Source organism: Papaver somniferum, chromosome 2 (assembly GCF_003573695.1).
Source record: "Papaver somniferum cultivar HN1 chromosome 2, ASM357369v1, whole genome shotgun sequence".
In the NCBI taxonomy this organism is placed as follows: domain Eukaryota; kingdom Viridiplantae; phylum Streptophyta; class Magnoliopsida; order Ranunculales; family Papaveraceae; genus Papaver; species Papaver somniferum.
The window spans coordinates 58767406-58830705 of NC_039359.1; the positions used below are offsets into that span (position 1 = coordinate 58767406).

At 35.0% G+C, this 63300-nt stretch overlaps 3 protein-coding genes and 1 pseudogene across 5 annotated transcripts; all 4 read right to left on the bottom strand.

Annotated features, from left to right (window-relative positions):
• Positions 1–9784: 9784 nt before the first annotated feature.
• LOC113353357 (uncharacterized protein At5g65660-like) lies at positions 9785–10711 on the bottom strand. The gene is made up of 2 exons (XM_026596986.1): positions 10292–10711; positions 9785–10158 (listed from the first exon to the last, which is right to left on the bottom strand). The coding sequence occupies exons 1-2, from the start codon at positions 10559–10561 to the stop codon at positions 9961–9963; spliced, it is 468 nt and encodes a 155-aa protein (XP_026452771.1). The 5' UTR covers positions 10562–10711; the 3' UTR covers positions 9785–9960.
• Positions 10712–26089: 15378 nt separating this feature from the next.
• Positions 26090–28598, bottom strand: LOC113351136 (annotated as a pseudogene).
• Positions 28599–28700: 102 nt separating this feature from the next.
• Positions 28701–29473, bottom strand: LOC113351137 (phosphate transporter PHO1 homolog 5-like). The gene has a single exon (XM_026595186.1). The coding sequence runs from the start codon at positions 29471–29473 to the stop codon at positions 28784–28786; it is 690 nt and encodes a 229-aa protein (XP_026450971.1). The 3' UTR covers positions 28701–28783.
• Positions 29474–32127: 2654 nt separating this feature from the next.
• LOC113347760 (mediator of RNA polymerase II transcription subunit 15a-like) lies at positions 32128–39934 on the bottom strand. Of its 3 annotated transcripts, none has more exons than XM_026591427.1 (11): positions 39686–39934; positions 39467–39578; positions 37243–37366; positions 35764–37080; positions 35514–35605; positions 35294–35368; positions 34873–35164; positions 34683–34762; positions 34416–34490; positions 32835–34286; positions 32128–32586 (listed from the first exon to the last, which is right to left on the bottom strand). In XM_026591427.1, the coding sequence occupies exons 1-11, from the start codon at positions 39751–39753 to the stop codon at positions 32236–32238; spliced, it is 4038 nt and encodes a 1345-aa protein (XP_026447212.1). In that variant the 5' UTR covers positions 39754–39934; the 3' UTR covers positions 32128–32235. The 3 variants fall into 3 exon arrangements, with proteins under 3 accessions (XP_026447212.1, XP_026447214.1, XP_026447213.1); XM_026591429.1 differs by having other exon boundaries at positions 35764–37070; positions 37243–37405; positions 39686–39702; XM_026591428.1 differs by having other exon boundaries at positions 37243–37405; positions 39686–39702.
• Positions 39935–63300: the final 23366 nt, after the last annotated feature.

Consider the following 63300-nt stretch of genomic DNA (forward strand, 5'->3'; position numbering starts at 1 on the left):
TACTAGATGGTTCCACGTATGCTTAATAGGAGATGCAGATGGTGGAATATAATGGATCTGTGGAGTTTTAGCCGTGAGTTTACTGTGGAGAAGATGAGAAACAACAAGGAGAGGGTAAGTTGTTACTGGCAGGGAGAAACGGAATTGAGCAGTAGCCGAGAAGCGGAACTGGCAGCGAGCAAAATTGGCTCTGCATAAAGTGTAGAGTTGAGGAAATTGAGATCGCTTCCATGGACGTGAACAAGAAGCTGATGCACAGATTGAAAATGGGATTCGTGGAAAGATTGAGCTCATTGTATGTTCGCTGGATTGGGTAGATGGTTAGAGTTGTTACTACTGGGCAGGAAAGAAATGCACATCACTGAAGAAGAGAAATGTCAAGTGGTCCAATGGAGTTGTTCGCAAAGGAGATGAATGGTATGTTGGATGTTTGATCGAATGGAGGATGGGTGTTGTGTTCGAGCTGTTGTCGCTGCCATCGGTTTAGTGTCTGCACGAAAGGGTTCGATCTATGAAGGCATGGATGCTTTTTCTCTACAATCTACAGTAGATTATGACTAAAAATGGTGTTGTTTGGAAAAGATAAACAAGGGTTAAAACTGTCGAGAGTTGGAGGTTAGGAAGTCGAAGGTGGGTGAACAACTGTTGCCGGTGATGACTTGGAGTTAGCTGTGTTGGCTTTGTGTCCTCTAATGACTGAGATAAGTTTAGTTGGAGAAACTGGAATCGAAATAGGACTGTGGTTCATACTGCGAATTAAAGATAGAGAATGTGGAGATAAAACTGCGGCTGCAATGGGAACTCGGAGATGGACTGTTTGTTGGCTGATTTGAATTCGAAGTGGAGATGTTTGTTGGCTGCACTAGTCGAGAATAGATGAGATATTTTTGTTGTTTAGCTGGTCAGAGAATAAGCAAGGAAGTGGAGGGAAGAGGATGTCTGCTGTATGAGTAGTCGATTGAATCAGAGGTGTTGTTGCTGCCATGACCTGAACAAGGAAGCTAAGACTTGATTGATGCATTACTCGTTATGCAGATTTGAAAATGGTTGCATAACCTGTTATGCATATACAAAAGTTGTTGCATAACTTGTTATGCAATTTAGAAAATGGTTGCATAACACGTTATGTAGTAACTTTTTTGTGACTATTGAAACCAATAAAAATAAAGAGAGCATAACTTGTTATGCACCTATAATAATATCTGCATAACAAAAACAAAGACCGCATAACTTGTCATGCACCTATAATAATATCTGCATAACATGTTATGCAGTCGCGAAAATGGATGCATAACATGTTATGCATCCGAAAATATGTCTGCATAATGCATTATGCATCGAGAAAATTGTTGCACAATCTTTTATGCATCGAGATAATAGATGTATAATGCATTATGCATCAATTTTTTATGTAGTTACGCACTAATACAATGACTACATAACTTGTTATAGATGCATAACTTTGTTATGCAAATTATCAAGTGGCATAATTTGTTATGCAGTGGAGAAAATGGTTGCATAATTCGTTATGCGTCTGCAGAAGGTGTTATGCATCTTTTTTGGTGACTGCGTAATGGTTATGTATCAAGTTTTCGAAAATTTAGCCTAAAATGATGATCACCTCCGATTTTTTCGTGAAAAACAAAAATTTGATATTGTTGTTTGTACTCGTTGTGTAGCTCTCTTAAAAAAATTTCCAACAATATAAAATTTGTAAAATTCCAAGGCGCGGATTTTTAGATATGTTATATCCAAGTTGCGTTGTCAATTATACCCCTGAAAAATTAGGCTGCATAACGAGTTATGCCTGAAAAAATAGTATGCATAACGAGTTATGTATTAATTCTTAATAATTTTGGATAATTTTGGGTGTCAGAGAAATAATTATGGGTGTCACGGTATACAAAATTAATTGTGGGCCTGAGAATGAGAATATTATTTTTTTTGGGTCTCCCCCTAATTTCCCCATTTGAATTTTGTTCATGGAAAATTAATATTCGAATGTCAACAAGGTGACAAAGGAGCTTTATTGTCTGTTGTATACAATGATATCAGGAATACAAGAACGGTAGTACTAATGAATTCATGATAACTGGAATTCAAATAAATATACATACTTTTGGGTGGTAAGATTGTTTACGTAGAAAATAAGCAGTGGCCAAACAGGGGTTATTGTTTGCCTACTGATCATTGATTTGGGTTTTTATTTTTGCAGATATTTTTAATGAAATTGATTCAAGTTTTCCAATGAATTCGGTGTCGACCTACGCTGGAGCTATATAGAAAAAAATAATTGGATTTCACATCTAAATTTTTTATTTTTTAAATGCTTTACCTTTTGCAAAGGCAACAATTCATTTTAAGATGTTCGAATTATTTCATAGGGTGCATCATATATTGAATTTTAATTTATTAAGAAATTTAAATATGATATCCAAAATGACATTTATGTATAAAGGTGTGTATCATTAATAGCAGATTGATTTGACGGGCAAGATCTGTTACCATTTCATATATGTAATATGTAATAGTATTACCCTCGCTAATATAGGTATCCTTTTCATAAATTATGTAAAATGGACAAAGGTTGAAGCTGAGTTGTTTTTAGACAACGGGTATCAAAAAATTATGACAATAAATCATAACATCAGCTACAGGGGGTTACCGTGTTCTTCGGGAAATTAAATTTTATATTAGGTTTCGCAATATGGGAAATTAAATTTTATATTAGGCTCTGCAAGGGTCTGAAAATGCAAGCACACTCGGCCAAAGTTCCAAATCACTGTCATCTAAAATGAGAAGCAATTGTTTTGCTTTTAAAGTATGAAAAAGAAGTAATATTACTTATCCACAAATTGTAAGGAAACTATGCATGGAGAAATTTGTAATCGAGTTCTTTTCATAGTTACCTAATAAATGGATTTTAACCTAATAAATGGATTCTAAAAACATGGAAGTAAAATCAAATTCAGCAAAGATAATTAGGTTCAGGGTGGAAAAATGGGATTAAGGATGTTAATGTATGTCTGGAAATTCGTTTCAATTCGCATTCAAAAAATCAAATATTATTCAAAAACAATATTCAGATACGGGTATTTGAATTTTTTATCTGATATGCATTTAAACCTACAAAAATATATATCATATATTTTTTTATTTTTCTTTGTGTTTGCAAATAAAAAAATTTACAAATCCTAATTAATTTTTATTATGCAATATTATTTTTCCACAAAGGAATTAGGCAATTTATTGCTTTCTTTTGATTTTGTATAGGAAAAAGTTCGGATATTAATTCGAAATGAAAAAACCACATATATTCGAATTTCAAATCGAATTCAAATTCTGTATGAGATTTTCAAATTTGGAAATGGATAGTTCGAAAGCATATGCATACCATTACACCCTTTAGTAGGACACACATATTGACAGCCAGCAAAGTATGTTAAGTTATCTGAGAAAAAACTATTAAATGAATATCATATAGTAGTTATCTGAGATTTTCATATAGCCATATCAAGTGATGGCTGCATAATATGGATGATGAAATTATTTTTTTGTTGATAGTTGATTAAGAAATTGATCGTGCAGAGAATAATTTACTTCACTTTATTGGGATTTTTCTTTCAAAAAGAAGTATAAACCGATAAGGCGAGCATAAAACTAGATGAGAAGCTAACAAGAACAAACCAAAGCCCGTGCCGTTACGGCACGGGTAATACCCTAGTCTAGAATACATGGCACAGTTTGGATAACTTTGCCTAAGTAAAGAGTGGTCAGAATTTGTTTAGGGAAAAGATAAATCTACGGTCGCGGTTTGTTCAACTTTAGTGTTAGTTTAAATATTTTATTAATTGGTGTTGTCTCATTAATTTCTCATAATAAATGGTTTATTAAATTTTATTTCTCCTAATTAAACTAATAAATGTATATTCCATTAATTGTTTAAATGATATTATTAGTGTTTTATTAAATTGGGATCTTATTAATTGTTTATGATGAATTATTAAACTTTTATTTTTGTTGATTAATTTAATAAATACATAATTTCATTAATAAATAAAGATGCATCTAACGGGCTCAGATCACATGTCTCGAATTTTTCCGTCTCTTCTTGTCCTAGCCAACGACAGTACGCCACATGTTTTTCGCTATATTGTTTTATTTGTAAATTCATGATGAGTTTATATTCACCTAACGTCATTGTCGATCACTAAAACTACTTTTTCTTTGGTTCTTTGTCTTTTCAAAGATGATTTTATATCTACTCCTCTCTGGTAAACTTAAATAACATGTTAAAGATCGTAAAAACAAGGACTTTTATATAATGAGTGCATTTTTTCTTTCTTTTTTTGAGAAAAACAAAAAATTAAAAAAAAAAAAAAAAAAAAAAAAAAAAAAAAAAGGGGAAATGTCATTGAGATCCACAACTACAAATCCAGTTTGATGTGTTCAAATCAAAAAAAAAATGTTAAGTTCACGGAAGATTTGTTTTAAGTTGAGAGAACGACAATCCAAAAGAGGGTGAAACATGAGTGGAAGAAAATTGGTGGAAATATGATTAAGAAAGAAAAAGGGCTTATAATTGAGAAAACCTCTAAAGAAAAACAGAAAGGTTTACGTTTCGAACCCAACACTAAAATCGCCATCCACATATTACTACTCATAAAATTAGGTCTCTAAAATCTACCATTACAATCGTGTATAACTCTATTGTAGATTTATAAAATGAAGAGAAAAGTACAATTGATAGCTCATTGAATGTTGCTTTCGATTTAGGATTAGGATCCAAAGTATAATTCAAAGTATAATTGTTTGGCTTGTGATTTTATGTTAATTGATTGGGGAATTTATCATATATTTACTGGACTGTAATGACTATATAAACAAAAAATTCCGTGAACATCATCATGAACAATGAGAACCATGAAGACAACCGTGTCATATTAGACGTCGTTATCTATTACTTAAATATTTTTAGAGAAAACAGGTGGTGCATCATTGGTTGGGTGGTGCAATGTTATGTTAAAAATAATATTAAATAAATTACTCTATTAATGGTTATTTAAATACATTTTTGTTAACTAATACTTAGATTTGCTAATAATTATATAAATGGCCAAAATGGTGGCTGTGGTGGGGTTCATGAGCAGTGGAGATGACAAAAACATTATGGTGTTATGGACGGTGGTCGCGGAAGCTATTTCGGTAGCAAGAGTGGTGATCGATGGTGCTTTGGGGTTGGCAACTATTATTGAACAACCTTGGCCGGTTAAAAATAAAATGCACTCATGTCCTTCAATTATACTAGCAGGTATTTGATTAATTTTTTTTTTCTGTTTTTCCAAATCGAGATAGTTGCATAGTCTTATATTACTGTCATTTTTTTTTTACTTTTCTTATTTTATATGACTTTGAACCTCAATCAAAAAAAACGACAAAAAATGACAATTATGATTATCTCATCGAACATGGTATGGTTTTATTTTGGACGTTCTACCAAGCTTTCGACAAGCACAATTGGGTGGCGATGGGCTTAATCTCAGTTTTTTAATGGATTATGTTATTTTCATGAAGTTCATTTGCCCGAACATGTATTTTCCATGGTCGCTTTATTCTTTATATTCTCAAACATTGATCATATCTTTTTGTTGGTTTTTTCTATTAGTTTGGTGTTGCTAAATATTTTATCTCAACTTTGTTGTTATGGATTTTTAAAATGTTAGTCTTTTGTGTACATAATACCGTGGTTTTAAAACAGTACTATTATAAATGATGGAACAATTATTTCTTTTGCGTACATGTTTACTACTATAACTCCATAAGATAATGCAAAGAAGATATTGATAACGCACACATGTTTACAACTATTATTTTGTCATCGAGACTCTTTTCCTACCTTATTAAGAGGATTTCTCGGGCGAGCTCACATGATTTTAATTTTTCAGGAAACAAGAACGAAAATTATGCCAATTAATTGTAAGAATTATTACGAATCCAAGAGATTTATAAGGCGTTTCACATAAAAATATCCCTTACTAAATGTTTTGACGTTATTTTTATTCAATGATGGATAACAGAGTCTACTGGTATTTAATTTTTCGAAGTTATTTAGCTAACCATGATTTAATCATTTTTTATGCAGGGAATAACCGCACATTTGGAAGGTCAAGATCGTAGAATGTATATGGGTTTTGAGGAAAATGAGATCTTATTGAATTCGTAAGAACATAAAATGTGATATTTATTGTTGAGTCCATACTAGGTTTTAATATTTTTGGACTATTTTTTAGGGGGGGAAAGTCAACAAGGATCTGGACATTTTTAAGGCCTAACCAACTATTTAGGACGGATGAACTCAGGCGACGTAAATCTATGTTTTGGTTTTGCAAAGTCATTAAAATAAGATAAATTTGGAAGTGCAATATCATTTCAAATGACTCATAAATACATTTGTAAACTTTAAAACACATAACAGTTTCTTTTCTTTTTTCGGAAAAAGAATGTAAAATTAATTATGATTAATTCGTGACTTGAGGATACAACTCTAACATATTTTGGAAGATGTAAAAGTGTCAAACATACTAGAAATAAATCATATATGAGTATATGAAAAAGGATTTATAGATTAAAGACCAGAAATATCAATCGATTTTTTTTCTTTATTTTTGATAAAGAGGACAAAACGACAAATAATAAGTATTAATTCTAATATCGGAACATCGGAAACTGATATCAAATAGGATTGTGCCCATGCCGTTAGTAATACAAATGAGAATCAAATAGAATTGTGCCCTAGTATTAATACAAATGAGAATTATTTGGGGGAGTCAACTTTTAAAATGTTCCGAATATATTCGATTGATCCACACGGTTCTTACTCGCATTTGTCAGGTACTAATAAGTCATTTTTTTAATCCACACGGTTCTTACTCGTATTGGCTTGGTAGTTGGCACAGAGTATGTAGTGCTTACTGCTTAGAGTTGGTTATATAAGATATCTTATTTTATTTGTTGGAAGTTTGTAAAAGATAAAGATCGAATCTGAAAATACGTTAAATCTGATCACCAAAAACATTTACATGTGCCCAAGGCCAACCATATGCTGTGTGTCGTGGATACATGCATATTGTAAATTGTGTGTCGTGGATACATGCATATATATTTTTATAATAAGAAGTATCAAGAACAGCATGCAAACGCTTACTTTGACAGATACTACCGGCTCCTAATCCTATTGATAAAATCTGGCACTGTTTGATTTTCTTATATGGTATTAACACGGGATAACCCCCGATAAGTGCAGAACTATCGTATTCGTAAACTCACCGCCGAAAGGTTCCTAAGAGATAGTGTATAAAAGAAATGACGGTATTTGATTAATTTCATACGTACGGAGAGTTAAAAATTTTACACCTTCAGTCTAAAAGGCCCTGAATTACTGAATTCTTCCCAAACACGCTCATGTTTGAAGCGGATATTCTATTAGAGTAAGGTCTATAAGATAGAGTGTTTAAAGAAGACTAAAAATGAAGAACAATTTACTATGAGATAGACTAAGTGAAGGAAGGTCTCAATGTAAAAGATAAAAGAAAAAATATTAAAAACTAAAGAAGGGTGGAGATTGGAGAGGTAAATGATTTGCCGTTTGGTTCAGCTTTTTATTACCAAACAACAAGTTTTTTGCCTCCCCACGCCACTTCTTTAGATTTTTAATATATCTTTTTTGTCTTTATCCCCAAACAACAAATGCCGTACTGTTTTGGGTTGACTTTAGGCAAACTGCAAATGACAATACCGTGTAGTGTTCCCTTTTATATTGCATTCCTTCGCATAAACGGGTGTTTGGTTGATTTTTGGGTGAAAGCCCGTTGATTTTGAACGAGGAAGCCTATACCATGGTCCTTGTTCATAGTGTTTTAGATGGGTACAAGATATGTTGCAGTGAATAGGATAGTTTTTTGTTTTCTGATATATGGTATGTGAAAGCTATCGAAGTCATTTTTTATTTCTTGATATCAGTATAATGTGATCTAGTGGGGTGAATTGGGAATTAGTATAGTGCCGAATAGCCTGAATACACTTGACAAATGAGGGCAAGATTCACCATTAGAAATGATTTTCTACTACACCTAATACTAAGGATATTCTAGCTAGTGTTTTGTAGGAGCTAAATTCTTCTATAAAGTCTTATATAACATACCACATGGGAAGCCGATCACTTCGCCAATGCAGAAGTTCTTTGCCACTACTCTCAATGCCTAATCTCAACCAGTGAATCGTCCGATTTCCAATCTTTCCCTTCCAAATTTAGCCCATAGATTTTCATGTAGTGGTACTTTTTTTCTTGAAGAAGAAGGTTAAAAATATACTTATAGTAAAAGAGAATTTTCAAAAGATATTACAAAGAGACACATTGGAATGAACAACTTCTCATTAAAAGGAACAAGGCCAGTTGGAAGATCATTAAAAAGTCCTAATCCATAACACGATGGTGGAATTAATAACAAAACTAATTTAATACCTCCCTAGTCTTGGTTCTCTCCTCTGAACGTAAACATGTTTCAAATCACTCAACAAATAACAAAAGGAAACAAGTTCTGAATCTCTTTATTCTTTACCCTTAAATTTTTTTGCGCAAACCATAAAACTCTGCTGAATAAAGTTCAAGAAAAGCCATTTCACTTTAAAAACTCTCGAGAAATAATTCCAAATCCACCAAGAGAAAGAACAGTGGAAAAACAGATGATGTGCCGTTTCCTCTTCGTTCTCACAAAGTGTTGGAAAAAATTGGGTTTCACAAAGGATGAATGAATCAGAGAAGAAAGTGTTGCACTCCAAAACTTTCAAGGCTTGTATAAATTTCTTTTAGACAAATATTTCTACCCTCCCAATAACAATTGGCGATTACAACAGGTATGCGAAATTTTGCCTTCAGGATACAATGAAAGCCGTGCAACGAAAACTGAATTCAAGGTTTGTACCCCTTGATTCAATCAAGAACACACAAAGAGATTTCTGATTTCTGATGATGCTTTTTGAAACAGAGAAAACAGATTGATTTTTCTTATATGTTAAACGAAACTGGGAGAAGCTATTTATAAAGGGTTTTGCACCTGTTGGGAATAGGTTTTTATTCGCCAACAGGTTTCTATTCACGAAACGTCAGGTTCCTTCATCAACAGACATCAATGGTGTCTTTTGGATTCGAAATTTTCGAACAGGCTTTTATCGGCCAAATAAAACCGTCAGTTCAAAAAATTCTTCCGGGGGCGTTGCCCCCTTGAAACCCCCACCAGGGGCGGTCTCCCCTGGACCCCCACGACCTGACCTGTCAGGTCGACCACAGCCTGGGGGGCGATGCCCCCAGGACCCCCCTTTGGTTAGCGGCGTTGAAAATATTCCAACACAAAGTTCACATCTCGTAAATATGTTTCACCATAATAATTGTCTGAAGATCTAGCAGCAACATAGTAACTTCTTCTCGCTTTAATCGGCCAGTACATCATATAGTTTCGAACTGTATTGTTAACAGTTTGAAACGCCATCCGTTGGTCCTCCACTAACTTGTCATGACAAACTTCAGCTGTGTATTCAGTCGGGTTAGATTATGTTACCTCATCTGGTAGAGCAGTCAAAGTATTAATTTGTCCCAAAGAGATCATCATACCCATGAATATAATTCAGTGATATTCAATCGGCGTTCTATAGATGATATTGATAGATGTCCACTTTAATGCAAAGATAACAAGACAATGCTTAATAGAATAAAAGTCAGAAAGGGACACACATTTCGTACATTTTCTTTTTGTACTGATAATATCACAGAATAGAGAGTACAATTTAAACCACTGTATTTAGGATTTAGTGCGGTAGGTAGTGGCAATGACAAGAGTTTATCAGCTCTAGATACGTAATATTTCTTCTTCTTTCGTTTCACAACAATTATAGTACCCACCAACTCTAGATACATGCATGATTGTACACAGGTCTCCGCGGAGGAGGAGGAGGCGGCAGTGGTGTTTGTTGCATACTTTTTATTGTAACGACGACATTATCCGGTCGAAATGGCTCACAAGGACACGGCAATGCTATAAACTTTGCAATATTATCTCCTGGCATTATTACCGGCATACTTACGTTTGTGTTTTGGTTCCCATGCTGTCAAGATTATCAAAAATTAGTCACAACTAAAACTATCAATTTAGTTTAATCGAACAGTTAAGAGCGAGAAAATTAACTTCAGCGGGTTGCAATGAAATTAAACGAGGTGAGAGGGTGTAAAGATACTTACGGGATAGATTTCGAAAGGTTTTGACGACGATGATTGGTTGACTGAGTTGTGATTGTTAGTACTATTAGCCTCCAGATCAATATCTTCTTCTGCTTGATGGTGATGGTCAGCAGCACGCCGTGAAAAAGATCTACGAAGGGATCTAAATTTATCCCAGTGATAACAACAAGAGAATAAACCACTCATACTGAAAATGAGAATCAGCAACGAAGCCGTACCAAGTGGGAAACCTAACGACGGTCTATATGCACCCTCCTCTCTATTTTCCATCTTACTAATTGATGATTATGATGATGATAATGACAGTAGCTCTTAATAAGTTTTCTGCTGATCACTTCTACTTTGCTCATCAGAGAGAGTACTTTCCTAGTGTAGCAGAGAAAAACAAATTGGAGAATGAAGAAGAAGGTGATTCTAGAGAGAAAGAGAGAGAATGAGATGGTGCTGGTGGTTCCGGTAGTAGTATTTAAAGAGGGGTTTAGGGGAGGTGTTTAGGTGTTTAAAAGGTTGAAAGTGAGAGATGGGAAGAATCATGCCCGGTCCGGAAAAAGAAAAGGTGTCTCAAGGGGTCCATGTACGGATAAATTGTTGTGTCGTTCAAATAATTTGCACGATATACTTAATAATATTTATTATACGAGTTGGTTTGCGTTACAATTCACAATCTCTGTTCTTGAAAAGAGAAACTATTACATTTTACCATTTTACCCTATAAATGACAAAACAGTAGAATCTTTATATGGAAAGACAACTGGATTCCAAATGGACACAACCCTTCATCTTCCTAATTCTACTCTTCTGGTATGCCTACTGTTAGTCAATTAATAGATCAGGATAGAAAGGCCTCGAAAGTAGATACTTTAGAGCCTTTGTTTCATGATAATACTGTCAAAGATATAGCCAGAATCAGGAATCCCCTTGTAGGCAAGAATAAAATTAGATGGGAACCAACCAGTAATGGTCACTTTATTGCAAAGTCTGCTTATAATGTCATTCTTAGTGAGAAGTTAGTTGTTAAACTAGCTAACTAAAAATAATCTTCTAATCTACTGGAAATATTTCTGGAAGCATAAGCTTCCTCCCGGAATTCACCATTTTGCCTGGAAATTTTTACATAAGTGCCTTCCTACTAAATCTAGTATGTCTAGATTTACTGGTCATCATGATGACTCTTGTCCCTTGTGTGGGGTTTCTCCTGAAACACCACAACACTTGTTCTTTTAACTGCACCAATATTAGATCCATATGGACCTTGATAAATCCTAGTCTCACTCTTCATCTGCAGAACCAAGATATCCATCAATGGGTTTGTAATTTCTTTATAACAGTAGCAATGGTGGTTCCAAAGATTGGGAGTAGTATGATATGGTTTGTTTCACAATCTGGCTCATTTGGAAATCAGCAAATCAAACATGGTTTATATACAGGTTTTAAAATACAGCAAATCTTACTTGAATGATGGCCAACAAACAAAAGTTTAAGTTGCTAGAAATGGGAGGAGAGAGGAATTTGCATTTGGATTCTGGAATAACAATTCCCTTCATGTATAGTGTTTGGAGTCTTTTAACTTGATAAAAGAGCAATAGGTTCGATCATGGCCTGATAATAAGTACATCTGCTGTAGTTAATTGTCGAACTAGGAGTACCCCAAAAAAATTGGTACCGCTATAGCTATATAGGGAGCCTGCTTCTCTGAACAAAAATGTATAGTAATCGTTCAAAGAAATTTTTGAAGCTCATTTCTTACTGATCTTTCTTAGATGTTCCTTGAATCATTAATTCGTATATTGCAGAAGGTGCTTACACTTTAATTTAGGGAAGTCGTATATTGCAGAAGTTGAATACACTATAATTTAGGGAAGGATTATGTATTTAGGAAAAGATTAGGTATTATTGCCTTCATTAGATTTAAATTAAATTAAAACAGAATAAAAATAAATATAAATAAATTGGATAACTATCGGTTAAGGAGAACCAATGAAATCAATTTGTTATGGAGTGTGCGCAAAATTGTACTCGATAAACACATCGTGCAGCAGGAATAAACATCACATGTGGCATGACAGTAGCATGAGAAGGGCCTTGATTTTGTTATTGCAACGGTCAAGCCTGGGGGCAGATCCAATGTACCAGAAAATTTCCTGTCCCTCTGTCCCTACCTATCAACTGTTGCCACGTGTCTACCACTTCAACACCGTTTAGTTTTCCGACCATCTCCTAGATCTTTCTCTGTGGTAAATATCTTCGCTGAAAATATGAATAATCATAACAAGTTTTGTTTAGGAAAAAAAAACATTTAGTGATGATCGAAGTTTATGCTACATATTTGTACGAAACCCCCATGAAATTACGGAAAGGATTCAATATAACATGGAAGAACCATGGTTCTATCAACTCAAACTACAGGGAAAAACTATTACGAGTTTTTTAATTTTTAAGTTTATCTAGTCAAAGTATTTCTGTTTTATTCGATCATTCTAAAAGATAGTTTGGATTTGTTGTACATATGTTCATCTCTCTCAAATTGATTTTATAAATTTCGTAAATACATAAGGTCTTATAAAAATCTAGGGTTGTAAATGAGAAATGGGCTACACTTGTGTTGTGTTGTATCTTATGAACAGAGTTTGTGAAGTTAGATTATAAATTTTAAGATTGGGAAAAAAGAGAAGACGGAAGTGTACCTTGAATTCGTGTTCCACGTTAACAATCAGTTAAAAGGTATAATTAATAAAAAAAACACGTGGCATCACTGGATAGGCAAGGACAGAGGGACAGAAAATTTTCGGGTACAGAGGATCTGCTGCCGTCAAGTGCCTATAACTTTTGAGGGGACTAGATCCTGGAGCAGTGACGAAGGAGATATTTATTACCCCTTCGGTCAAAGTAAACAGACCTAAAAAAAAATTAATTTTTTCTTACCAAGTTTGACCCCATCAAAGAATAAATTTACCAAAAAACCACTTATATTTACACTGAAACCTAAAAACTTTAAAAATAAGAGGGATCCATAAATCCCACTTGTATCAACATGGCTCCCTCGCTGGCCTGGAACCAGGTTCTAGTTCCTGTCACTAGGGGTGTAAATTCGGGCATGCCAGGCCGCCCGACCCAAAAACTAAGACAGACCGGGCAGGCCAGGTTTAATATTTGTGAGCCCGTAAACAAATTCAGGCCGGACAGGCCGGGCACAAGTAGATAATTTGCTACCCAAAGACCCCCCAAAGCCCGCTTTTTATACGGGCAGGCCAGATCGGGCCGGACAGGCCATTATTTTGATTTTTTTTTTTAAGTTTAAATTTTCAAATGAACGGTATTAAATACAATATCCTTTCCTTTCCAACATCGCATATCATAAGTGATAGTATTATTTTATATTTAAATTACACTGACAAATATTTAATTTTAGCCTATAATAAATAATTAATTAGAGTACAATAAACTTTCTAATAAGAAAATATATTACCATTAATGTTTTGAAAAGGTTAATTATAAGTAAAAAAGCAATTATATATTTTATTTTTCTTGACACAAAATTGACAATTATAAAATTGTAACTTTTAAGTCTTTTAAGAGGATATTAAATGATTAATGGCACATAAAAGGCTTTCAGGCCGGGTATCAGACCGGGCATCATAATTAATCGCAAAGCCCGAGACCGCCCAATAAATTAATCCAGGCCAGGCCGGGTGGTCCATGACGGGCCATAACAGACTTTGGGCTACTTCGGGTACAGGCGGGCTCGGGCGGATACAGGCAAGCCGAGTATTTTCGGGTATTATTTACACCCCTACCTGTCACTGGGCAAGCATACCACAATACGCCACATGAATAAAGCGCACATAATACACCATACTACAATCTACATGTATATGTTTCATAAGAAGTCTTTATTCCAGATTTAGATAATATGGTTCACGAAAAGTCTTTATTCCAAATAACTTCGGACGTTTTTGTTATGTTAATTGATCTTTATGACAACGATGAATTCGTTAGTGGTGCGTATTTATGATTCATTTGTATTCTTATTTTAGATTTTTTTTTAGGCATACTCAATGCTTACCCCAACTAGTGTAGGTTGATAAGGGGTGTCTAAAGCTAGTTAAATTAGTTTGATAATCTTGATTAATTAATTAATTTACTTATTTATTTAATGTATCCCTTTTTATTTTTATTAAATCTTTTATTTGAATTTTTTTTTAATGTCTAATTTTTGATAAGATTTTATTATTATTATTATTATTTCATTTTCATTTTAATTTTAATTTTTTTTTTCTTAACTATGTTTCTTCTCTTCTCTCTTTTTTACTCTAACTAACGCTAAGTGGACTATAATTTTCATCATCTTCGACTAATTACATAGTGAAATTCGGCTTATAATTGAAACGAATTATCAGCCGAACTACTCATTGTTCTTCATTTGGAAAGTGTTGGTGAACGGTTCAGCTAATAATCAAACACGAAAACTTTAGCCGAACTTCACTTTATGACTATCCTGTTTTTTGCTCGGGTCAGTAGAATTTAGGTTCGACAGTTAAAGAGTGAAGTTTGGCTGATAATTTATCATTCGAACCTAGATCTAGGTCTTATAAGAAAAATAATAAAAAAAAAATTAAAACGGGCACTTAGCTCAGCTGGTCATCCTCGTTTCCCAAAGTTTCATGCGTTCCAGGAGGTTCCAGGTTCGAGCCCCCAATGGCATAACATTGCAGGAATTAACATGGAAGGTAGAGTTAGCTTGCCCCCTGGTGACACAATCTCAGCCCCCATTCGCTTCGGCTCCCTTGGCTAGGTTACCCATGAGGCTCGCTGGTAAGCTAGCACTGCAACCTGTTCAATTAATGTAGTAGTCCGTTGTTGGAGTTTAGCTTGTTAGGCTTCCAACTAGTTAATGTATAATCTTTATCTAATAATTATTTAAAAAATATTAAAAAACAAATTAAATTTTAAAAAATTAAAAAATATGATGATAAGGACATTACCGTCATTATCAAATATTACTAATATGGGGTTATTGGTTTTACTACCTACCTAGTGATTCTATTTTTTCCTTATGCCTCAAAAAAAAATTGGTGTGCCTCAAAACACGTTTCTTATTTTATGGACATGTTAAGATGACAACACGAATCAATGACGACTTAATCAGAAGCCAAGATCTACATCTGTGTACCCGGGTTGCGTTAAAGGATGATCGATTTTTTACTAGGGCTGCACAACGGGTAGAGTGGGTAGGATATGGCCTATACCCGTCACCCTACCCGTTTACCGGCGGTTAAGAAAATCTTTACCCGCCACCCTACCCGCCAAATAATGGATAGGGTAGGATACGGTTAAAAAACTGGCGGGTAGGGTAGGGTTGGCGGGTAGGAGTAGGGTATGTGCACTTCTAGGTAGGGTGGGTAGGATATGGCCTATACCCGCCACCCTACCCGTTTACTGGCGGTTTAAGAAAATCTTTATCCGCCACCCTACCCGCCAAATAGTGGATAGGATAGAATACGGTTAAAAAACTGGCGGATAAGGTAGGATTGGCGGGTATGGGTAGGGTATGTGCACCCCTAATTTTTACTAAAGCAAAAGTTACTATCAAAAGGGCAAATACTAAATAGTACAATAATGTAGTTGGAAATCGGTTAGTATGACCTAATTTTATTTGTACTTTCGCATCCATACCTGAGCATGCTTTTTCTTTTTTGATCGGTAAATTAAACGTTTATTGAAAGGTGAATTTGTAGTACATGATATGAAAAGAAACCGACCAAACAAAACAGCGAAGAGTAAAACCAACCACCCAAAGCCAAAGGAAGAGAAATACCAGTAAAATTCCCGAAACCCTTTCAATCCCAACTCAACCAGACTCAAGGTGGTTGGAATAACACTTCTTTCCAACTAATAACAAATTAATCCAAGGAAATACCCTTAAAAACTCCCCTGTTATGCAACCAATAAGCCACCGTGAACTTCACTGAGTTAATAATGCCGTCAAAATCCTTGCTAGTATTTTGTAAGGCTCTTGTTGAGATTATTAGTTGGGTTATCTAAGATCCTGTGGCTTATAATTCTATAGGACCTCTCCACTCATTGCCAATTGGTTTTGAGTTGGATGCCCGTATTCTAACATGGTATCAGAGTAGGCTATATTTACGACGAGTCATTGACCGCGTCTTTACTCCGCGTCACCCGATTTATTGTCCACGTGTTAGACCCAACGAGGCTACACGTGAGGGGGCGTGTTGAGATTATTAGTTGGGTTATCTAAGATCATGTAGCTTATAATCCTTTAGGGCCTCTCCACTTATTGCCAATTGATTTTGAACTAGATACTCGTATTCTAACAGCACTATCGTTTCTCTCTTTCCAAAGACACCAACAAATTGTAGCCGGAAGAACACGAAATACCGAACCTTTTCTTGACATTTTACACCTACTAGGCCAAGAACAAACGAGTGGTATATATATCTCCTCGGCGTCACTGTGATGCTGAGATAAACGGAGTTAACTACAATTTGGTTTAAGAAAGATGGGACAAATGTTGTCCCATACAATTTCCTACTCTTTTCTTGTTCTTGTGATTTTGATAATTGGCATGTCATAGTCTTTCTAGCACAGTAATAATTAGAAAGACTATTCTAATTTATTCGGAAAATGGGTCATTTGTCCAAATATTTTTAAACCACAGATAATTGAACGAGTAAAAATTAGTATGGGTGAAGTGGACACTAAAAAAATAGCAATCCTGACTTAAACTTAAAAAATAGTAAGGATGAAACTGAATGCATCCTGATATAAATTAAAAATAAGAAAAAGTATTTGAAAACGGGTATGATGAAACTGTTTACATCCCGGCTATTTTTACATTTTTGTCCATTTAAACAGATCAAAATCTAAAATAATGTCCTTTTCACCTAAGAATTGTTTTTAACCAATTTTATATAATTTATTCCTGACCTGCGGGTCTTTGTTTTGTTTGTGACACTCCACCAAATCCGATTAATGAAGATATATCCTAGCTTTTAATGTAGCTAGTAGCTAATGGGAATATGCCGCATATCCATCTCTGACGAAACGTTCAGACCTCAAACCAGGATAATTGCACCCTTTACGCAACAGATCGGCATCTTGCCTCTTGGTGACTCCTAGAGCCGAATACAACTCAGAGTTATAGTCTGTTCTAAAAAGATAATGTCAGAAATGCACCAGCTAAACTTCCACTTCTTTTTTTGAACCAAAAAGCCGGTGGTAACTAGCTAGGCACGTTAATTATCATCCGTTTGTTTATCTAGTTTGCATGCTTCAAAAAAAGAAAAAAGAAAAAAGCAAAAAAGATAATGGCCGGCCCATACTAAACACCTTATAGCGCCCCCGTTCAAAGGTGTGCATCCATACCAACGGAAACATGATTAAAAATCTAGGTATGCTGAAACAATGGACTACATGTAAAAATAGAAAAGAAAAAATATATATTCTAGAGGGGCTTTCACATATATTCTCCAAAGAATATTGTTTATACCATGTAATTGTTACATGAGAAATGGGCCTAAAAACTTTTCATCCCTAAATACCAGGGGAGTTATGAACTCTTTTATTAGAATTTTAGGTGCATGGCCGAATGCCATGGAATCCGGTTTGAAAATAATATGTATGAGTTGCACTATTTTTTATTAGATGGTACATTCAAAAAATTTGTTTTCTCAGGGAAGTTCCAGTGGGTTGGGAAAATTAGTAGATTTTTCCGTTGCCACCGCATGGTGGGATTGCCAAACAAAGAAAATGGATGAACAAACACTCAAATTTGGGAGTTTGCTCATCGAGTCTCAGTTTGAACCGAGAATCTCAACAAGAGACAAACCGTTCAATATGGGACGATTGTCCAAACTTAGGCCGAGCGCGATCCCATGTTGATTTGATGCGGATCCTATATAGACTAAACATTTCGGTCTCAACCAAGTTGATAACGGATAAGTTAATCTAACGGCTATCATCTGATTTCTTACAAATTCATGTCAATTTTAACTCTCTAAGCACACATTTTTCACCCATATTTTGTATAATTTCTCTCTCATTTCAAGTTAATCTCACTCTAATCAATGCCCCCAAAATTCGTGCTTCTAAGTATACTCAAGAAGATGATTTATCTCCTTGTACAACTTATGTATTTAGAACAAAATAAAGTGTCTATGATCATCAAATTAAATATGTTGGTAATTCTGTATGGAAGAATGTTTTTGCAACATTCGCAAAACAAAGAGGAAACCCGGCGAGGCATGATACTCATGGATTGTCGGATCGTTTTCAAGTAATAAGTCACGATCGAAGTAGTTAATTTTCACCATCGTCTCAGCTAATTTCAACTCACATCGATAAAAGATGTAGCGCCCCCTAAGCTAGCAGCTGACTAATCCAAGAGATTAGCTAAATAAAGAGGCACCAAGAATCTAAAACATGTACTTAAGCATTCAATTAAGAAATGCGATACAAAACTTAACTCAAAACTAACCCGCTCTGAAACATATATATACAAGAAGTCCTCTCAAATGATCCATATACAATAGTGGGAATGGGTGAGCACATCATCACTAAAAGGAGTGCCCAGTAGGAATAACATTTAACTTTCAAGTAATCATGGCAAGATTTGGAAAACAATAATGTTTTCCCAAGCATTAAAAAGTGACCAAGTCACTGAGATAAACAAACATGTATATGGACAAACTCCTTCTTCAAACAATGTATAATATTCGTGCTAACCACACTCATTAGCTATTGATATCACCAAGACCATGATGACCCACTCTAAGCAATAAAAGCTGAATTCATGTAGATATAAATGTGAAGGAGCGTATCTTATATACCACAAGTGAAAATTCGTATTTCCCATAACAATTCATATGACAAACAAACATTACAAGTCATTTCCAAACCATGGAAAGATTAACAAAATCAACAGAAGTATAGTAAAACAGTTTAAACAAAGCATGGAATGCACTCTAGGCAATGCATAAGTTTGTTAAGCATAAACTTTTGTAAAAGAAACAACAATGGTTACAAAAGAGTCAAATGTATTCCCACCTCTTTTGATGACAAGCCACGCCTACCTCGAGATCCACGATCCACTGGTTCATTCTTTGAATCAATCGTTGTTAAAATAGACTAACTGTTAATCACACAAGAAGTCTAAATCTAGCCAAAAGGCTCACACAAGTATCATACAAGTCTTTCTAATGATTCTAGGCCAATTTAAGATTCTACACCTTTTATTTATCCATCTTTAAAAAATCTAAGGTTTACTAATTCAATTAGATTAGTTCTATAGTCTATTAGCTAAGTCCTAAGAATATCTACAACTTTGTAGAAGAAGACAAAGGCTAAATCAGACCATAAGGGTCTAATACAAGTAAATAGGAAAACTAAACATAAGCCAAGTCCATCAAACCATCCCATTAATCTAAGGTCCAGTCCACCAGAGTCAACAAACGGTCAACATGGTCAACTAACGGTAATGTCGGTCAAAGGTCAAGTCAATGGTCAACTGAGTCAAATCGGTCAAGTTACACTGAGTCAAGTATGGTCAGATCTGGTCACTGAGTTAACTCAGTCAGTCACACTAAGTCAGCTAAACAAATTGAGTTGACTAATAGCCTAATTCTATTGCAGCAACTCAAATAACTATAATTCATTCAATTTAAACAAACTTTAAATTTCATTTACAATAAGAACTCTTATTACCTGCAATAGGCAGTTCCAAGCTTTTCATAGCTGACACTATCTACAACTCTATAATCAACCATCTAACTTCTCTTCATTCAGTTTCACTACATTCTAATACATACCTATGTAACCAAACCCATATCAACTCTGACAACATCACCAAGTTCAGCTCTATCATCCAACAATGACAAATCTTCATTACCTATTGTACTGCCAGTTCTTAAAGCTCAATCCCTATATTATCTCAATCTATACTAATTCTCTTGGTAATACAACATACCCAATTCATAACTACAACTTCATTTCATATCATATTGCCTTTATCTTCTCAGAAGTACAATGCAATACCATTCTCAACATTAACACAATCCAAACCTTATCCAGTCATTCATTCCCTTGTAATTTCAACATCACATACAACACCAACAGCACTAACAGTTCAACTTAACTCAACAATCACTACCACCAAACTCAATTACAATACCTGCAACAACTCGACTGCGACCCATCCAACAGTTCATTGACTCTATTCTATCACAGTTTACTCCATTTCAAACATTCTCCAACTCATTCAGCTTAATCCAACCACAACAATATCATTAACTGCAATTTCATCCAACACCTCCAACTATGCAGCATCAACACAACTACCACACAACATCTATCAGAAATTCAACCAATCTCATTAACAATTCTTCAATCCAAACAAACACAATAAACACTCAAGTTTGATAACATATCTTAATAAATATGAATTGAAATCAGTGACTGAAGAAGTAATTACCTCAGATACAAACCCCTAATCCTTTAAGAAAATTTCAGTCTTCATTGTCCACTCATCTCAGCTTCAATCAATACCCAATTCAAACTCAGAACATCAATTTCATCTTTTAGTTTCGTATCTAAATTGTTGTTAGCCTAATTTCTATTAATTAATGTTTGTGTTAAACTAATCGAGTTATTATCGGCTAATTCGTCACTTGAACGGTCTAATAGCGTTGACAAACTTGCGGGTCTTTAGAAAAAAAATAGTTAGGAAATTTCTTTACTACATCGGATTGAGTTTTTAAGCTTAAAGAGGAAGAATACGATCAGGATGAAGGAGTTTGTTTAACAAACTTCAAATCTAAATAATTTATTCTACCAAATTACTCTTGCCTATATTATCAATGTATTGGTGAACCCGGTATATCGGTTTGTACCGGCCGTTATGAGCGTTTTTATCGCTCAATCCTTATTGTATCACTGATATTTTAGATATCGTAAAGGTTTTTTCCGATACAGGATAAAAACCGATATTGACTACCTTGGTCACGATGTCAACCAATTCCTATGAAGACATGGCCGCTTAACTTCCACAAAAGGAACAATGAAACTAAAGCTGAACTGATACAAAAGAACTCTAATGACATGACAATCATCTACCGGTAAACCTTTTGTATACGAAGCTTGTTTCAACATTCTTCGACATCGATCCACAACCTTTTTTGCTGCATGGATGCTCCACCACCTGACAATTGAATAAAAACGTTAATGAACGAGTTTTATGATTTAGTTAATTGAATAACAGATTAGTTTTAATCCAATTTAATTGCTTTAGTCTAATGTAGTTTACTCTAATCCAATGTAAATTAGAGAACTCAAATCAAATGAAGTTTTCTCTAATCCAATGTAGTTTGCTTTAAATAAGAAAGTTCAAATTAACTATGATCGCAATTGTGTAAATAAAAAGTTTCATTAATAAATTTACCATTACACAATATGATACGAAACTAAAAATAAAACGCCTAGGACATCAAACTAAAACGACACGATAGTGAATCAATCAGTTCCAACACTTATTCAGTACACTCCATTAAAAATGCATAATTCTGCAAACTTGTTCTTCTTGTTCTTCTTCTTCTTTAACCTTCATAGCATCACCTCGGAACAGTTAGGATTTATATCATTGTAAATACCTGAGCTTTTTCAGTTTTGATTCAATAACCATCTTGATCTGTGAACAACCTCTTGTGGACACCTTGAATGCATCCACTGACATTACATCAGACTGTGGCGATCCTTGAAACATAATCAACAAACCTCATTTTCTTCCGCACATAATATTTGTTTCTCTTTGCTATTAGAAAACGTGGTTGATGGTGTTGGTTGGGAATGATTTCTGTAGGTTGGGTTGAGAATGATTTTTGTAGGTTGGTTTGAGGTTGAGAATGAAAGTAGTGTGGTATTTATAAGAGAAAATAGTATCGTTATTGATAATATTCAAAAAAAGACCTTTAATTAAGTCGTTGGTAATTCGTGCGCATTGATTGAATCGTATTAATAATTACCGGTTAATTAAAAATTGAAGTAAAATTTATAAGTTCTAAAATTTTCTAATTCATTAATACTGCCTCATTGATTACAACACAAAAACTTAATCAATAAAAAGTTCAACAACGACTTCAATAAAAAATTTGGACAATCTTTGGCCTCCTAGTTATCTTCATTTAACATATCTTCCATTCAATCTCGCGATCTTTTTTTTCTTTGTTTTTGTGCTTTTGGTTGTTAACTTTCAAAACTTGAGCTCTTCTTTGGTTTTTAAGAAGATATTTTTCTTGGATTACTTCTAATTGCACCATTGTTCCCCTTTTACTATTTTCAAAAAAAAAAATTAGTTACACATATTTTATTAACAGAAGCTTCTAATTTCGCTTCACAAAATAGTGTAATAGTTCTTTGAGACATTTTAACTACGAAAATCTAAAATACTAAAATGAAAAGTAGAATGACTTCTAGTGGAGAAAATTCAAGAAAATATTCAATTTTGGTGTAAGTTTAGTGTTCAAATGAGTGTGTGTTATTTATAGAGGGAAAATTCTAGCCATCGGAACCCGTCTCTAAGTCGGCCTATTTTGATAGATAAGCGCTTTTATGAAAATCAGAAACTTTTAGGACCAGCTAGCCAAGGCTACTACAAGATTAATCATTATTATTTCCTTTTTCTTGTTGATTGCTTCCCCCTGCAATATCATGTTCAAACTAAATCTGATAATTTAAAAATCCCTTCACCTCAATACCCCTTTTCTCTTTAATACTCCTACCAGCTCTTCTTCTGCATTTCAAATTCAAATCTCCTCTAAACTCTCTATTTAGATGACCCACATCACAGTAAGTATTCTAATTTAAGTGTCTTAAGTGTTCGATAAATTGCCTCACTGAACTGAACACAAAGTTTGTTTGTCGATCTAATTAATAAAGTTGAATCACTAGTTAATTTTGTAACTTCTCTTGAATTTTTGATATAGGTAAAATGTAATGCACATTCGTTTTGTTCAGGAAACCTAGTAAATGTAGCGATTGTGGGCAGGTTGTGTGTCTCAGAATCAACCCATTTTGATTTGGGCGGTACAGCTTTGGGAGCCATGGTCATTTCTTCTGGCCATGAGCAACAATTATGCAGTGCTGATATTCTTCCGTATCAACGGTACATTTGTTATCTTTTATTTTCTAATTAACCCAAACTACAAGTACATGAATTTTAGGACTATGATGGCTGTTGGGTGCACGCACGCATGCTACATATTATATTCCAAATGATTTTTGAATTTAAGGTATTGACTAGATTTCTTATTTGGCTTGCAGAGAGTGGATGCAACTAATTGCGACTTCGGTTGAATATGAAAAGATGGAAATTGTGACATTGCTTCTATTGATCTTCTAGATAGTTCAGCTTCGGCTAATTGGCCACGGATGCAGCAATTGTGAGGTGTTGTATGGAAGTTGAACTCAGGTTCTGCAACTGTGAGGTCCATTATCACTTCGTCTTAAGTCCTCAACTGGGGAGATGCTTGTCACATTAAATATCATTCCTGCCGAGCGGAGTGTTGGTGTTACTTATCTTGTCAAATGAATAGCCAACACTCCCCTTTTCATAGAAACTGGGGTATTGGTTTTCAGTAAAGGCCTACGCCCTATGTAGTGATGAAATGGTGTAGTTCGTTGTGCGTTAAAAATGGAACTCTTTTTTCCTGATACTCTGGTTTTTTTTTGTCTAGTAGGTGGTGCGTGTATACGATATCTTTTCCTTCTAAGATGTAAAATTGACATTTTAGTATAGTTTTTTAATTACCGCCATTTTGTTGGTCTTGCAGATGAACTTGCTATGCTGTCGGGATCAGTCACAATTATGGGAAGCCTGGTGCCCAGGTTTTGTTTTCCATGGATGCCGTAGAACATCTTGGTTCAATGGAGATGATGGGTTTGAACTTGAAGATATAGTTTCTGTGCTCTCTAGTTTGTCTCGTTCAGTATAAATGGAGCTTATACAAGTTTTTTTTTGGGTGGTTGCAGCTTTGTTGATGCTAAAGCTTGCAGAGATGTAGCTGAGGAGATTGATACTGAGCGACATGCCATAATTTTGACGTTGGTTTCATCGCTAACCTCTTTGGTTGATACATCGCATTTCTTCGAGGTTAGTCACACTTTTCTTTAATATGCGGTTGATACTTTTCTGGACCTCAATTGGTAGAATGCATATTTAGTGATTTATTAGGTTTTCCTCAGTAGGTATATACGCTAAGTGGCAGCATTTATCTTGACACCAGAATATGATAGTAATAGACGAACTTTAAGCAGTCTCCTTCAAAAGGGTGCCATCCTATTAATACAACATGCTACAGCTATGCTGGCTCCGTTGGTTTATTTGAAACCTTTGGCTTTACCTTTTACATGTCTTTGATAGCTTCTAAATTATAAATTTTCAGTCAGCAGAATAATTCATCCACTCGACTCTCAGCTTTTGATAAACTTAGTAAGATAGAAGTTTCAGCCATCACCTGTCCTTTTGAAATGATAATCTCTGGTTGAGGAGTTTTTTATCGCAAATGCGACAGAGCAAACCCTTCTGCTTGTGATGTTGACGAGTATTTGCCATTTAGACGGCAACTAATACCTGTATGTCAAAAAATTTCTGCTTTCTGCTAGAATTGAACTTTGAATGCGGATGCTATCCCCGTCATGTCGTAATAATTAAATCACCCTAGAATATCAGGCGACTGAGAATGAATTAATATTCAGTTAAAGTATGGCCAGGCTGGCCAGCTTAGAAGTTCTATATTTGGTCTGATTTTGTCCCTAAACTCCTATAGGCATTGATGTAGAATATTAGTGCTGATTAATATCCTAATCGTACATGTGAACAGATTCCATGCTGATAGCGTGTAAAGACTTTGAAAACCCTCTTTGAAACACCATAGACTAGACCCATAAGTTTGAATTTAGAACTGCGGACTATTTAGTTACATTAGAATAATTACCCGGATTTCCCAAGTATATGGAAACCACCAGACTCCAGAGTATGAGTATCAAGTGGTATTTGATTCTTTAAATACAAGGGTTGAGAATGCTTAGTTCAATATTTCAATTTTCTAGGTAATGTAACTTCTGACTAGGGATTGAGGAAATTTAGTGATTCGGAAAATGGTCAACAAAAATGCACATGTAAAAATTTGCGCACACCACTAGCAACACGTACTTAAGACGCTAATCTCTATCACATCAACTCTGCACAATTTTGTTGATTCACGTCCAGTCATTCTTGACCTTCTTGATTGCTATCAGAGGGAAACATTAGTATCCCCTTGATCACGGCGTAAGAAGATCTTGGTTTTGAGGGTTGGCTACTCATTTTTATCTTCCTCCTCATCCTCATCATAGTTGAAAGGGAGAGGTACAGTTGTGAATGCACGAAACTTGCCGGCATTGTTTAGTGTTCATTCTCTATCCTGAGAATCAATAAAAATCATCATTAGTAAAACAAGAATTAGCTAGAGAATCTGATAGTAATTTAGAACCCATAGGCAGAATTTCTACTCCATGAACATGATTGTGAAAGAATTACGGTTGTCTTTGCAAAATATTAAGTCAAATGAATATTGAACCATGAAAAGCACCTAAAGAAATTCCATATACCACGACGAATAATCTCTAGGCATGCGACAAGAGCAACCATTGCTTCCTTGTGTAAGAAAGAAACTTGAATGTTCAATACTGTCTGTAGCCAGGAAAATCTCAACAACACATCCGTTACTGTCTTAACCAAGGATTCTTTTAATTCCTTCGTAGCAGTCCCCAATCCAGAACAAGGTCCCAATATATAGCAGCAACAGCTGAAACAATTGCACTTATCCAAGCCATTACTAATAGTCCTGTTGTGTTTCGCTTACTGTAAGCTGTTGTCAGGCTGACTGCGAGACAAACACTTAAGTATTTGAACCCATTAAGTCCCTGCATTTGATCTTTCTCTTCGAAATATCGCCGAAAACACTACAAAGAAATAAATTTACAAGGTCCATCGTTAGGATTGGATATTAACTCATGATTCCTTTTAAAGATACACATAAAACCTTGGATAAAGTTGAACCCTTGGAGGAAACAAAGGTTTTTGGATTTTTAGTTAAAGAAGTATTATAATGCAATATAGATCTTAATGTAGCTTCAAGTGATAAAGGATACGGACCTGTAGTGCCCGTAGCCAAAATGGGAATGCAGCTAACATGATATAGAATGAGTTGTAAACAATGTCAGATTTGCATTTCGTCTCCCTCATTTTGTAATCACCCGAAGCATAGTAGCAGATGTAAAACGCAACACTTCTAAGAGCTTGCCCCTAGTAGAGTTAAGCAAAGAACATAGAATTCCTTGTTAATTAGCTGTTTCAAATTGAAAACGCAAACACACATACACAGACACTAGGTATACCAGAAGAAGTAACCAGCTAACGAACCTGGCTACTTAGCTGATCAGCCCAGACAAAATCAGCTGATAGAGTGACCTGCTTGATTGACAAAAAAAGAGGAGAGTAAGGTGAGAATTTGATGATCATTGGTCTTATTCACGATGCAGTGCTTTATCTGGTCATGCTTTTTACTAATAGATATCTTTTCATTCTTTACCTTGTATAGAGGAGCACTGATACAACGGAATGCAGTTCGCAATAGGAATACACGACTGGAACGTATATCGAATGGGCAAACTGTTATGAGAGCTATAACCTGTAAAATCAAGAAATTACTTAATGGTCAAATAATGGTACCATAAACTAAGAGCTATAGCGTCACAAGTTGATAGGTTAGGAAATAAAGTCTCTTACAGAAACTAATGCTAGAGGAAGCAATTCTGTGAGTGCTTTGTATTTTTTTGTGCTTATATCCATTTCCATGTCTAGGTTAGCAAGTACACTACCCAGTGCAGCTGTTGCAAGAATTGTACTCAATAGAAAAACTTCTCTGTGACCCAACTCTGTTCCTTGCTTGAAACCAAATATAAATGGATAATTTATTCCGTAACGTTGCCAAAAGTATATGTTTGCTGCATACAGGAGCATATGTAGGACAAGAAATCCAAATAAACTGCAAGGAAAGTTCAAACAAACGAGTCTTTCAGTCAAATTTACTTCATTTGTTTGTATTAATAAGCTGTTATCACATTTGATGATGTGGTGGCTATAACTAACCTGTAGAGAGGAAACATGGTTTCCATATAGGTAGAGCTGCCCTCTTTTCTAATAAGATTCCAAAAAGAAACCCAAAAAGAGAGATTGTGCAGCCCAAAAAGAAACCTGGAAAAAAAAAATTAGGTAAGAAAATACGAAATCACATTGAATTAAATCACATTGTAAAGCGTATGTTTTCTTATATGTTATCGAGTCAAGTGAAAATGGTACTACAAATGTATATGAAAAAGCAAATGAAGTTTTTGATTCTGAAATAATTTTACCGGAGGAAAATGTTGTTGTGTGTTTCTCTTTCTTCTTTTTCGATCTCAAGATGTTCATGCCTTTACTACGGTTTGACTTAGAGAAGTGCTTGATAAATGAATCCTCTACCCTGTCCATGAGCCTCCTAACCTGTAATTTGAGTACAATATATGACAAAATCCCTTTGTGAGTTCACTACAATTTATGAATATTTAAGAGATTAATTTGTCACCAATGATGGAAAATAAAGTTTACATCGTCAGAGCTGCCGATGTAAGAGTTATCCACCATGTTCAGATATACTTTTGATGCATGTCTTGCAGTTATCTGCAACAAGATAGTCATCTAATCAACTTCAAATGTTTAAAAGAATTAAAAAAAAAAAAAAAATTGGTTGAATGCCAAATAGAAAAATACCTTGTCATATCTCTTCATGGTCTTGGAAAAGGCCAAGAGGTTCATAAAGCTATAGCTCTTTAAAAGTTGAAGCTTGTGATAGAAATGGATGATTGCTATATTGAGTTGTTCCTCAACTCTCTTTAGATTATATCTTCTGAAACTGATCGATTCTCCACTATTTCCGTTCTTAAAACTGATGATTCGTTTTATAGTTGATCTCGAACCGGATGAACCATTGATCTTAACGCTGTTCAAGATTTCCAAATGAGCTGGTAGTTCAGTCTTCAATTTTTTCTGCATGTCTTTCTCTTCACTACAGCCATTGTTATCAGTTAGCTGTTTATTAGATTCATCCTGATCAGTATCAGCAGAATATATTTGATTGCATGGTTCATTCTCATCTGAATAACTTCCGTGGCTGCTTGGTTCAATGCTTTCTTCTATGACTTCCATATGCACCATTTCTGCGCATTTGTTATCGAAGTTGTCAAACCCTATTACAGTTCCATAGAATCATTAACATAATAAGAATGTGGCTTTTTATGCAGACTTTGAAATATTGTCTCAGTTCATAATTCTGATCGGTATAGAATTGCACATGCAAGACATAACCGTTCTTCCAGCATATGAACAAGAAATGTTGGAGATTACTTACCAGTACTGTGGGGGACAGTGGGGGTTTCTGAAGAGACGGAGAATGCAGCAGCAGATTCAGCAACTTCATTACATAGGTGTTCAAACTTTGCTTGATCAGAATCATCAATTTTGACCCTAAAAGCAATCAATGCGTCCATTTGCTTTGTCAACACGGCAGCTTTGTTCATAACTTGATCAACCTTGTCTTTGTAGAACTTATTAACTTTGTTGAACTCCCCATCAAGTCTTTTGAAGAATCTTAATTCATTTTCTCCTCCTTCCACATCTGACATCAGAAACTTAGTCTCATATTTCTCATGATGGGTAGTATCTGGATGAGTGGACCCTCCTTTTTCTAGGTCATGATCACCTTTCTGGTGCATGATTTGATGAACTAAAATGACTGGTTCTTCTTCATGATGAAATACCCCATGTTGATTATGATGTCGATTCGTGGTGGTAGTAGTACTAGTTGCAGTAGTCTTAGTAGTAGCAGTGGTGGTTTTAGAGTTGGTGATGGTAAGGATGGGGCGATCAATCACTAGGCCACTGACGGTTCTGTACACTCCAACAACTCCACCATGATGATGACGCTGATGAGAAAGGTGGTGTGCGGTATTGAACTTGAAATGTCTAACATCTTCAAGGATGGATCTGAGGGATGCATAATCCATGTAAGCTCCTTGCCATTCTGGCACCATTTTTGCCCTCAACTCTTTGCCAAACTTCATCTTAATTACTTTCTGTTGTGATGGACAGGTTTGCTAATGATTTGTTCCGTTACTGCAGGTATACAAAGACTATTTATAGGCATTAATCAATTCATGAGCAACTGCGCATTGGCATATCACTAATAAGCAATGGTTCGTGTGACGTACCAACTTGACAGAATCAGCAGAGGCAATAAGTGTCAATTTTTTATTCAGGTACAAGTACAAAAGAATATGATTTTGTACATTGCTAGCTAGAAGTATCCCATCTAAGAACAATATTTACATGGTACATAACAGTACATATAGTTATGGTTTCCCTGGTGATATATTAGTGAACATGCATGTGAGCCGAAAGCCCCAGAGCTGCAGAAGAAGGGGTTGAGCTAGATAACATTTCACATGGGCATTTGTATCAGTATAAGATTTTGTACTTATATAGAATTATCAATTATCAATATGCATTTAGCAGCACTTACAAGGATGTCCTTCCCCAAATAAAACTTCACCAAGAGAAGAGATTTGAAATTACAAAATTAGACTATTTTCCTCAGCAAGTGCACATATTGGTAGAAAAGCAAGCCTTCTAATGTAGTTTTAGATGCAAGCAGGTCTTGTTTGAAACCACACTTACACATTGTCCGTTGTCTCTGCTTTAGCTTGGGTTTTCTTTTCCCGTCTTATTTTTATCTATAAATTATTTCTTCCTAAATTTAAGGGTATAATTAACAAAAATTATAGAAAACACGCCACTTTCACGTGTATGGTGGTGTGACATGTTTTCGGCTCATCGTTTTCTAAGTGATTTGCATTTACCCCAGCAGGTTTTTCGCTCAATGATGACGAAGGTGTCATACACAAATTAATGCCCCGTGAGTTATAATTGCTTATGGTCTTTTATTCCAGCTTCGACAATTTGGTCTATCTGGTGGGAAAGTAAGAAGAGATGCCACCTAATGAGCTCAGCTCTTGCATCAAATTTCTGGTATTGTTTTGGGCGTCTGTAACAGATAAGTACTCTAAGCTGGACTCTCAGTCTATTTCGTGGAGTTCCTGGGAGGCCTTTTCCTGTTCAAGTAGTATACCTTTTCGATTATTTCCTCCATTTGCTGTTTTCGTTTTTCTATTTCTTGCGGTCTATTTCTTGCTGGTTCGTTGCTTTACGTTTTTCTTTTTTTTCCTTGAAACGAAAATGTATTGTTGTTTTTAATACAAAAATAGACTGATAGTGTCGATGATGATGCGTCAGAAATGAGCAGAATCACGGTACGGATTAGTTTTGTTGTCTCTTTCTGCAAGCGTTTTATTGGAAAGTACAAGTAATATAACAACGTACATGATTGCTAGAAGTTAATATGCCTTCGCGCAGCACTTACTAGCGTGTGCCATGCGTAGTCTAACAGACAAAATACATCCCGTGCTACATTGTAGTTGTAGATGCTAGCAGGTCCTATTTGAGATTACACTAATTATTCTTTTGACCGATTAGAGGTGGATCAAAAACCATCATTGATGAACTACTGACGCGACGCGACCGCCATGTAAATCCTAGATGTAGGAATGGCGAACCTTTTTGCGAAGTCATAGATGTCAAGTACACTGGTGGATTACCTGACTACGACTTCCTAAAGCAGCAGGGTTCACCATAATTAAATAGGAACCTAAAGGCACCGAATCGGACTGTAAAAAACTAACATGCGGCTTCTTTCATTTCCTCCTAAAGTCCAAAATGTGGAGCCTTGAGATTTATAATAATGGTTGTTGAAATATGGTACTATAATTAAGAACTGATTGATTCGTCAATCTCTTTCTGTTCTACACTTTGATTGCGACGCCCATTCAGAACCTTATAGGGACATCATTTAACTTGGCTAGACATATATATACAGTATTGATAGCTAAAGCTCACCAACTGCTCTTTCCTAGCAACGCACATGGCTCCTACCTCAGTTATTCTGACACATGGCCGGGTGGGTGGGGAATGACGCTACACATAGTTATTTAAATTCTAGCAAACCCGACTTGGCTCTCTGACACATGGCAATGATTTATATTCTTGCACCATCAATCCGCTATCACTTTCCCTGGGATATAGATGTCCTGGGTGAAATTAATTTATTTTCCGCAAGGGTGAAAGACATTTTTACCTTTTTTGTCTTATGCTTTTGGTACGAACTCGTAACTATGCTTTTCCACATCTATGTACCGGTTTATCAGTGTTGGATACCTTGTGTTGCAGACCATGTTGCTGTTTTGTACTCGCATGAACCTCCAGAAACACACGAATTTTTTGACTCAGATCCTCCTTGCACTTCAACTACAGTTGTCCAGCATCTCTTAGCTGCTGCAGCAGACCAATTTGATTTGCTCGATTGAAACTCATGTGGGGCCAAGAAATTGCCGCACAGTGGCAATACCACTAACTTTCGCAGAACAACACCAGCCTGAAAGTATATGAAGTTTGTCTTTTCTTTTTTCTTTCAAGCATATTCTAGTTGGGCTTGCCTAATGCAAGTGGGCACATGCAGTCGGCAGAGTTTGAGGTTAACGGCTAACGCACCTACGTCTACAGGAGACTGACTTGCACATCAGCAGTTAACAATGACGAAAGCTTCAATGTGCAAAAATTATCAATTCAAGGAACGAAAATGGAACTGCAGATGTACCTTGCTCTTTCATATAAAAATGGTAAATATTGTTTCTGTTACATCAATCTTAAGGCTGTAACATTTAGATGAATATTATGTCAAACGTCATACCTCAACTCGAGGTCTTTTCATCCTAGAGGTCGCAGTTGACTCAACATCAGACAATTCCATAGTAACTACCTGCTTGAAACTATCGTTCATACTGCCAGCTGATGACATGGCATTCAAGGGAACTCCAGTTGTGTGACGCTTCATTTTCTTTGTTGCCAAGCTTCCATCTTGTTGAATGAAATTCCTTGCTTGTGTATGAGATTCTGTCATAGTCGCCAAATCCTCACCTACAGAAGCTTCGGATCCAATACCTGGTGCAGATCCAGATATCTTGTCGATCATACTAATGACTGACCCAAAGTCATTGGCAGAAGCACAAAATGCTTTAGGAGACATGGATTTTACCTGAGCAAAGATGAAGATGCACAATAATGTTAAACGATAAGCAACGATTACGTCTAATTCTAATAGCATAGGCTATTACAAATGTCTATTCTGATCCTTACTGGTAATAAGCCTTTTTTTTCAAGCTGTGTTATACTTTCAACGGTATTAGCATTATGGAGTTTTGAAGTGTGCTTAATTGCTAACCTAACAACGATCAGATAATCGAACAAGACGACAACTTATAACGAGGATAAGAAGTAGCATACCTCTTTCAATGGGCACTCTAAAGGCTGCTCCGTAGCACTTGGCTTAGTGACTGTGGAGGATGTGACCTGATTACCATCTGGGCCAGTCAACTCAGCGAGCAAGGGGGAGGCTGATATCCCAGGAGTGTCGATAGCAACAGATTGCACTTGACCAAGTGAAGCAGAACCATGTACCTCCCCAACATTTACTGCATTTGACAGGGAGGAAACACCAGAAGTCTGTTTCTCGGGATCCCCAGGTATTAGAGAAGCAGCCAGGGATGTAGAAGGAGAAGGGACAATTAAGGGTGGGTTTGCAGATTGCAGAGGTGTTCCTGTTTTTGTAAGGGATGATGAAAGGCTTTGCTGGTCAATTTGTGGTGAATGCTGAGAAAGTTGTGGGGATGCTACAGAAAGCATTTGAGGGGAAGATATAGGAAATGAAGAACCAAGCTTTACTTGATGGTTGTATGGTGCCCGAAGGCCAGCAGCAGGAAGGTGTTGCTCAGACATTCCTTCTTTGTAATCCATTCCCTGTCTAAATTTCAAATCCTCCCTCATCTGCTGAAGCTGTGATATTTGATGCCCCTGCAATTGAGCAGATCGCTGTGGCTTTTGAGACTGGTGCACCAACTGCTGGAACTGTTGCTGCTCCTGATTATGCAAATGCATCTGGCGCTGCTGTTGCTGAAGTTGTTGGTTCAGATGTGGATGTTGTTGAAGCATGTCTGGGTTCATCTGAAGGGAATTAACATTACTCTGTAATCCATTAACAGTACTTTGTGACATTGTGTTCAAGTTTCCCTGTTGGAGTGCATTTCCAGCGCTTTGGTATTGAAGGGTTGCACCCACACAAACCAGCTGCAATGAAACAGAATTGTCACCTTGGCCCAACATCATAATAGAGCCAGGTTGCAAAGAATTTAGCAGGTTAGATTGTGCCGTTGTAACACCAACATGGTTTGGAGGCAGGGAACCATGATTCATGCTTGTCATAGCAGTTGGTTGCGTAGATAATACAGAATTTTGCAGGTCCGTTGGTTGCATATGGGAGTTGATCAGGTTTTCATACTGCTTCAACAGAGGATTTTGAGATTGTATCTGCTGCTGCTGCTGTTGCTGCTGCTGGTTTTGTTGCTGCAGTTGTTGTTGTTGTGGCTGCTCCTCTTCTTGCAGTTGTTGCTGCTGTTGCTGTTGCAGTTGACGTTGCTGCTGCTGCTGTTGTTGCTGTATAGAGAGCGGGTGGTCACCAGTTGGCTGAATTTGTTGCTGTAGTGGATCAGATTTCCTCGGGCGGTTCGTGTTCAGAATATTCAATATCTGTTTCTCATACGAAGCCAGCTTATCCTTCAAACTAGGTATCATAAAACTTTTGGGAAGATTCAGGAACCCTATCATCTTGTCCAACATGTTTTTGAAGATTCGGAGCCTCTCATGTTGTTCACACTTTGGTGGACGGGGAAGAGAATCATGCTACCACGTGCAAAAGAAGAACAAATATTTATCACGCGCGAGTACCAATAAAAAAATGAGAAATGTTGTAAATTAAGAGAACTGTGGTTTCTAACATATATTACACACAAAGAAAAACCAAATACTAACCTGTTGGCATTTTTGAGAGATCCTCTGGTGCATGTCACTAAGCTCCGGTAAATATTTTTCTCTCATGGACTTAATCTACAATGATAATAAAATTAAATGGTTAAGAACGTGGTTTGATTTGGTCAAGCTGGTACGTCTTTCGCAACTCAGCTAATCGTGTCAACTGACAACAACTCTAATGGCTAAGATTTGACAGGCTGAGATGCAAATGACATTGTAAAAAAAAGAAAACTTGACGAAAGCTAAAAGGGGTGATTAGAACTATACTGTCTGATAGACTTCCTTCTGCTGGTCGACCACATTTCCTGTTGCGGTTGCATTCCCTGTTATTGCTACATCTATTGACGCTAAAAGAAAAACAGGCAATGGAAACCAATTAGACTACTAGTGGGCCCTTCTTCTACAGTATAAAAAAGGGGGGGTAGAAAAAAGGGGATTTTCGACCAGAATGGCATACTTGATGAGGGAACTTGATGTTGCTGCTGCTGCTGTTGTTGTTGCTGCTGTATAGAGAGTGTGTGGCCACCAGTTGGCTGAATTTGTTGCTGCAATAGACCAGGATTCCATGAGCGATTCGAGTTAAGAATATTCAAGATCTGTTTCTCATACGAAGCCAGCTTATCCTTCAAACCAGGTATCATACTACTTTTGGGAAGATTCAGGAACCCTATCATCTTGTCCAACATGTTCTTGAAAATTTTGAGCCTCTCAGTTTGTTCAGACTTTGGTGGATGGGGAAGAGAATCATGCTACCACATGACAAAAGGAGAAATAAACATTTATAAAGCGCCATTACCAAATAAAAAAATGAAAAATGTTGTAAGTTAAGAGAACTATGGTTTTTAATAAGTAGTTAAAGAAAAAAAACTACTACTGACCTGTTGGCGTTTTTGAGCGATTTTCTGGTGCATGTGACAAAGATCTGGTAAGTACTTTTCTCTCATGGACTTTATCTACAATTATAACAAAATAATCTTGTCAGCCAACAAAAGCTCTAAATGTCTAATGGCTAACATTTGAGGCGTCTCAGATGCAAATGACGTTAAAAAGAAAAAAAATAAACATAATGAAAGCTAAAAGAGGTGATTAGAACTATACTGTCTGATAAACTTCCTCCTGCACGTCGACCGCATTACCTGCTGCGGCTGTATTTCCAGTTATTGCTGGAACTACACTAGTCTGCCATTCTTCTACAATAAAAAAAAATAGAAGAAGATCGAACTCAAAAAGAGGAAGGAAGGGAACGGATTATAACTGTATTTAAAATCCTTAAAGCTGGAAAGTTCTACAGAAAAAACAACCCAAACAAAAGCAATGTAAAGCGGATTTTTTGACCAAAATGACATACTTGATGAGGCCTCTGGAGGTGGTCTTTGTGAATGAAACACTTGCTTCTGGTCCAACAAACTCTGATGGTTGAGCATCGAGCCACCAGATGTCTGAATTCTTTGTTGCATATCCCTTTGTAATGAATTTGGCTGGTGCTGCATTCCCAGTTGCTGATGCATTTGCAATGTTTGAGATGGATGCTGAGACATAAGTTGTTGTTGTGCAGGATGGGATTGTGCATGTTTCCCTTGGATTTGTAACATATTAGTTGATAATTGTGCATATTGTTGTTGCTGCACCTTTCCCCCTTGCTGATGCATGGTATAAATTGGCTGCTGTTGCTGCTTCTGTAACCCTGACATGTTACTTTGTTGACATAGCTGCTGCTGATTTCCCAGTAAATATTGTGGCAAATTTGTGACATTATTCTGTTGGTTTAGAGACCCCTGTTGCTGCTGCTGCATATCGGATACATTGTTTTGTTGCCCAATTAATTGATGCTGCTGCAAGTTTGGGGAATTTATTTTCTGTTGCGGATGCTGCTGCAAGTTTGAGGCATTTATTTTCTGTTGTGGATGCTGCTGTGAAGGCAAAACCTGTTGCTGATACAGAACAGGAGCTTGTTGGTGCATAGACTGTTGAAACTGTTGATGTGGTTGCCTGAGGACACTCTGTGGATGATGTTGAAGAACACTTGCTGTGGACTGTGCAACGTCGAACTGCGGGTTCTGTTGAAGACCTGAAGACGATTGCATCACAGAGGGATGAGTCTGTTGAAGTGTGGACAGGCTTGGATGAAGACCAAATGACATTTGCATACAAGGCTGTTGAGTAGATTGCAATTGAGTTAACTGCATTGGGTTTTGCTGTTGTTGCTGCATGTGTGACTGCATAGTGGAGGATGGAATGTCTCCCTGTAGCTGCTGCAACGGCGGCTTCTGCTTCAAAAAGTGTTGCTGTAACTGCTGCGAATTTTGAGACTGCTGTTGCTGAGAACCGGTCTGTTGAGGAGGCTGACATCCTTGCAACTGTCTCGTCGAGTTAGCAAACATATACGACGCTACACCTCCTTGACCAACTACATTTCCAGAAGAATTCTGTGCCACTCCAGACTGTATGTTGGATCCCTGATTAACGGCGTTGGGCATCAAGGACTGATTGAGACTGTCCCCAGAAGGCAATGCAGATGAAAATTCCACAGACTCATGGATTCCAGAATTTCCGATATTCTTCTGAATGTTCTGGGATAAAAGCTGCTGCCGTGCTTCATACTGGTTCTCTAAAGGAATCTCTGACTGCCCTGGGTTGCGCACTTGGGACGGCATCCTGTGAGACGCTATTTTGTATCATGATGGAAACAAAAAACAAGTAATAAGGTGACCTATAGTTCGCAACAAAAGAGAATAAGTAAAGCATCAACAAATTCCTGACAGGATCTATTTTAGCATCAAAAAGACATTTCGTACTAGCAAAATCTTTCTAGATTGGACACTCTTACCTGGATCTTGAGGATTTTGGCTACCACCACCAGTATTTAAGGGTAAAGAATTAGCAACTCCATTTGTCTGAGATTTTGTCTCCATTGCCAGCATCTTCAAAGATATTTTTCGTAGATAATCCGTCTGAGTTTACGAATTTATTTTAGCTAGATTCCATAAGTGCTGCATGTATAGTTATTTAGCAAAATATAACCAAAGAATACTGACAAAAAATAATATATGATACAGAGATGATAAACAGATTTCAGTGACGATTATTTACACAAGATGCACCTAATTTTTACCCAGTTCCCAATAAATTATCATTTTTCTATGTAGAGGCCATCTAAAGGATATTTATTACATGATTCTGCTCTTTTAGTACATCATTCGTTCCTCTGAAAAAACTTATCAACCTGAAACTGCTTAGAACTTATACCTTCCAGAATGTAAAGTGGCAAAATCAACCATCTATGACCCAGAGGATAGTGGCACAAAAGGGGGTCAAAATTATTTATGTAAACTAACTCAAGGATGTGCAGAATCAAACACTACCGACGGAGTGACAGGGCACGGAGCTTCCTAACAACACAGACATGATTTTTCTATAAGCCACACAGCTAAAGATTCCGGTTTGGAGAGAGAGGGAGAAGGATAAGGAGATCTCACCATAGCGAAAAGTAAGATCATATCTATAATGGAAAAAATGAATTATTAGTCAAAAGTTAGAACAGCAATGAAGATGGTGCTGGATTACACAGTTATCTGTGTGTCCTTCGAACTCATCGGAACCCATTGATACAAGGACATACCAAAATGGTAACAATCCAGTTGACTATCATATTTAGCAAAGGCTTTGAGATCGATCATCAGCAGTCAGATATTTCCAAGAACTTCAAAAGAAAACAGGGAAAGCCATACCACACAGAATGTATATTTAACATCGGCTAATAAGGCGAACTCCCGGAAGCAACCCCCTACAATTGAGCTACACCTACTCAAGTCTTTCAGGTAATAAATTGCTTTCGGAGAACATAAAGACATTGAGAACCAGAGAAGTACTGATCTAAAATAAGTGGTTCTGCACAATTGAGGTTTTCAGATAAGTTCTGTAGAATAAGTGCTACACATGAGTTCAGTAAGCTATGCACATGATATGTCATCTGCGCTCCTTAAATCTATGTAAAAGGGTATCATATCAATTAGGAGAAGAAATAACATCTGCAGTTGCCAATCACGTTAATTACACCAGAAGATTGGCCAATAACAAATTAAGATTGGCCAGCAACAAATTAAAAATTCAACTAGTAGTGCACCGCAAAAGAGCACTATGACAACAATGGCTTGAATCTTGAGCACTTGCATCAAATGATTATAATTTATGTAACCCCGAAACTTAGTTGTCAATCAAAATAATTAAAACACCAAATCAGTGCTAGAAATTTGAGTCATTTGACTTATGCTCAATGGAAAGTGAGAAAAACTCTGCTCAAAGGTGAAAAATGGTATAATTATGATCATTCATCAGTAGACAAACTAGTAAAGCAATACAAATATACATCACTCCCAACAGAGTGACAGACCACGGAGCTCATAGCAAAAAGTCAGATCATATCTATAATGGAAAAACGAACTACTATTCAGAAATCAGCATGGCGGTGAAGTCATGCTGAATTACACAGTTAAGTTCGAGTCCTTTGAACTCATCGGACCAATTAATAGGATGACATACCAAACGCATAACAGTTCATTTGACTTATCATATACAGCTAAAAAGCTTTTAGATCGACCATCTGCAGTCAGATCTTTCCAAGAAGTTTAACAAAAACAGGCACACCAAACAGGATGTATATTCAAAATTGGCTTATCTGACAAACTCTCGCAAGAAAACCCTTAGAATATAACTACTCCTACTCAGGTCTTTCGGGTGATAAAATGCTTTCTGGAGTGAAAACTCATTGAAGTAAGAACCAGATAAGCATCAATCTATAAAAGCAAGTGGTTATAAGCAATTGAGGTTCTCACACAAATTTTGTAACAGCAGAACACATATATCTTTCAAGTTCCAAATAACTCGATGAGTTCAACAAGCTACGTACATGAAATGTCATGCGCTCCATATATCAGGATTGTTCCAGGTAAAAGGTTATGATATCAAATTGGACATAAGGGAAAACATTCTCACTCCTCAACAGACAAAATTAGTAAAGCAACACAATCACAAAGACGAATAGAAATATATACCTGACTTGTAGCAATAGTAAATATTGTGTCCTCCAATCTTACAGCAACTTTATTAAGCTCTACCAATACGTCTGGTCCAGAAATTGGAACTTGTCTCTCCAGAGTTTCCAATCTACGGGAATCAAATTCAAACGCAATAAGTTGAATCCAAGTATGAAGTGATCAATACCAAAATCGGAAAAAACATACAAACAAACAACAGTGATGATCAAAACTTACATCTTAGTGACAATTCTGTGGCGAGAATCAGGTTGAACTTGTGTTCTCCAATCAGCAGCGTCCTCCATGTTAGGCGGTTCAACTATCGCAGAATCACGAAGAAGACGAGGAGGTTGAAATTCTAAAATCAAAGTGAATGAAAAATGAGATTATCCTTTGGTTGAGTAAAAACCCTAGAAACCAAAGTCGATAAAAATTGGGGTTGTTAGGTAAAGAGGAAGTGAAATTTATATATAGAGATTTACAAAAGAAAATAATTAAAAAAAAACGCCTAGGACTGAGTCTTTGTCTTGTTGGAACGACGAAAATCGGAAATGAAAGTGATTTAAAATGAACAAACCAACTATTAAAAAGTGACACCTGGCGGTTACTTTTGTGTTCGAAAAGAAAATTGGGCTCCACAAGTTGAGGCGGTCTCCACTCTCCAGTGACTTGTTCCGATAATAAATTAATAACCGAGTGGCTTTTTAATAAAAAAAAATAATTTTTTGTGAAGTAAATTGTTTAGTAGTGTTTTTGTTTATGATTTTGGAATTGGCTTCTGTATTTGTTTAATAGTACGGTTGGATATAAAATTGCTTCTGATTTCTGCTTTTCCAGAAGCAGAAGTTAGAAGCAAAATAGTTTTGCTTCACAAAAAGTTAATTTTTCGACTTGTAAAAGTCGTTTTGAAATTTAACACTCAAATTGACATCTAACTTTTTAATTCCACGATATTTTCATTACCAATTTGTGGGTGAAACCTTATGAACTCCCTAATAATTTCCCACTCAATAGCATCTAAAATAGTCGCGGCCTCTACCTGCTGCTCAACTACTGTTGTTGGAGATTTACATCTGGTTCCTCTGAATGAACCTACATAATTACTTTGAAATAGTCATATACTTGTTGTTTTAGATATCTTATCAAAAGAATTGCATCAGCATTTATCTTTCAGAGTGCAATGCTAGCTACTTTCATGTTTCCTTGCTAGGTATATCGGAATATTGGTTTTCACCGGATTTCAAAATAAAAGATTCCTAATCAGAGATCCCTTTCTTAGCTTTGTTAACAGTAAATAATTCCAAACAAACAAAAATTAAAAATAATTGGTGATTGGTATCATGGAAATTATTATCATTATAACAACAGGAAGCCATTGCCCGGAAGAAGAGTTAGTTACTGCTTCAAAAAAGAAAAGAAAAAGAAGAGTTAGTTACTCCAGCAAATAGATTGCCATTTACTGCTAACCAAAATGGTTATCTCTTTTGGGATACAACCTTTCGTCAGACAAGACTAGCGAACCCTTTCCAATCACCATGATGTTTTCTTTGTCATGGATAAGCCGACATGACAGTGTTTGAGTATGTTAGAGCAATACTCGGCCGAACTCGTAAGTGTTGTTATCTCAAGCTTGTTTGTCAAGTTTGTTTATCAAAACTATAAGTCTTGATTTCTAGTCTACTTATAGCTATGTCTCGTGAAAAAGCGGGAGTCTAACAACCACACCCAATATTTCGATTAGCAATCTGTATGGACTAACTCCAATATACTTTTAAGAGAATCAACTGGACATTCAGACTCAATATTAACAAAAGTATATCAAAGAGTTATATCTCTCTTTCTCGATTCAATACTTACTCAAGCAAATATAAATCTGCGAGTCTAATTGAATACAAGAGAAATCACTTGAACGGTACCAAAGACCAATGTTCAAGGATCAATCAATTTCAATCAACAACCAAAGGTTGGATTTCCCAATTGATCGATTCAACGCACAACCTGTGATATTTCAATTATATAACAAAATATAATGCGGAAAAGAAATAACAGAGATACCAGAAATTTTGTTAACGAGGAAACCGCAGAGGCAGAAAAACCCCGGGACCTAGTCCATATTGAACACACACTGTATTAAGCCTCTACAGACACTAGCCTACTAGAAACTAACTTCGGTCTGGACTGTAGTTAAACCCCAATCAATCTGACACTGACCCAAGGTACAGTTGCGCTCCTTACGTCTCTGATCCCAGCAGGATACTACGCACTTGATTCCCTTAGCTGATCTCACCCACAACTATAAGTTGCTACGACCCAAAGTCGAAGACTTTAATAAACAAATATGTATCACTCAGAAAAGTCTACGGTAATAGATAAATTTGTCTCCCACGGAAATACCTATGAGTTTTTGTTTCGTCTTTTGATAAATCAAGGTGAACAGGAACCAATTGATAAACCAGGCTTATATTCACGAAGAACAGCTCAGTATTATCAATCACCTCACAATAATCTTAATCGACTAGCGAAAGAAGATATTACGGAATCACAAACGATGAGACGAAGATGTTTGGGACTTGTTTTATATCTTTCCTATCGGAGAAATCAATCTCAAGCCAATCTTACGATTGTACTTAGTACGATAGAAACAACAAGATCAGATCACACAACTACAAGAAAAGTAGTATCGTTCTGGCTTCACAGTCCCAATGAAGTCTTCAAGTCATTAACCTACAGGGTCTCAATAGAAACCTAAGGTTAAAGGAGAATCGACTCTAGCTAATACAACTAGTATCACACAAGAAGTGTGGGGATTAGGTTTCCCAGTTGCTAGAGTTCTCCTTTATATAGTCTTTCAAATCATGGTTTGCAATCAATGTTATCTTAGTACCAAAGCATTCAATATTCACCGTTAGATGAAAACCTGATTAGATTCAAGCTAATATCTTTCAACCGTTATATCGAAACTTAGCTTGTTACACACAAATGAAATGCAAGTTTATTTAGGTTGTGTAACCGTACCCAAACATGTACATCTAGTTGGTTCAACAATAGTTAACCAAATGGTTATCCATATGAGCACTTTCATATCAACCATATTCTTCTTTATCATAACTAGTTTAAATGACTCAAATGAACTAGTTAGAGAGTTGTTCAATTGCTTAGATCTTATAGAAGTATACAAGACACAGTCGAAGTAAAAACGATATGATTAACTCGAGTCAATTCATGAACTTTATAGCCACGGGTTGAAAACTTGCATTCCTTAGTTTATATAAGTTTAAGTTCACGAATAATCGTTTCTAGAAAATAACCAACTTAAGTACGCATACTGAAACGCAGACTTAAGTACCCGGAATAAGTTTGTATTTAGTTCACAAACTCCAGCAGAAATTCACGGGATGTGAACTTCCGACAGTACGCGGACTCTAGCTCATCAGTTGCTTTCTTCAGTTCGTTTTTCAGAAAATCAAGATTCCTTGTTGCAATTCCGAGTTGTTCACGTATGACCTCAAAATCTCGGAGAAGATTTCCGACCAGTTGTGATGACATCTGAACTGGTAGTTTGTTTTCATGATCAACAACATGATAGCAGGTAATGGAAATAGGGTTCTCGTGAAACTCGATAGGCTTTCCCTTCTCATCATTGTCTTCCTTGTTGCATCCATCCATTGTGTACACAGAAATCAGTTGAACCTTTTCATGTTATGGAACGTGTATGTACCAAAGCTAAGCATGATACATGTATATTTATATATATATATAAGTGTTTCTTAGGAAACCCTAGGGATACTCGTATACGTTCCGTATGGGTCTGGTGAATGTGCACTTATGGTTACAACCTTGATATGAGACCAAAGGAATAATGGAGCAAAATTTAGAAGGGATCTTGACACTCAAGAATCATTCTAAACAAGGGATGACCTTCTTAGTTCAAGGGAACATAAGAGAATTATTGAAAAGAAAAAAAACAAGTCAACCAACAAGAAATTGTTCTCAAGAGTGAATGATCAAATTATATCATGTAAAGCATTGGAGCAGAGCTCAACAGTTTAATGATCATCGTTTCTTAAAAGAAATATAACAACAAATACTCTCTCAAAACAAACAGGTTTCTTGAGAATTATAAGCATCCTTCTATGTTACAAGAAGAATGCTATATTGAGTAGTCATGTTGTATCAAGAATATTGACTTCTTCTCCCTTTCCTTCTTGAAGATTTTCATAAAAATCATTAGGATTAGTATAAAACGATTTAGCCAGAGGGGAACAAGGAATACTTGAACTTGCTGCTTTCCTTGTCTTTTTGACGCTCCGCTTGAGTATGTGTATGCTGATTTTGAGCTTCGAGACTCGATTGTTGATATGAATGAAATCTGGAGCAGACACCTCGGGTTTACTGTCTTCTTTAGAAGGAGATAAGGAATTTGGTTTTTCTTTCTTTCTCATATCTTTTTCTATTCTCAGAGTTATTTAAGAAGTCAGTTGTTCTTCTGCCGTTCTTCCTTCTACTATTGTAGGCGTTTTTAGTCTTAAAATCAAGAAATGTCTTATCACAATATTTCTCTTGATTGCCGACAATGCCTTTTACTCCAACAAGATGAGAAACAGGTAAACTAACTTCTTTAGACATCCATGCAAGAATGTTGTGAAGTTTTTCATTCCTTAATCGAAAACGACATCTTCGTTCAGGATGTCCTTTATTTCCGCAATAATAGAAGTTAAAGGACTTGGTCTTCACTGTTCTCGTGTGAGTAGATTTTGAAGAAGCAAAATCCTTGTTTCTAGGAACTTTACTAGTTGCACGAGTTTTTTCGTATGAAGAGTTATCATTAGCTTTAATAAAATTGATCTTACTAGTTTCTGGAGCGTCTATTCCTTTATAGCCTAGACCACGTGTATCACGATGTTCTTTACATGCTCCAAGCATAGAAGATAATTTTGTAGAGATAGAATTGAATCTACTCAGATTTTTTTCCAGTGATTTCACTTTATCAAGAGCAACAACGAGGTCAGTCTCCAAGGATTTTTATTTGGCAAGAAGACTGAGTTCTCTGTCATTGAAACATTTTTGTTGAGAGTCATATCTTGCTTCAGAATCTGCAAGTTTTTATTTCAACACAAAGAGATTTCGAAGAAGATTATTACATTCGGACCCTTTTGAAAGTACTTCTTCTTCTCGATCTTTATTGATAGATTGCAAAAGTTTATATCCACAATCATACTCTTTAAAGAGTTTTCTCAGTTTTCTGTTTTCTTGACAGAGAGGTGCCATGTATTTACTCAAGCAAGCAGTTGATTTCTTTTCTTTCAAAGCATGGTCAAAAAGCTTGATATATTGAGAGACTTCATCATCAATACTTTGTCCTCCTTCTGAATCGTTGTCATCTGAAATATCATACAACTGTTCATCAAGAGATTTTTCCCAGTTAAATGCAGATTCAGTCAAAGGACCAGAAACAGAGTTTTTCTTAGAAGCTTCAGGACTTTGAAGTTCACAAGGATGACTCTGAGCTGATGTTGTGTTATCTGAGATAATCTTATCGTCCACAGAGTCAGATCACTACAAAAACAGACTTGTAAGATATTTAAACATGTTTGCCTTCTCTGATACCAATTGAAAAAGCGGGGATCTAACAACTACACCCAATATTTCGATTAGAAATCTGTATAGACTAACTCCAATATACTTTTAAGAGAATCAACTAGACAGTCAGACTCAATCTTAATAAAAGTATATCAAAGAGTTATATCTCTCTTTATTGATTCAATACTTACTCAAGCAAATAGAAATCTGCGAGTCTAATTGAATACAAGAGAAATCACTTGAACGGTACCAAAGGCCAATGTTCAAGGATCAATCAATTTCAATCAACAACCAAAGGTTGGATTTCCCAATTGATCGATTCAACGCACAACCTGTGATATTTAAATTATATAACAAAATATAACGCGGAAAAGAAATAACAGAGATACCAGAAATTTTGTTAACGAGGAAACTGCAAATGCAGAAAAACTCCGGGACCTAGTCCAGATTGAACACACACTGTATTAAGCCGCTACTGACACTAGCCTACTAGAAACTAACTTCGGTCTGGACTATGGTTGGACCCCAATCAATCTCACACTGATCCAAGGTACAGCTGCTTGATAAATCTACGCACTTGATTCCCTTAGCTGATCTCACCCACAACTAAGAGTTGCTACGACCCAAAGTCAAAGACTTTAACAAACAAATCTGTATCACACAGAAAAGTCTACGGTAATAGATAAATCTGTCTCCCAAATACCTATGAGTTTTCATTCCGTCTTTTGATAAATCAAGGTGAACAGGAACCAATTGATAAACCAGACTTATATTCCCGAAGAACAGCTCAGTTTTATCAATCACCTCACAATAATCTTAATCGACTAGCGAAAGAAGATATTGCGGAATCACAAACTATGAGACGAAGATGTTTGTGACTTCTTTTATATCTTGCCTATCGGAGAAATCAATCTCAAGCCAATCTTACGATTGTACTTAGTACGATAGAAGCATCAAGATCAGATCACACAACTACAAGAAAAGTGGTATCGGCCTGGCTTCACAATCCCAATAAAGTCTTCAAGTCATTAACCTACAGGGTCTCGATAGAAACCTAAGGTTAAAGGAGAATCGACTCTAGGTAATACAACTAGTATCACACAAGAAATGTGGGGATTAGGTTTCCCAGTTGCTAGAGTTCTCCTTAATATAGTCTTTCAAATCATGGTTTGCAACCAATGTTAGCTTAGTAACAAATCATTCAATACTCACCGTTGGATGAAAACCTGATTAGATTCAAGCTAATATCTTTCAACCGTTAGATAGAAACTTAGCTTGTTACCTACAAATGAAATGCACGTTTATTTAGGTTTGTGTAACCGTACCCAAACATTTACATCTAGTTGGTTCAAAAATAGTTAACCAAATGGTTAGCCATATGAGCACTTTTATATCAACCATATTCTTCTTTACCATAACTAGTTCAAATGACTCAAATGAACTAGTTAGAGAGTTGTTCAGTTGCTTAGATCTTATAGAAGTATACAAGACACAATCGAAGATAAAACAATTTGATTTACTCGAATCGATTCATGAACTTTATAGCCACGGTTTGCAAACCTACATTCCTTAGTTTATATAAGTTTAAGTTCACGAATAATCGTTTTTAGAAAATAACCAAATCAAGTATGCATTCTTCTACGCGGACTTAAGTACCCGGAATAAGTTTGTATTTAGTTCACAAACTCCAGCAGAAATTCACGGGATGTGAACTTCTGACAGTACGCGGACTTGGTACGCGGACTCTAGTTCCAGTTTTCGTGAGCAGCAAAGTACGCATACTTTGGTTCAAGGAATAAGGACTTATACACGTATGATTTACCACACAATGTTTATATCCAACCATGGTTATATAATCTAAACTCTCATTTCAATCATTGAAATATTCTTAGAGGACGTTATATAGTTGTTGTTCACACACTATTTTTTGTCAAAGCAATTTTCAAGTAATTGAAACTTAATATGACTTTCGTCACTAGTAAAGATGAACTTGGCCAAAACGAAAGCTTACCAACACATATTTCGAGAAATAGATAAGCGAGATAAACTCAGATCGAAATAGCGAATGTGTATAATCAAAGTCTATACAGCAAAACGACTTTTGTCTCAAGATAGGAGATAGAGTAGATAGACTTTTGAGTGATAGATAAGTTCAAGTCTACACATACCTTTTAGTCGATGAAGTTCCACCAGTTCCTTGAGTAGTTCTTCGTCTTTGTATGATGATCGCCATGGAGTCTTGATCTCAATTACACTTTCTATCCTAGTCCGAGACTTATCTATAAGTAGACTAGAAATCAAGACTTATAGTTTTGATCACTAACATTGACAAACATGCCTGAGATAGCAACGCATGCGAGTTCGACCGAGCAGTGCTCTAACATCTCGGATTATGATAGAATGTGTAGTTGAGCTTTAGACTTAATGACGTTCATCGATTGAAAACGAAGATATACTGAGGAGATCTTGGAGGAACTTCATCAACAAAAGCTATGTAGAGACTGAAACTCATTTATCACTCATAAGTCTATTATATTCTATCTCTTAATGAGATCACTAAGTCGTATAGCTATACATACTTTTATATTATATACATTTGATATTTCGAGACGAGTTTAACTCACTTATCTATTTATCGAAATATGTGTTGAAAGATTTTTGGTTTAGCTACGTTTATCATTATTCTTGACGAGTTTAGTTGGAAACAATTTATTTGTTGGAAACTAAATAGGAAGTCAAAAGATGATCATGTGGAAATTTCCTTGAAACATCTTACATGATTTGTGTGAGACAATCATTTGATGTCGACGTGGAAAGTTTCATATTGATCATTCGATCATTTGAAAATTACTTATAAGCTAGTGGTTTGTGTGAGACATCCATTGTCGTCTTCTAAGGATGTTTCAATGATTGAAATGGGAGTTTGGAACAAAATCCTTTGTCTGGATACGACACAGTATGCGTACCTAATATCCAAACTGTTTTGGTATGATTCAGGTCCGGGAACCTTGTTTGCATACCTAGTATGTGAACGATTTAACTGTTAAATTCTGAAAACCTTGTTTGCGTACCAGTATGCGAACAGTTATACCTGAGTTGGGTCCGGGACGGCTGTTTCCATACCCCTTTGCAAATGGCTAGACAAGACCAAAGTCCGGAAACTATAGTTTGCGTACTGGTTTGCAATCTTAGTGGTTAAAGTTCTAAAATCGGTTAAGTATGATTCTCATACTCATGAACAAATACATTTATGAATTAAGGAATGCAATCTTTGCAAATCGTGGCTTAATGTTCATGAATTGTTTCTTATATAAGTATTTTGTACGATTACGAATCAATCCGATTTTGTTTCAATTTGTTCATGTATATTTCTATAAGATAGTGAACAATTGAACAACTCTATTTGAAACACAATTAGATTCATTTGATTATCTTTCATGATTGATTGATCATCATAGTTGATCTAAATGTGTGAGATGAATGTGGTTAAGAAAAAAGTGTTCATATGGCTAACTTCGGTTAATTGTTATTGAGCCAACTCAATATACACGTTTAGGTACGGATACCCATATCTAAATGAAGGTATATTCATTTGTGTGTAACAAGCTAAGACCATCTAATGGTGGAGAGATATTGCTTTGGTTTTAAGCAAACTTAGATTGAATCTTAAATCAAGTTTTCATCTAACAATGAATATTGATTATTTTGTTACTAAGTTATCTTAGCTTTGATCGTAAGAAAACCCCGATTTGAAAGACTATATAAGGGAGAACTCTAGCAACTGGAAAACCTAATCCCAACACTTTTCTGTGTCCTAGTTGCGGCTAGAGTCGATTCTCTTTTAACTTAGGTTTTTCCAAAACCATTATAGGTTAACGACTTGAAGAAAATACCTGGGATTCGTGAAACCAGATCCAACTATTTTCTCTGTAGTTACGTATTATGATCTTACTTGTTCTATCGTATTGAGTACTATCTTATCTAATATTTGCTCGAGATTTATCTCTGATAGGTAAGACATAAAAATTAATCACAAATATCTCCATATCATTCTTTGTGATTCCACAATAACTTCTTCTACTATCATATAGTTAAGTTATTGTGGGGTGACTTATATTTCTAGGCTGCTCTTCGGGAGTATAAGACCAGATTATATATTGGTTCATGTTCACCTTGATTTATCAAAAGACGGAGCAAAACTTCATAGGTACTTCTGTGGGAGACATATTTATCTATCAGAATAGACTTATCTGTGGGAGAGATATTTTTTTATAAGTCTTCGACTTTGGGTCGTAGCAACTCTTAGTTGTGGGTGAGATCAGCTAAGGGAATCAAGTGCACAGAGTCCGGCATGGTTCTAGAGGCGTAAATAATGCGACTGTACCTTAATCGGTATGAGACTTGGTTAGGGATCAACTACATTCCAGTCTGAAGTTAACTTTTAGTAGGCTAGTGTCTGTAGTGCCTTAATAAAGTGTGATGCTCAAATCCGGACTAGGTCCTGGGGTTTTACTGTATTTGCGGTTTCCTCGTTAACAAAACTTCTAGAATCTTTGTTATTTCTTTTACGCATTATATTTTTTAATATAATTGAAATATCACAGGTTGTACGTAGTTCAATCAATTGGTAAATACGACTTTGTTTGTTGGATAGGAATTGATTGACACTTGGGCATTGGTCTTTGGTATCGTCCAAGTTATTTCTCATATCAATCGGGCTGACAGATTTCTATATGTTTGGTTGCAGATTGTATTGAGAAATTGAGATATAAGTCTTTGATATATTTCTTGGTTGAGCTCTCTTTATAAGATGTTTCTCTCGGAATTATATTGGAGTTAGTTTATACAGAATGTCGAACGAATTATTGGGTGTGGTTGTTATGCTCCTGTTTTTTCAGAGTATCCATAGCGCTTGGGCTTACATATATAATTTAAACTAGTCTATTTAAATAATTGTTGTTCTTCCTTTTTTTGTATTAAATCTATAATACATTTTTTTTTCTTTTTTTTTCTTGAAATTGATGAAATCCATCTTAAGTGGAATCGTACAAAGCCCTAGTTGGTAGCCTAGCAACAAGCTGGGCTCCAACACCTTGTTATTCTTAAATTGTACTTTAATAAATGTATATAATTTGACAGGTACTCGTTGTATCTTTTAAGAATTTACAAATTTTTGTTCACAAGTTTGAGAAACCCGCCGCTTCAAAATTTCTTTGATTATTAAACATAAGGGTATAGATGAAGATAAATTAAAAATCATAATTTTCCTTTTATCTCTAGGAATTTAGCAAATAAAAAAACACTTACATATTTAGAGGCGAAAGGAGTAAAAAATTGACTTTAGGCTGAAACGCTAGTGTTGGACATTACTGCTTTTTTTAAAAGTAAAGTGTAAAGAACTGATACTTCGAGCACAAATTACAATGCATGAGTATCAAGAACAATCTCCCTTATGCATTAGGATCTTGGACAACTCTAAAAGAAAATAATCCACAAAATTTATGACCTCAATGAAATCTGCATAGTTATTTCTCTAGTGTTATGAGTCTAACTTTTATTATCAAAACCATCAACCATGATGAGTAAGTGTGTCTTTCTATTTGGGTTATTTCACTATCTAGATACTTCCTAATCTTGTTCGGCGAAAATGTTATATTATTATTTTAAGAATCAGTTGGTTTTCTAAAGGGAAAATCTGTCCAAAAACATGTGAGTAATGAACTTATTTTTTTACTTGAAAATATGAAGTTGCAATTGATTTAAACTTTTTTTTTGTATCTATTGGGAGTAGGTTCTAGAGAAAGTTAATATAAAACATACTCACATGATAGATAGTAAATCGACCCGCAACATTATGCATATACACATGTACAACCCTGTCATTGATTAATAGCCTTCCCCCTAATACCAATTATGCCTTCGCGACTCTGGAAAACTATAGGGAAACAAACTATTTTAATGAGGACAACTTTCCACCAAAAAAAATAAAAATAAAAAACATTTGAATCCATTAACATCGAAAGCATGCTTACCTGGATGGATCTAGATCTTTCAAACCATCGTATCCTAAGATTGAAGAGAAATCGAACTTGTTCCACTCTTCCAAAGTTACTAAAAACCTATAAAGAACACCATATACTTTCAGAGATATATAATAATCAAATTTTTAGAGAAAAACAAGTGAAGGTCTTCACAAACTAACCTCTAGAATTTGACTGGTAGTCACTTCTGAGTCCAAATTATCGAAGAACATTGTTCGGTTAACATCCCCAGCAGGACGAGAAGCGGATCTTCTAGAAGTTTTTGATAGACTACCAAGCTGGCGACCAACAACTGCAATTTCCTCCGCATTATGGCCCCTATACCTACAAAACCCCAGCATATGTTAGTGTACGACATAAGATAGCGCGGAAAATTATCAAAGAGTTGCTATTAAATTTGAAAGTAAATAATTTACCTTTGGACCTCGTTGAATCTAGTCACCCAAACCCGAAAAGTCCAAATTAGTTGTTCAAAATCAGTCTTTAACATAGAGAGAAATTATCTATAAACATACAAATCAATAATTCATGTGTTTGTTAAATAATACCCAAGGCAGAGAAGGCAATCTCAATGATATGCCAATTCACAAAATTAAATTTATTTCTTACTTAAGTTTAATACATGTCTGGAGATTAATTGGCATATTTAGGCGCCTCGAGAAACCATTCCGGAAATAAGTACTTGGTGTTCTGATCGATTTTTCAGCAAGCCTCAGAAATGATGAACCTGATAACATTGCAGTGGTTTATCGTGGAGCGTTTTGGAACTGGCTTACTATCGAAAGGAAATAAACATGCGAAGAGTTTTGTAGGCAACAAAATTACATATCACGATACTCAAATCATGTTTTATATTCTTGAGGTTTTTCAAATACAATGTTAAAGTTTACCACATCTCCGAATATTTTACTTGTATTTTACGATAACTAACTGATAAGTCATATATGTGAGATTTCCTCAGCGAAAAAGTAGTTTTGGCTAGATGAAGTTCATGGGTAGATGTTGGGATAATCGGATTCTAATTTTAGATGTTTCATTTTTAAAAACTATTAATGTAATCTTTATATTATTTTGAATATTATGTTACAATTTAAATTAATAAATTAATAATGTTTTGTTTCTTACTTGTTCTAAAGAGTTAAATCATAGAAACAATTTCCATGAAAATCTTAACGTTGATAATGTGGTGATTATCATTGTCTTGTGTAAAATCTCGGTTTGTTTATTAGAAAGGACTGATGTGCAATTTCATATTATAAAATATTAAACTTCAAATATTGAAGGGCCTAAAATTTTCATTGTTTATTTTTCAAGTGTAATTATCATAAATTTAGGATCAGTTACCAAGCGTAATATTTTCATATTTTTATCAAAAATAAATCAATAATATGTTGTTTTGTTTTGAAATATTTGAACTTCAAATACTATAAGGTTTAAAATTTTCATACAACTTATCAGTTGTCAAGTGTAGTTTCGATAAACTTATAATTAGTTGTAAAGTGGGGGAAAATGTAATATTGTTTTAATAGATTTGAATCTCAAATATTTAAGGGCCTAAAATTTCCATATAAATTATTATTTTTCTGGCTTCATCTAATCAATTCCGAAAATTATCTATCCCACCTTAGTGTTTGGCTAACCAAAGTTGTAAAAGTCAATCACACATTTAGGCTTTGTGCATACATTTGGGCTTTTATAATTTGTGATAACAAGGAAGTTGACGTACCAACATATAAAGTGTGCGTACTCGACAATTTCTCGGACTGGGATTTTCTTTTTTCACTTTTCGTAAGCTACTCATGAGGTGATTATTAACTAAATCAGGGAGAAAAACAGAGTTATAGTATCAATGTCTTTAACCAAACTCATGTAGTCGACATTAAATGAAACCACCTGCTTTTCCTTACCTTTCTCTTTAAGATTATTCAATATAGCAGCTTCAATTTTGAGATTTCTCTAAGACGTTGACTGGTATATCTTTACCTGCCTTTCCTTTTATCACAAAGTCCTGTTTCACAATGTCTAAATTCTTAGTATTCTATCGATCTTGAAGAAGCTTATCACCTATGTCTCCTAGAATTAACCCCATTGTCTTTTTATTTATTTGTTACGGCATTTTGCTAATTAATTGAGTTTTTCTTCTCCTCCTCCTGTCAAAGTACAGTGCCGCAACGGTTTATCCAAATCGTGGAACTCAATTTCATGCAATTTACTTAAATAATTATTTTTAAAATCGGTGAATCCATATTTATAAATTTAATTTATAATTCAATTTATATTTCTAAATTGAATCAATGTGTATCACCCCCAAAGCTAGCAGCTGACTAATCCAAGAGATTAACTGAATGAGAGGCACTAAAAATCTAAATCATTTACTTAAACAATCAATTAAGAAATATGCTACAAAACTTAACCCAAAACTAGCCCCGCTCAGAAATATATATACAAGAACTTCTCTCAAATGATACATATACAATAGTCATTTGGTTTACAAATACAATATGCAATATTATAAACATAGTAAAAGTTAACCAACTAACGAAATCAACCCTTGAAGCTTTCGCTGCGCAACTCTGATCTGTCTCTGAAACTGAAAGTGGGAATGGGTGAGCACATCATCCCTAAAAGGGGTGCCCAGTAGGAATAACATTTAACTTTCAAGTAATCATGGCAAGATTTGGAAAACAATAATGTTTTCCCAAACATTAAAAAGTGACCAAGTCACTGAAATAAACAAACATGTATATGGACAAACTCCTTCTTCAAACAATGTATAATATTCGTGTTAACCACACTCAATAGCTATTGATATAACCAAGACCATGATGACCTACTCTAAGCAATAAAAGCTGAATTCGTGTAGATATAAATGTCAAGGAACATATCCTATATACCACACGTCAAAATTCTCATTTCCCATAACAATTCATATTGACAACAAAACATTACAGGTCCTTTCCAAACCATGGAAAGATTAACAGAATCAACAGAGTAATCATAATGCAATTAAATAAAGCATGGAATGCATAAACTGACAATGCATGAGTTTATTAAACAAAGACTTTTGTAAAAGAACCAACAATGGTTACAAAAGAGTCAAATGTATTCCCACCTCTTTTGATGACAAGCCACGCCTACCTCGAGATCCACGATACACTGGTTCATCCTTTGAATCTATCGTTGTTAATATAGACTAACTGTTAATTACACAAGAAGTCTAAGAATCTAGCCAAAAAGCTCACACAAGAATCATACAAGTCTTTCTAATGATTCTAGGCCCATTTCAGGTTATACATCTTTTATTTATCTATCTTTAGCATAGATAAGGTTTAATAATTGAATTGGATTGGTTCCATAACCCATTAGCTAAGTCTCATGAACATCTACAACTTTGTAGAATAAGCCAAAGGCTAATTCGGACAATAAGAGGTCCAAAATATCAAACTAAGACACATGGTACTAAGCCCAAGTTTACTATTAACAAGCCCATTAACTAAGGTCCAGTCCATCTGAGTCTACTAACAGTCTCTAACGGTAAAACTAATGGTCACGGGTCAACTAACAATCGACGTCTAAGTTTCTTATACTAATTTCTATTTTATAAGATATTTGTCTCTAACATCAAAGAAGAATCCTAAGAATCTTTCTAAGTTAACTTACATCTATTGGTTTTCTAAATTAAATTACAGCATATTTCTATGATCGGTCATCTCTGAATGCAGTTGCCCTGTCAAGGTTGGCCAAGACCGACAATGCCTTCCTACGAACAGAGAAAACCCAACCTTCACTATTCCCCAATGCTGGATTAATTAATTATTAATTTATTATGATCAATTAGTCTCTAAACTTCTGTTGTAACTTGTGTAGTTCTGTTAAATTTACTTCTTAAAATATATAACTAGTTCACATCATTTTAAGCGATTTAGTCATCAAATTTTATTTTATTTATGCTTTTTACCAATATAGGTAATCCCAATTCGATTTTACCTCAATTTATAATATTTAACTTTACTGTAATATACCATATATAAATTTACCCAATATTATCTATTACAAATTTACTACCATCCTAATTATTTGCATATTATTATCAACTATATTATTATTCTCATTATTCTTAAGTTGATAGTCCGGCTGATACACTAAACCTTAATCTTGTAAATATAATCCTACTCTTACGTAAAGATTGATATAATATATTTTATTTATTCATATTGAATCTGTATACTATATCTTGTTATATATTGACATTGGTAATTTAATATGATCTGAATTTGAGTCTGCATAAAATTTTAATATGTCTTAATAGTCTCTAGATTTTGGTATTAATAATAAGTATCTTGTTCACAGACAAACTTTATTCTCCTTTAAGTTTAATTTTGTACTAAGCATTCAAGTATTATAATTATCACTTCATGTGTATAATTTAGTGATTCAATGATCATTTATTGGACTAAAGAAAATCTGGGTATAAGGTCGTTAACAAGTTTAGTCTTTATTGTATGCATCATATGGCCTCACGATCTTAATCCTACCTAATAAGTCTTATATTATCCATCAGGTTTGAACGCAAAACACATAATTCTAATTTGTTATTATTTAACTTTGCAATTAATCGTACATAGGCACTAATAATTTTCCATAGCTATTTAATCCTGAACATTATTTTATCGCTATATATTTGTTATTGAGATTATAATTTAAATTATGCTCAATATAATACTAGTTTAAATTCTAACAGTTTAAGTTCGTCACACTAATTTTCCATTTGAAAAGATGATTCAATCTATTTACGAAGAAGGATCCTATTCATATACAAATTTATTTTCTTTTAATTCTAATATTACACTAAGTATCCGAATACTATTATCACTATTTCATGTATCACTACTTCATGTATACTTGTTCCATTTTAGAGATTTACTGGATCATTTGTTAGACTAGAGATAATTTCGATACAAGAATAATTAACATATCGAGTATTCTATTGTGTATATTACATCCACTACAACAAACAAACGTATTTGTGACATTATGTTTGCAACATCATTCAAAACGTCATAAATATTAGTTATGTGTGACAGTTTTAATGTCAAAAAAATATTGTGTTAACTTAAACCCCAGAAGTGTCAGAATAGGTTACTTTCTACACCTGTTATTCTGTCACAAATATTTATTTTTAAAATAAAAAATAAATAAAATAAATATGATTTTTCGCAACGTTTTTAAGTGTGGAAAAATTATTATTTTTTAATTTTAATTTAAACTTATTATTATTTTCTATAACCGACATTTCAGATATGTTACAAATAATCATGTATATTGTTAACACCAAATTTTGTCACAAATATCAAATTATTCACGACATTGTGTATTCGTTGAGAATAATATATTTTTCCTAGCACTCTCATCCGTTTCAAGTAAGCTCATGTATTACTAACATTTTATGATGCTGGTAAAACCCTTTATTTGCCACCCAAAAATAATGTCACGATAATAAATTTTTTGCGACGCATGCATCTATTAGAAATACCTTTTTACATTATCGAAAATATAAAATGTTGTAATGCATAATAAATGGTTTTAATTTTAAACGTTTTCGTATGCGCCAATTTTATAACGCATTAATGCGTTGAAAATAAGGATTGTTTGTGGCATTTTCAATCGTTATAAATACAAACTTTTTGTTACATAAACGAATGCCACATAAAGGATTTTTCAGTATAAATGAAAAAAACAGTATTTGTGACGAAGAAACATATTTGTGACACAAAAAAACTACAGAAAAAAACCTTCGACATGAGTGACGCTTTTAGCGTCGGTTGGATTATTTGCAACACCTGTTTTTATAACGCACTGCCCGGCAACAAAAAAACGTCAGAAAAATATATTTGTGACATAAAATCAAATATTTGTGACGATATTTTTCATTGAAAAAACCATGTTTTGTTGTAGTAATCCTCTTCTTTTTACGTCTAACACCTAATAAGTATTATATTAACTATCTAGTTTAAACGGGGTACATATATTTCTAATTCGTAATTAGTTTAATTTGCAAAACTTATTCGTAGATAAGTGAAAATAATTTTCCATAGTTATTTAATCATAATTATAATTTTTATCTTTATGTATCTTTAATGAGATTTTAGTTGAATTAATTTCAATATGATACTAATTGATAAATGCTAACATTACTTTACTAAAATTATTATTACTATTATTACCATCTACAACATTACCAAAATTATTATCATCTGTAAGTATTATTATAGTATTTTTATTATTAACATTGATGGCCGAACTATTACTCTAACTACTCTTACAAATATTATTGAGTTCAAAAATATTATTAGCATTTATATAATTATAAATTGTTGATTTTATGTATAAAAGGTATTCAATAAATTTCTATGTGACATTCTATCAATAATACTAAACTCACTAATTTTAGTATTGAGTAATGTACGTGTTCATACTTTCTAAATTAATTATTCCCAAATCCCTATTAGCTAAAGTTACTGGTGTACCCTACAATTTTTACTTTATACAAACAATCAACCAAACAAACAAATCAATCAACCAAATAATCTTTTAATTATTGATAGCTTTTAGTGATTAAGATTTATCTCGCAACCCAACTCAGTACTAAACTAATCTAGTTCTCTAACTGGCACTGGCTATTTCTATCTTTTCCCATATAAGATCTAATAGTGAGCTCTGATACCAACACTGTAGCGCCCCCAAAGCTAGCAGCTGACTAATCCAAGAGATTGACTAAATAAGAGGCATTAAAAATCTAAATCATTTACTTAAACAATCAATTAAGAAATCTGCTACAAAACTTAACCCAAAACTAGCCCCGCTCAGAAATATATATATAAGAACTTCTATCAAATGATATATATACAATAGTCATTTGGTTTACAAATACAATATGCAATATTATAAACATTGTAAAAGTTAACCAACTAACGAAATCAACCCTTGAAGCTTTCGCTGCGCAACTCTGATCTGTCTCTGAAACTGAAAGTGGGAATGGGTGAGCATATCATCCCTAAAAGGGGTGCCCAGTAGGAATAACATTTAACCTTCAAGTAATCATGGCAAGACTTGGGAAACAATAATGTTTTCCCAAACATTAAAAAGTGCCCAAGTCACTGAAATAAACAAACATGTATATGGACAAACTCCTTCTTCAAACAATGTATAATATTCGTGCTAACCACACTCAATATCTATTGATATCACCAAGACCATGATGACCCACTCTAAGTAATAAAAGCTGAATTCATGTAGATATAAATGTGAAGGAGCGTATCCTATATACCATAGGTGGAAATTCTCATTTCCCGTAACAATTCATATTGACAACAAAACATTACAGGTCCTTTCCAAACCATGGAAAGATTAACAGAATCAACAGAGTAATCATAATGCAAATTAAATAAAGCATGGAATGCATAAACTGACAATGCATGAGTTTATTAAACAAAGACTTTTGTAAAAGAACCAATAATGGTTACAAAAGAGTCAAATGTATTCCCACCTCTTTTGATGACAAGCCACGCCTACCTCGAGATCCACGATCCACTTGTTCATCCTTTGAATCGATCGTTGTTAATATAGACTAACTGTTAATTACACAAAAAGTCTAAGAATCTAGCCAAAAGGCTCACACAAGAATCATACAAGTCTTTCTAATGATTCTAGGCCCATTTAAGGTTATACATCTTTTATTTATCCATCTTTAGCATAGCCAAGGCTTACTAATTGAATTGGACTGGTTCCATAACCCATTAGCTAAGTCTCATGAACATCTACAACTTTGTAGAATAAGCCAAAGGCTAATTCGGACCATAAGAGGTCCAAAATATCAAAATAAGACACATGGTACTAAGCCCAAGTTTACTATAAACAAGCCCATTCACTAAGGTCCAGTTCATCTGAGTCTACTAACAGTCTCTAACGGTAAAACTAAAGGTCACGGGTCAACTAACAGTCAACGTCTAACTCGAGTCAAAGTCCAAGGTCAATGGTCAAGTAGTCAATAAGTCAAACTGGAATCTGTCAACAGTCCAACTCAGGTCAATCACAGGTAAAACTGAGTGAGTCGACTCAGTCCACAGGACTGATTTAGGTTATACAAACCAAGGCCCTTGCTCATGCCAAACATTCTGCTACTTGAACTCCACAGGCTTAAATATAATTTCATTAATTCAAAAACAACTACACAATTCAATTTCAAATACAATTCAGCTTACCAGCAATAGCAGCTTTAAGCTTTTCACAGCAACGACTACCTACAACTCTATATCCACTATTTTGCAACTTCAGGTTCCCAACTAAACCAACCTAATCACTAGTCTTCCCAAACTGCAAGACTGTTTCCCTAACTGGCTTACCATTAGCATAACCAATTCTAGTAACTACAACTCTTCTGCAAAGCAGAGTAATCTCAGCTTCATATCCAATCATCCACAAACACACACAACAAAACATATTCTTTAGAACTTATTTCTTGTAGTCTACAATACCACCAACTCCACCAAACTCAGTACTTTCAACAGCAAGCTTCTACTAAAACTATCACTAGCTGCAACCGTAACAACATCTGCATTCACTAACTTCAACTCAGGCAACACCTTCATCAATTCATATACCTCTTGCAATTTCAGTTAAGATCAAACTCAAACCATTAACCATAGTTACTCAAACCCATTACTATCAAAACCACCTCTAACTACAGACACAGTCCCATCACATCTTCCCAGCCTGCAATTCAACCTCAGTTGCAACTCATCTCATAATCTCAATTTCATTAAAACTCATTCATCACTAATCCCCATAATTGTAATTCATATGAACTCAGATCATGGGTATAACTCTCATTATTGCAACAACCAAAATATTCCAACAACTCATAGTTCAATCATCATCTCAAGAAACCAAATAAACTACATAATCTTCATTCATCACCATCTTAGTGATATAATCAAAATCAGGACCACAACAACATCGACATGAAACACAACAATAAGATAATAATCTTACTAACTTTACAGAGGAAGACAATTACCTCAACTCTGAAATTGAAGTCTTCTCAGTAACTGGATCTGCAAATTAGCATCAAAATCTTCCTCTTCACTTCTTGTTAATCAAAACCCATCCGTTAACTCCTTTTTAACCACGATTTTCAATAACAAACCCCAATTTCTCAATTTGGGGAAGAACAGGACAAACCATAATTATTAAATTGAATCAGTCTTCACAGCTAGCGCAACCCTGCTTTACTCAAATACTCTAATTCACGTCAAACCCATCTCCAATTAATCTTCCGAAGATTCAATTTCATCTTCTGCTGCCTCTCTGAATTTCTTACAAACCCTAACTCAGTGATTTTTCACTAACACGACTCCTCCGGATCAATCATACAACAACCCTCTCGATCTCCATCTAACAACAACTCGAATCACCTATCAGTTTCATCATGCACTCAACATAAATCTCAAAACCCTAATTCTGCTTCTCTCTGATTCATCATAAACTCTTAGCAATCTCTAATATCCTCCTTCCTAATCACATCGAAAACACCTCCTTAATCATATGAATAGATTCACCAATCAAAATCTCTCTATCAACTTTCAATTTCATCACTCGAACTCTCACAGAGGAAGAACAGAGGAAAAGTAGAAGAATGAAGAAGAAACGAGAAGAAAGAAGAAAAGAAATGTGAGTTATCGGCTCGGTTTGGTTAGATAAGACCAAGGAAAACACTAAGGTACCCACGAGATTTGATAAGGGGAGGCAAGACGGCTTGTCTACAAAATGACTAATCTGCCATTCATACTCAACCGATGATAACTTCTTCGTCCGGTATCCGAATGACACGTCCGAGTAGCCCATTCCGTGTAACTTTTCGAGACCCATTCAGTGATACTAATTTCGTATCTAGTCCGTTGTTAGATTAATTTACATTACTTAACGTTCGTGTTAATCTAATCGAGTTATTATCGACTAAAACGTCTCTTACACAATGAACCCAATTCGATGGTAACAATAATAAGTCAGATTCTTTTTTTTCTTTTTATAATTCATCAGTCCATCAAAAAAAATCTATTTCCTTAAAATTATTATGATATTATAAAATTTAATTACTTCAATACCCATTAATATTCATCAAACACAAATATTTCACTCTTGAAACATCTATTACTAGTTAAGAAATAAGAAGCTAACATTTTTACTTCGAAACAAACATGGATCTAATTTTCATCCCCTTTAATAATACACTCAAAAACTCAATTTTAAATATGAACTCCTGCCTCCTAATACCACTAAAATTATACTTTTCATTGAATCTTAGAATTAAATATAGATTACTAAAGCGTTCGCCTTTGGCTCATTCTATACTAGATATGGAGAATTAAAATTGAATTTCATATTTTGGAGTACAAAGTAAGAGATGAAGAAGCAATATATGATTAACTGTTTTACACAAAAAAAAAACAAGACATAAAAAATAAAAAAATTGTAGCACTTTGTAATAGGTTGGGACAGGGTGACAGACAGTTTCGGTACAAAGGATCTAAACCCTAGTTTCCTAGTGTAATTTCCATAAATTTTTGATCAGTTGTCATGTGTAATATTTCAGCTTTTTATCTAAGCTAGATAAATAGAGATGTCTCAGTGGGTCCTTCTTTTATTAAGAAAAAAAAACTAGTATTTCGGTGTAATTTCTTCCTATAAAGGTTTGGATGTTATTCTGATATATAGGTCCAGAGGTTCTGCTAGCTAATAATTCGATCTCCTTATCAACAGACCTCAAAAAAATTATAAGTTTGTTCTACGATATGTCAGATTTGTCTAATAATAAGAAAACATTATAAGTTGAACTTTACTTTGTTATTTGAAAGAAAAACTATATATGTTCATTCAACAAATTCAAAGAACACATCAAAGTTGTTGGAAACCAAGCCAAAGTATACTTAAGAAACTTAACATAGAAAATCAAAACACCAAATAACTTATTATATTCATTGAGAAATGTAGAAAACTACATTTTGATGTATATTAAAATGATAAAGATTACATGACTAGACACTTGACTATTTAAAGGAAACAAACAAAAGAGAATAGCTCGCCGACTCTACTGGTTACTGTTAGAGCACTGCTCGGTCGAACTAGCAAGCGTTTCTATCTCAAGCTTGTTTTTCAAGTTTAGTTTCCAAAATTATAAGTCTTAATTGCTATCTAGTCTACTTATATCTAAGTCTCGGATTAGGATAGAATGTCTAGTTGAGCTTTAGACTTCATGGCGTTCATCGATTGAAGACGAAGAAATACTAAGGGGATATTGTGGAACATCATCAACAAAAGGTATGTGGAGACTTGAACTCATCTATCACTCAAAAGTATATTTCTACTCTATCTCCTATTTGAGATAAAAGTCGTATAGCTATATAGACTTTGAGTATACACATTTGATATTTCGAGCTGAGTTTAACTCGCTTACATATTTCTCGAAATATGTGTTAGTAAGCTTTCGCTTTGACCAAGTTAATCTTATATTCTTGACGAAAGTCAAAAGATGATCATGTGAAAATCGCCTGGTAACATCTTATATGATTTGTGTGAGACAATCATTTGGTGTAGACTCAGAATGTTTCGTATTGCTCATTTGATCACTTGAAAATTGCTTTGAAGCTAATAGTTTGTGTGAGACAGCTATTTCCTTCTTCTAAGAATGTTTCAATGATTGAAATGGGAGTTTAGAAAAATTAACCATTAATTGGATATAGCACAATATTTGTACTTATATGCTAACTGTTGCAAGTTATTCCAAGTCCGGGAACCTTAGTATGCATACCCGTATGCGTACTGGTTTGTTAGTTGAAGTCTGGGAACTTAGTATGCATACCGGAGTAAGTTCAAGTATGGGAATTCAACTGAGTTTGGTGGTGTACGACGGTATATGTGTACCCATTCGCATACTGGAAAACCCAGACCAAGTCCGGATAGCTACTTAGGTATGCATACCCGTTTGCACACTTGAGTGGGTTATGTTCTAAAATCGGGTTGTTCATGAACTAATACATTTATAAATTAAGGAATGAAATCTTTTGCAAACCGTGGATATAATGTTCATGAATTGATTCGAGTGAATCAAATTCGATTGTGCTTCAATTGTGTCTTGTATACTTGTATGAGAATATAAACAATTTAATTAACTCT

What these genes read in the sequence shown, in the direction of transcription:
- LOC113353357 (XM_026596986.1), bottom strand. Translation starts at nt 10,561, where the DNA reads ATGGAAAATAGAGAGGAGGGTGCATATAGACCGTCGTTAGGTTTCCCA. An exon ending in AACCTTTCGAAATCTATCCC is followed by an intron (nt 10,159 to 10,291) that starts GTAAGTATCTTT and finishes TAATCTTGACAG; the next exon opens with CATGGGAACCAAAACACAAA.
- LOC113351137 (XM_026595186.1), bottom strand. Translation starts at nt 29,473, where the DNA reads ATGGTGCCAGAATGGCAAGGAGCTTACATGGATTATGCATCCCTCAGA.
- LOC113347760 (XM_026591427.1), bottom strand. Translation starts at nt 39,753, where the DNA reads ATGGAGGACGCTGCTGATTGGAGAACACAAGTTCAACCTGATTCTCGC. An exon ending in ACATCAAGTTCCCTCATCAA is followed by an intron (nt 34,763 to 34,872) that starts GTATGCCATTCT and finishes TTTTTCTTTTAG; the next exon opens with CGTCAATAGATGTAGCAATA. An exon ending in AGAAGGAAGTCTATCAGACA is followed by an intron (nt 34,491 to 34,682) that starts GTATAGTTCTAA and finishes TTATCATTGTAG; the next exon opens with ATTAAGTCCATGAGAGAAAA.